This window comes from Apodemus sylvaticus, chromosome 2, assembly GCF_947179515.1.
Source record: "Apodemus sylvaticus chromosome 2, mApoSyl1.1, whole genome shotgun sequence".
In the NCBI taxonomy this organism is placed as follows: domain Eukaryota; kingdom Metazoa; phylum Chordata; class Mammalia; order Rodentia; family Muridae; genus Apodemus; species Apodemus sylvaticus.
Genome location: NC_067473.1, coordinates 7,184,554 through 7,256,642, shown reverse-complemented (window position 1 = coordinate 7,256,642; position 72,089 = coordinate 7,184,554).

Below are 72,089 nucleotides of genomic sequence, written 5' to 3'. Positions count from 1 at the left end.
ACTATAACCATTTTACACAGTAGAAATCTGTTGAAGGATTTTTGAAATAATGGTTCTGTCTCACCTATAGTATGTGTATCACAGGGATTAAATTCCAAGATAAGGCTTTTCTTCTTCTGTCAGAAGAACAAAAGACTTCATCAGGAAGATTATAGTGACCCATGCATGCATTATCATGGGTACATTTATTATATAGCCACTATCGGAACAAACAGGCTGACTGCTAGGCAGATAGAAACAGGAACCTAATCGTCTAAGAAACTCTTAGTATCTTGGGTGTAAGGAAATAGGAAAGAGCCAACAGCAAGCAGAGGGGAGGGTTACACAGTGCACCAGCATGCAGCTGGAAGTGGTGTTATTAAGACTTCTTTAGCACTCTGTTTACAGCCTTCAGGGACAAAGTTTTAAACCAGGTTTAGAGAGATCAAGTTTGCAATAACACAAGGAATAATAGAGCTGAAGAGATCACTGACTTTGAGACAGTAAAAGTGGAACCATCCCTGGTCACACAGAGAAGATGCTAAATTTAGAGAATGAGGTAAGGGCATTCATATTTCACAAAACCTCTCATCTAATTTGTTTTCTCCCATCAACAATGGCCCTGTTCAGAATCTACCACCTGTTGCAGACCACTAGGCACCCTTTATGCATTTCTTCATCTTTCTTCTCACAAACAGACTTTGGGAAGGAGTTGCCTAGACTTCCTGTTCATTTATCCAACTGTTGCCTCAAGCACCACCATTTTAGAGCCACATCATTGCCATTCCTCCAGATGTTCCTTTCATCCACTGTTCTTTTACATCCCAGTGCTTTAGGGATCATCCTGATAGTCCCCTCCATCTTGAAGCTATTTCTTATTCCTGCTTCTGGGGCACCAATTCCCCACAGATCTCCATTTCCTATGACTTGAGGTCTATTTCTTTCTCTACTTACCTAGATCTTAGGGTTTCTTTTTCCCCCCAGGACTCCATCATAATCCTCTTATTTGGTTAATTTCCCAAAAAAACTACAGGATGTAGAATGATGTAAGGCTTGGACAAGGACAACGGTCTACTTGTTGATCCGACCACTCAACAGTGTGAGCCTAGATACCTTATTTGACTTCTCTGAGCCTCTGCTTCCTTGTCCTCAATAAGACAGGGTGTATAACTTCTCTTAAGAAATGAATGAATACCTTAAGGGAAGAGATGATCTCAGCTTGCTACACGACGCACGTGCTTATTAAAAGCTCACTCTGTGTCTCTTCTCCCCTTTGTGTTGCGGGTGCACTACTTCATTTCTCTAGCCCAACCCTACACTGTTTCTATGACAACATAACATCTTGTCAAGGCCTGCAGCTAACCCAGTAGATAAACACTGTCCTTACTGTCACCTAAGAGCTCATTGTCCTAAAATCTCTTAAATCAACTGTCTTCTGAATTTTCTACACTCCTCATGGTAGCTTGCACTGCCTCAAATCATCCTGTATATATCTTCTAGTTAGTGGGTCTGCCTCCCTCAATTCCTTCTCTTACCTTCACTCCACCTCCCTCCATAGCTATCACTGGTGCATCCTCTGTACTGGAAAGCCTTCTCTGCTCCCTGCTTTGTAGAGAGCAATGCTCACAGAAAGTTCCACTTACTCTAGTGCCTCACCTTTTCCCATCTTCTTTGACAATGGTTTGCTTGGCAATCTGATGGTAAGTTAACTAGCTCGCCCATCCTCACATTCACCCTGCCTTATGGATATTGATCCTCTGTTGAGTGTGCCTTACCTTGTTCATTCATAACTCTCAGCTCATAGATGTCCTTTCCCATGGAGTCTTTCCTAACTCTTTCCCTCATTACTCCACTTCTGCTTGTTATGTATTCTTAAAATTTCAACAAGTGTTTATTTTTATTCAATACATCTTTCTTGGATAATAAATTAGTTGTTTACTACTCCATAACAAATCATTCACATACTTAATGTCTTGAGCAAAAAAAATGATTAACTAGTGACAACTCCCAATACTCATTAATTTGAGTCTATCTAACTGCCACAAGCTAAATTAAAGTGTTTTCAGTGATGTGGCCAACTTTGGATTTGACTGGGGAAATCTGTCTTCACACTTGCCTAGGGTGTCAGAATTAAGTTGCTGTTGGGAACTTGGCCTGAGAGTCCCATGTTATTGACGCACACTCTGAAGCTGCTCTCAAGTTCCTTTGTCTCCACCAGATTAGATCAGACTGTGAAAGCTTATTTCATCAGAGAAGGCAAGTAGAAGGGGAGGCATGGGTGGGGAGGAACAAGGATCATAGTCTATTGGGACTGTTGCAGCAAAGATACCATAAGCTGGGCAACTTAATTAGTAATTGCTCATAGTTTTGGAGGCCAGAAGTCTGAGGTCAGTACACTGGCATGGTTAGGGTCTTGGGCAGGGTCCTATCCCAAACCCCAAGGACATTTTTCTTACTATAGTCTTTTTCATATCTATACCTAACAGACAACAGAGAAAGAGAAAGTAAACTTTTTATTTATTATAAGGACATTAATCTCATTTCAATGGGCTCCATCTTCACAATCCTACTGCCCCCTAAAGGACTTATTTCCTAATACAATATCATATTAGAAGGGAAACAAAGTTTTACTCAATTCCAACCATTAGTAACCTGATCCCAGAAATCATATCCTTTTATTTTCATTATAAATTATTATGAGTAAGAAGTTTCTATTTCTAGCATTTATTCAATGGGAGAGATGGTAGCTGTGATATAACCAGGAGCAGTGATTGGTATGTACTATAGGACCATGCCCTGGGCTGTGCTTTCCTAGGCATTAATGAACACCCAGTTTACTGAGGGGAAAAGATATGACCATAAATGAGTAGTATTAACAGAGGCACAACAGAACAAATCCAAGGATGTTGGTTAGAAAGGCACTTGGCTGAAGTTATAGAAAACCTGCTAACCAATATTAATTTTCCCATGTAACAGATTTTAGTATGTGAAATTAGGAGCAGGCTGTTATTGCCATTGGTTCTGTGACACTAAATCAGAAGGATTATTTTATTTCTCTTGTTTTTAGCCCTGTGATGACTATAGAACCTCCAGTTACTCTGTTTTGTTTTAAAGCAAGACAAAATGGGTAAGGCATTTTGTTTCTAGCCAGTTTTTCATCTCTTGGGGTTGGATGGGTGCCTAACTAGCCTAAGATCAAGTGATACCATTCATGAACAAGTTGGATTCTTTTATCAAGGACCAAGGTGACTCTTGGGGAGACTAAGGTGACTTAGCAACTGGCAGGCAGAGTAGCGCTCTAGTATGTTAATGTCTAAATCCCTAGAACCTATAAATATACTTCCTTAACATGGTAAAAAATTCTTTGTAGATGCTATTAAATTACAAATGTTTAGATGGGAAATTATCTTGTGCTTTTCAATATAACTTTTTGATAAATGAAAGGGGAGGCAAGATAGGTAAAATCAAAGAGAGAACCAGAAACAGTTGTTGGAGCCCTGTGATTGCTGGCTTTGAAGATGAAATGAGGGTTATGGGCCAAGGAATGCTGGATGTTCTGGAAGCTGAAACAGACAAAAATAAATAAATAAATAAATAAATAAAGAAATAAATAAATAAATCCTTCCCTGGATGTCTAGACTGCACACAGACTTGTTACTATTTTGATATTTGTTTACTTTTTTGGTATCACTATGACCACTATGACCTCACATAACAACAACAAAAAAAGACAAAGTGTTTATTTTAGCTCATGCTTTCAGAGGGTTTTGGACCATGGTCAGTTGGTTTTGATTCTGGACAATGACTCCCAAAGTAACAGTGGTGGGGATATGAGACAGAGACTACTCACCTTGGGATGACCAGAAAGCAGAGAAAGAGGAAAAGATGTTTCAAGCACACATCCTGAGTGACCTATGCTCTGTAGCTGGATTCTACCACTTGCAGTTTCAGAACCTCCTAAGAAAGAACTGTCAGCTGAGCCTCCAGGCAGACGACTGTTCATATTCAAACCCATAACAACTTTAATCCAGTGAGACTCATACTTCAAACTTGTCCTTCATAATTACAAGGTAATAAATAGTGCTGCTCCGAGCCAGCAAGTTTGTGGTAGCTTGTGGTAGAAGCAGTAGGAAAGTAAAATATGCTGGGAAGACGGAACCCCAAATCTGCTAGTTTCTTTTCCCTGGCAACTTGGGGTTGCTTTTACCATGGTACCAACACTTCCCTCAAATAGACCCACACCTTTGAAGACAAGAATTACTTTTCTTTCTTTTTAAAATTTCAGTTGGACTAATTTTTAACTGACTTATAAAAGCATACAAATTGTACATAACAGCATGGTACCATGTGATGCTTTAAAATATGTTTATGTTGTATAATTTAAATCGGGTTAAACGTACCTGGCACCTCAAAATTTGTCATTTTGCATGCTGAAAATTTAAAATTCTTTTTACATCTCCATCTTGTGACCTAGAGCAGCAGGCACACAAATATTTTCAAGAAAATGAATGAAAAAAAACCTTCAACTGCATAAAAGTTCACTGAGTACTTTAATAAAGAAAATAAATAAAAATCAATTTCCTAACTGAGACAAAGAAAGCAGCTGGGACCATGAAAGATCAGACTTTTAAACAGACAAAAAACTAGATTCACGGTGTGTTAGATATATCATTGTATGGTGTATGTGTATGTGCTTCCTTTCATAAATAACACACAATGTGAGCTGGGTGTGGAGGACAGAACAGATGATGAGGAAAGAAAGGGCACACAGGCTCTCAGGTTCTTGAGTAATGTTTTACCAGTGCACTCAGTAAGATCAGAGACATTTCTTGTTTAGATCATTAGGGCTTCCCTAGACTGAACTAGCACACTGTAGTGGGAAATTGTTAAAATATAGTACTGCCCCACCAGGCCTCTGCTCCAAATCCCAGGGGGGTCCCACTATCCTGCCCAGCACCCACTACATCCAAGTATCCGGTAAATCATGACTCTTAAACTTGAGTAGTTACCCAAATATATTTAAGTATATGTAACTCCTAATTACATAATGCCAAATTACAATGATAAAGTTTTTTATTATATATTTTTATTTTCTATATTCTTTGTTTACATTCCAAATAATTTCCCCTTTCCCAGTCCCCCCTCCCCATATGTCCCATAAACCTTCTCTCCACCCATTCTCCAATCACCTCTCTCCTTTTTCTCTGTCCTTATATTCCCCTCCAATGCTAGATTAAGCCTTTCCAGGATCAGGACCTTCTCCTTACTTCTTCATGGGAGTAATTTCTTATGCTAATTGTGCCTTGGGTATTCAGAGCTTCTGTACAAATTAATATCCACTTATCAGAGATTGCATTCCATGTGTATTCTTTTGTGACTGGGTTGATATTTTCAGATGATATTTTCCAGATTTGCCTAAAAATTTCATGAATTCATTGTTTTTAATTGCTAAGTAGTATTCCATTGTGTAAATATACCACATTTTCTGTATCCATTCCTCCATTGAGGGACATCTGGGTTCTTTCCAGCTTCTAGCTATTATAATTAAGGCTGCTATGAACATAATGGAGCATGTGTCTTTATTGCATGTCGGGGAATCCTTTGGGTATATGCCCAGGAGAGGTATAGCAAGGTCATGTCCAGTTTTCTGAGGAACCACCAGACTGATTTCCAAAGTGGTTGTAGCATCTTACAACCCCACCAGCAGTGGAGGAGTGTTCCTCTTTCTCCACATCCTCGCCAACACCTGCTGTCTCCTGAGTTTTAACCTTAGCCATTCTGACTGGTGTGGGGTAAAATCTCAGAGTTGTTTTGATTTGCATTTCCCTAATGACTGATGATGTTGAGCATTTCTTTTTTTTTTTTTAATTTTTTTATTCGATATAATTTATTTACATTTCAAATGATTTCCCCTTTTCTAGCCCCCCACTCCCTGAAAGTTCTGCAAGCCCCCTTCTCTTCCCCTGTCCTCCCACCCACCCCTTCCCACTTCCCCGTTCTGGTTTTGTCGAATACTGCTTCACTGAGTCTTTCCAGAACCAGGGGCCACTCCTCCTTTCTTCTTGTACTTCATTTGATGTGTGGATTATGTTTTGGGTATTCCAGTTTTCTAGGTTAATATCCACTTATTAGTGAGTGCATACTATGATTCACCTTTTGAGTCTGGGTTACCTCACTTAGTATGATGTTCTCTAGCTCCATCCATTTGCCTAAGAATTTCATGAATTCATTGTTTCTAATGGCTGAATAGTACTCCATTGTGTATATATACCACATTTTTTGCATCCACTCTTCTGTTGAGGGATACCTGGGTTCTTTCCAGCATCTGGCAATTATAAATAGGGCTGCTATGAACATAGTAGAGCATGTATCCTTATTACATGGTGGGGAATCCTCTGGGTATATGCCCAGGAGTGGTATAGCAGGATTTTCTGGAAGTGAGGTGCCCAGTTTTCAGAGGAACCGCCAGACTGATTTCCAGAGTGGTTGTACCAATTTGCAACCCCACCAGCAGTGGAGGAGTGTTCCTCTTTCTCCACACCCTCTCCAACACCTGCTGTCTCCTGAATTTTTAATCTTAGCCATTCTGACTGGTGTAAGATGAAATCTCAGGGTTGTTTTGATTTGCATTTCCCTAATGACTAATGAAGTTGAGCATTTTTTAAGATGCTTCTCCGCCATCCGAAGTTCTTCAGGTGAGAATTCTTTGTTTAACTCTGTGCCCCATTTTTTAATAGGGTTGTTCGGTTTTCTGGAGTCTAATTTCTTGAGTTCTTTATATATATTGGATATTAGCCCTCTATCTGATGTAGGATTGGTGAAGATCTTTTCCCAATTTGTTGGTTGCCGATTTGTCCTCTTAATGGTGTCCTTTGCCTTACAGAAACTTTGTAATTTTATGAGGTCCCATTTGTCAATTCTTGCTCTTAGAGCATGCTATTGGTGTTCTGTTCAGAAACTTTCTCCCTGTACCGATGTCCTCAAGGGTCTTCCCCAGTTTCTTTTCTATTAGCTTCAGAGTGTCTCGCTTTATGTGGAGGTCCTTGATCCATTTGGATTTGAGCTTAGTACAAGGAGACAAGAATGGATCAATTCGCATTCTTCTGCATGCTGCCCTCCAGTTGAACCAGCACCATTTGTTGAAAAGGCTATCTTTTTTCCATTGGATGTTTTCAGCCTCTTTGTCAAGGATCAAGTGGCCATAGGTATGTGGGTTCATTTCGGGATCTTCAATCCTGTTCCATTGATCCTCCTGCCTGTCACTGTACCAATACCATGCAGTTTTTAACACTATTGCTCTGTAGTATTGCTTGAGGTCAGGGATACTGATTCCCCCAGATTTTCTTTTGTTGCTGAGAATAGTTTTAGCTATCCTGGGTTTTTTGTTGTTCCAGATGAATTTGATAATTGCTCTTTCTAACTCTGTGAAGAATTGAGTTGGGATTTTGATGGGTATTGCATTGAATCTGTATATTGCTTTTGGCAAAATAGCCATTTTAACTATATTGATTCTACCGATCCATGAGCATGGGAGGTTTTCCCATTTTTTGAGGTCTTCTTCCATTTCCTTCTTCAGAGTCTTGAAGTTCTTGTCATACAGATCTTTCACATGTTTGGTAAGAGTCACCCCAAGATACTTTATACTGTTTGTGGCTAAGGTGCTTCTTGGACATCCAAATTTCTTCAGGTGAAAATTCTTTTTTTAGATCTGTGACCCATTTTTTAATAGGGTTATTTGGTTCCCTGGGTCTAACTTCTTGAGTTCTTTGTATATATTGGATATTAGCCCTCTATCAGATGTAGGGTTGGTGAAGATTTTTTTTCCCAATTTGTTGGTTGTCGTTTTGTCCTTTTGACAGTGTCCTTTGCCTTACAGAAATTTTGTAATTTTATGAGGTCCCAGTTGTCAATTCTTGATCTAAGAGCATAAGCTACTGCAGTTCTGTTCAGGAACTTTTCCCCTGTGCCCATGTCCTCAAGGGTTTTCCCCAGTTTCTTTTCTATCATTTTCAGTGTGTCTGGTTTTATGTGGAGGTCCTTGATCCACTTGGTGTTTAGTTTAGTACAAGGAGATAAGAATGGATCAATTCACATTCTTCTGCATGCTGACCTCCAGTTGAACCAGCACCATCTGTTGAAAAGGCTATCTTTTTTCCACTGGATGCTTTCTGCTCCTTTGTCAAAGATCAAGTGACCATAGGTGTCTGGCTTCATTTCTGGGTCTTCAATTCTATTCCATTAGTGCACTTGCCTGTCACTGTGCCAATACCATGCAGTTTTTAACACTATTGCTCTGAAGTATTGTTTGAGGTCTGGGATACTGAATCCCCCTGAAGTTCTTTTACTGTGGAGAATAGTTTTAGATATCCTGGATTTTTTGTTATTCCAGATAAATTTGAGAATTGCTTTTTCTAACTCTGTGAAGAACTGAGTTGCTATTTTGATGGGTATTGCATTGAATCTGTAGATTGCTTTTGGCAAGATGGCCATTTTAACTATATTAATCCTGCCAATCCATGAACATGGAAGATTTTTCCATTTTCTGAGGTCTTCTTCGATTTCCTTCTTCAGAGACCTGAAGTTCTTGTTGTATAGATCTTTCACTTGTTTGGTTAGAGTCACACCAAGATACTTTGTATTGTCTGTGGCTATTGTGAAGGGTGTCATTTCCCTAACTTCTTTCTCAGCCTGCTTATCCTTTGAGTATAGGAAGGCAACTGATTTGCTTGAGTTGATTTTATACCAAGCCACTTTGCTGAAGTTGTTTATCAGCTGTAGGAGTTCTCTGGTGGAGGTTTTCAGGTCACTTAAGTAGACTATCATGTCATCTTCAAATAGTGATAATTTTACTTCCTCCTTTCCAATTTGTATCCCTTTGGCTTCCTTATGTTGTCTAATTGCTCTAGCTAGAACTTCAAGTACTATATTGAAAAGATATGGTGAGAGAGGACAGCCTTGTCTAGTCCCTAATTTTAGTGGGATTGCTTCAAGTTTCTCTCTATTTAGTTTGATGTTGGCTACCAGTTTGCTGTATATTGCTTTAACTATGTTTAGATATGGGCCTTGAATTCCTGTTCTTTCCAAGACTTTTAGCATGAAATGATGCTGAATTTTGTCAAATGCTTTTTCAGCATCTAATGAAATGATCATATGGTTTTTTTTTCTTTGAGTTTGTTTATGTAGTGGATTGCATTGATGGATTTACTTATATTGAACCATTCCTGCATCCCTGGGATGAAGCCTACTTGATCATGGTGGAGGATTGTTTTGATGTTCTTGGATTCGGTTGGTGTCTTAGTCAGGGTTTCTATTCCTGCACAACCATCATGACCAAGAAGCAAGTTGGGGAGGAAAGGGTTTATTGAGCTTACACTTCCACGTTGCAGTTCATCACTAAAGGAAGCTAGGACTGGAACTCAAGCAGGTCAGGAAGCAGGAGCCGATGCAGAGGCCATGGAGGGGTGTTTCTTACTGGCATGCTTCCCCTGGCTTGCTCAGCCTGCTCTCTTATAGAACCCAAGGGCACTAGCCCAAAGGTGGTACCACCCACAAAGGGCCCTCCCCATCTGATCACTAACTGAGAAAATGTCCCACGACTAGATCTTATGGAGGCACCTCCACAACTGAAACTCCTTTCTCTGTGATAACTCCAGCCTGTGTCAAGTTGACACACGAAACTAGCCAGTACAGTTGGCAAAAATTTTATTAAGTATTTTTGCATAGATATTCATAAGGGAAATTGGCCTGAAGTTCTCTTTCTTTGTTGGATCTTTGTGTGGTTTGGGTATCAGCAATTGTGGCTTCATAGAACGAGTTGGGTAGTGTTCCTTCTGTTTCTATTTTGTGGAATAGTTTGAAGAGTATTGGTGTTAAGTCTTCTTTGAAGGTCTGATAGAATTCTGCACTGAAGCCATCTGGTCCCCTGCTTTTTTTGTTTGGGAGACTTTCTATGACCCCTTTTATTTCTTTAGGTGTTATGGGACTGTTTAGATGATGTATTTGATCCTGATTTAATTTTGGTGTTTGATATCTGTCTAGGAAACTGTCCATTTCCTCCAGATTCTCCAGTTGTGTTAAGTATAGGCTTTTGTAGTAGTATCTGATGATTTTTTGAGTTTCCTCAGTTTCTGTTGTTATATCTCCATTTTCATTTCTAATTTTGTTAATCTGGATACTGTCTCTGTGCCCTTTGGTTAGTCTGGCTAAGGGTTTATCTTTCTTGTTTATTTTCTCAAAGAACCAGCTCTTGGTTTTGTTGATTCTTTGTATGGTTCTCTTTGTTTCTACTTGATTGATTTCAGCCCTGAGTTTGAGGATTTCCTGCCTTCTACTCCTCCTGGGCGAAATAGCTTCTTTTTGTTCCAGAGCTTTCAGGTGTGTTGTTAGGCTGTTTTTTTGGAGGCACTCAGGGCTATGAGTTTTTCTCTTAGCACTGCTTTCATTGTGTCCCATAGATTTGTGTATGTTGTGTCTTCATTTTCTTTAAATTCTAAAATGATAAAGTTTTATCCCAGTATTTCTAACCTCTCAGCACACCAGAAACAGGTCTGAGGCCATCTGGATCTGTGGCTCCTCCTCCACTCCCTCATGTGGCTCCCAGGCTCCCACTCTCTCTTTCTGCTCCTCCTTCTTTTAGCTCTTCCTCCTCTCTCCCCTCAGTCACTGTCTCAATGTGAATGGATAGGAAATATCTTGCAATAGCACATAGGGATTTAAAATGTTGATTATATGACAAATAGGTTAAATAAATGGCAAGTAGCTTCTGTGAACTGGTGGCACATTAATGGCTTTCAGGGACCAATTCTTTGAAAAAAATTACAAAAGTGTGGAGTTCATTCTTTCAAGCATCAGACTCCCTAGAAAGAACTATTATTAATAGCAATTTTAGACAAGAACTATAACGTTCAGCACCACCAAGCCTGGAATATCAAAGCCTGACTTCCATCTGTTGTGCATTTTATTCATTTACTGAAACCACTTTAATTCTGTTGAAAATCTAGAATAATTACAATGAAAGGAAATAACCCTCTAATTATTTGTAAAGAACATTATCATAGACTCACATTGCCTCTGATTTTATTACTCTAAAAGAGCATTTGGTTAGCCAATTTTAATTGGGTGGTGGTGGGACGAGAGGGGAAGATTTTAAAAAGCTTTATGTAACCCAACCGGAAACTTTTACTATTTGTGACAAATAATTTTGATTTTTGATGTTTGAGCTCAGCCAGTGAAAGAATTTGGCTTGGCTCCTATTCTCCTTTGTCTTCATCTTTTTTTTTTTACATTTTTTTCTTACCAGTGTGTATCCCAAATTTAGGTACAGATTTTACAGTTGTCCCTTCTGGTCATGAAAGAGGATCCATTTTCACATCACCTTGAAAATGCTTCCTATAGGCCATGAGACTTCTAAACCATGGAAATAAGATATCCATTTCTCTACACCTCAAATTGCAGGAGCCAAGGCACCGTACTCTGACCTCCTGCTGCAAACTTTTCACTTGCGAGTGGTTAAACTTCTTGGGTCTCATGTGCCTAATCTGTAAGGCAGAAAGGTGCAAAATTTAAATAGAGTATATGTCATAAGGGCTGGTATTGGTTTTAAATGCACTGATAAAGCACTTCAGCCATCTGTCCATAATGACTTAGCAACAAGATGTTAGCTTGCTGTTTTGAATGGCTAAGATACATACATGTGATTTATTTCATTATATCACGGAATATTTGTGTTGGAATGAGACTCTTTAAAAAACTTCAATAAACTTATCTCATCAAACTCATTCTATAATCTATTTTCCATACTTGCTCCAGTGATTATTCAAAAACACCATGTGGTAAATGACTCAATACCCTCAGGATGAAGACAAGTCTGGCATTACCTGATTTTTAACTCTACCTACTCCCATTCCAACATCAGCCATTGTCTTAGTTAGGACCATTGCTGTGCAGAGACACCATGACTATGGCAACTCTTATAAAGGAAACATTTAAGTGGGGCTGGCTTATAGTTCAAAGGTTTAGTCCATTATGGTCATGGTGGGAGACATGGTGGCATATAGGTACACATGGTGCAGGAGTAGGAGCTGAGATTTCTGCATCTGGATTGGCAGGCATCAGGAAGAAAGAATGCCTTCCTAGGCCTAGCTTGAGCATCTGAGACCTCAAAGTTCATCCCCAGTGATACATTTACCCAACAAAGCCACACCTACTCCAACAAGACCACACCTTCTAATAGTGTCACATCATAAGGGCCTATGGGAGCCATCTTCATTCAACCACAGCCATCAATACTTTGAGTTTTCTGTTTAAGGAAATTTACTGGACTGCAACTTTTCTCAGGAGCTGTTGCTTCTGTGTGTGTCACAGTTCCATTTGTTTCTACTTTTAGGTAGGAACCCTTCTATGTGCTTGCTAATACAGAACCTCCTTACTTCTTCCATCAATGCCTACCACATTATACTGGACTTGGTTGTCCAAGTCAGCTTTCTTTGTCAAATTGACACATCCTTGTGTCTTCTGAGAAGGGAGTCTCATTTGAGGGATTGCCTAGAGCAAGTTTGCCTGTGGGGATTGTCTTGGCTGTTGATTGATATAAGAACCCTGCCTGCTGTAGGCAACACTTTTCCTTGGAAATATAGTCCTGGGCTGTATATAAGGGAGCCAGATAATGCACACTAGAAATTACAACAGTATAGTTGCCTATACAAGAACCACACAATGATATAAACAGTTTGACATGCCAACACGGATGGAATAGTCACAAAGCTCTACCCCTAGATAATGAATTATAGGCTGCTGAGAAAGGCAGAATCAGTTTTCACAAGGCTACTGATCCAATCCCAGTGGTCAGGTCTAAACACACATACAAACAAGCTACACTAAATGTATGTAGCAGGGTATATTTATAGATACATATATAAATATACATACATATACGTGTGTGTATAACAATACATGCATGTAGCAATTAAAGGAAAGTCATGAATTTGAGAGGGAGTTGGGGATCATGGGAAAGGAATTGGAGGGGGGGAGATAGAGTGGTATAACTGATATAAATACAGTATGTGTATACAAGATTTTTAGTAGATATATTAACTTAAAGAAAAATTAATCTAGATGGGCATAAGACTTTGAGGTTTTCCCAGGGTTCAAAATTTCTTCTTGGTTTCTGTTTCAAAATCTTGGTTGAACTCATGCTCTGACCTCACTCAGTGATGCCCTGTAATGTGTAAGCCTTGCCTAAGTTGCTTTTGATCAGAGTGTTTTACGATAGCAAGACACAGAACTCATACATTTTCTTTCTTCCAGACCAACTCATGTAACCAAGTTCTTTGAGCAGAAGAGCTATCTCCATAATTCTAAAATCTCAATTAAATGCAAAATGTGAAACATAAGTGTTTGCTTTATGAATGAATAAATTAGCTGAAGGTTTTATCAGATCACCCAAATGAAAAAAAAAAAAAAAGACTTAGAGTGTGGAGTAGAACTTTCCTCCGTAGATGTTTATGGTCAATTCTCTGAAAAAATCTGGGAAGGCTTTTGAAGTTGTCAAGAGAAATATTTTTTGTTACTCAAATCAAATCCAAATCCAAATATTCTGTAGGAAAAAAGCAACCAAAGTTATTTATTAATTTCATTCTTTTTCCTATGAGAATTCTTTATTTTAGATTCTTAGAAATATGGACATATTTAACTCATTGATGATTGTAAACTTCCCACTTAGCAGATAATTGCTTTTTTCTCTGTGTGCTCATATTTAATGGATCTTAGAAAAATTGGGAAAGTTTTGCTTAATTACTTCAGTTTCCAAAGATTCTTGTTATATCCAAACATCTCTTATTTGATGCTTTATCAGTACCTAGGAAAGGAGAACTTTTATGAAGAGACAGTGGATGATCCACAGTTCCCTGCTATTTTTGGGAGAAAGACAATAGAATTGTGTACCTCCCTCTATAAATGTGCCAGGAGCTTTAAGCAAGAACTGTTCTCTACCTGCGAAACTGAAGAGGTAGTCTCAGAGCTTTCAGTGTCTGGTGCTTGTATACAAGACCTTCATTGGCATAGACCTCACTTCTAATTCAATTAAAGGAAATGGCACCCACCCAACATTCTGAAGGTCCCAGACAGAGTTCTCACCCACCCTCCAATGCACACATGCGCACGCATGTGTGTGTGTTTGGAGGCCTGACTATTAATATCTACATCTGTAGTAGCAAGTGTCATCTCAGATGTAACTCCACAACAGAACTTCTGCATGGTATGTGTTGGTGATACTACATCCACAGTCAACATGTGTTAGTGTATTTGTGGATTTGATGGTATAGATAGACTAAAAGCGAACAAATAAACAAACAACTCAACTTGTGAAGAAGTTAAGAAGTAAAAGAAGAGGAATTGATCTAAAACCCAGTAGGCAATCTTTTGAAAACTCTTGGGCAGAATAGTGACTTAGTAAAAACAAGGCATCATAACAACAATATCCCAAGCATGGAAAGAATAGAACATATGGAATCCCTGGTCTGAGGATTCCAGAAAGTAGCACAGACATGAGGTGACAGAATTATGAACCAAGATGGCAGCTATGAAAATTGGAATGATGGAATAGTAAGACACATTAAAAAATAGAAACTTCTTCCTTTCCAATTTGTATTCCTTTGACTTCTTTTTGTTGTTTAATTGCTCTGGCTATGACTTTGAGTACTATATTGAATAGGTATGGAGAGAGTGGGCAGCTTTGTCTAGTACCTGATTTCAGTGGGATTGACTTTTTCTCCATTTAGTTTGATGTTGGCTACGTTTGCTGTATATTGCTTTTACTATGTTTAGGTCTGAGCCTTGAATGCCTGATCTTTCCTAGACTTTTAACATGAAGGGGTGTTGGATTTTGTCAAATGCTTTTTCAGCATCTAATGCGATGACCATGTGGCAAATGGATGGAACTAGAAAATATCATCCTGTGTCAGGTAACCCAATGACAAAAGAACACATGGTGTGTACTCACTGATAAGTGGATATTAGCCCAGAAGCTTGGAATATCCAAGATACAATTCACAGACCAAACAAAGCTCAAGAAGAAGGTCTTTCTTTTTTTTAATATTTTTATTTTCTATATTCTTTGTTTACATTCCAAATGATTTCCCCTTTCCCGGATCCCCCCTCCACATATGTCCCATAAACCTAAGAAGAAGGTCTTTCTTAGAAGGGGAACAAAATATCAATGGAAGGAGAAACAGAGACAAAGTGTAGAGCAGAGACTGAAGGAAAGACCATCCAGAGATTGCCTCACCTGGGGTTCCATCCCATATATAGTCACCAAACCCAGACACTGTTGTGGATGCCAACAAGAGCTTGCTAACAGAAGCCTAATATAGCTGTCTCCTGAGAGGCTCTTCCAGTACCTGGCAAATACAGAAGTGGGTGCTCTCAGCCAACCATCGGACTGAGCACAAGGTTCCAAATGGAGGAGTTAGAGAAAGGACCGAAGGAGCTGAAGGGGTTTGCAGTCCCATAGGAGGAACAACAATATGAACCAACCAATACACCCAGAGCTCTCAAGGACTAGACCACCAACCAAAGTGTACACTTAGAGGGACCCATGGCTCCAGCTGTATATGTAGCAGAGGATGGCCTTATTGAACTTCAAAGGAAGGAGAGGCCCTTGGTCCTGAGAAGGCTCAATTTCCCAGTATAGGGGGAAACCAGGACAGGGAAATGGAAGTTGGTGGGTTGGTGAGCAGCAGGAGGGGAGGGGATGGGATAGGGTTTTTTTGAAGGGGACCAGGAAAGGGGATAACATTTAAAATGTAAATAAAGAAAATATCCAATAAAAAAATCCAAAAAAAAAAAAAAAAAAAAAAAAAAACCAGAAACGCCTTGATGTTAGAATCTGGAATCATGGAAGGAGAAAAGGTATCCATCAAAGCTGATGGAAAAAAAGTTATTCTCCTTCAGCAACTCAGAAATGGGAGGGGTATGTGGAAAAGAAACCAGAAACATTTAGAATACAGAACAGTGAATTTGGTTTGGCCACATCAAATGTGAATTGATAATAGGCCAGCACACTGAAATTGTCCCCTACCACTCATAAATGTGAAATTATAGACTCAGGTGAGCATTAAACGAAACTATAAAACTTTAAACCTGGAGAAGATCCCCTTTAAGGGACCAATTAGAACCTGTTCAGGTGCTTCAGGGAAGGATGACAGTGGTGATTTTCAAGAACTTGTGTAGTGTTTGCCAAGTTTATGCTTGGAGATGTTAGTGTTTATCTTTCCCATAGCATTTTCCTGTCCATTTCCTTCTATTAACTCAGCAGTAGATTCTGTGCTTCACTGCCTGTGAGAGCGTGAAGAAGGCAAGGACAGAACCCAGCAGCACTCTTTAGGATCTAGCATCACTAGAATGCACACACCCGCCGGTACAGGTATGAGGAAAAGACAATGTACTAGAAGACGCAAAAAGGAGAGAGGTCCCCTTCAGAGAAAAATCGAGCTCAGAGATTCTAGAGCAGAAAGAATTTGTCCTTTATTTCCTCAGAGAAGAGACAGCCAAGCCTCAAAGTAAAAATCTGCCCCCAACAGTGATGATCTATCACAGCTGTGCATCTGATGATCTGATTTGTTTTAGATTCAGGGAATCTGTACATATGCCAATATCTGAGTCTTTCTTTGTGACGGTTTGAATGAGCTTGGTCCCTGAAGGCTGCACTCATATATTTGCATACATGGTGGAACTGTTTGGAGTGGATGGGAGGTGTGACAACGTTGGGTTCCTGGAGAGGGGCTTTTAGATCTCAAAAGATCCGCGAATTCCCCAGTGTGCGCTCTGCCTTGGGTCTGAGATGGGAGCTCTCAATTGTTTTGGCTGCCATGCTTTAGCACAGCCATCATACACTCTAACCTCTGAAACCCTAAGTTCAGTTCAGTGCTTTACCTTTATTTTGTAAGTTTCTCTGGTTATAGAGTTTTGTCACAGCCACAGAAAAATAAATAATACAACCTCCAAATATCTTGGGGTGAATAATCTGGGTTGCCCACAGAAATACATATGTCTCCAATAGCATTTCTAGGTGATTTATTTGGTAGCTGCATTCACTTGCTTAGGGCGGAGTTTCTCAGCCTTATCAATATTAGTATTTGGTTTTTGGCATCAGGGACTGGAAATAGGGAAAATACCATTTTGAATTTATATTTCAGGAGAATTCTTGACCTCTAACCACCAGATTCCATAAACTTCTTCCCACTTTTAGTTGCAGCATTAAAAAAATGCTAAACATGCCTCAGGGCCTATAGGGGAAGAGTACACAAAATTCTTCCAATTATAAACAAGTGTTCAACATAAACCAGTGAGTTCAAATTTCCTGGCTTTAATCATGTATGACAAAGAAGCATCTGAGAGTTCTTGAAGCTTGAGGGGACAGTGGTTGAATCAGAGAAAATGTCTGAATGCAGTGAATTACATAAACCAATGACTGATGATCAACATACCATCCTTTCTATTTACTGAATGTGGGTTACATACTATGACAACATCTGAGGTCTCAGTACCCTTTAAGGGTGAAGATGGTAGATGGTGTTGGGGGAGGGTCTCTGCCAAATCTCTACAGTGTCTGTTAGAATTTCCTGCAAGCATAATGGTGTAAGGCTTAGGACTTGAAATATTAACAGAGGTAGAGGACTGACATTTCTTACACAACTGAGTTTGTGGCCTGATTTTTATGTCTTATATAAGCTCATATTGTCTTACCCTATGTTATCAGAATTTTATTACCCTAGGATATCTTACAATGCATCCCATGCATGTCCATGCCAATTCTGTAGTAGACTAGAAGACCAAAGTGTACTGGCTGAAAGGGAAACAGAGTAAAAAGTCTGTGACATCTCAATTTTGATACTAGACGTTTGAAAGCACATTGTAAAATACGTTCAGTGAGGAGGGGTGTTTCTTTGTAGGTGTCAGCAATGCATTTTGCCTTTCTGGGGCCACACGTATTCTCCTAATGCCTGAAAGGTCAGTAATTTCAGGTGGAGAGCTTGAAGTTCAAGTATACAACTGAATGAAAGCAGTGCCTTTCTCTGAATAGTGCAGCTATTTCGTACAAGGTTCATAACTTCAAAATAAGGAAAAACATCTCATCTTTGGCTCTTATAAGTGGATTTTTTTTACCACAATTGCTCTGAGAACCTAAATATCCTTAATATAATCAAGCAAAAACATATGATTTTCCTTGATTAGTGGTGAAAACTATGGGTACAAGAACAGAAATTTAGAATTAGAGATTATCGTGACTTAGTAAAATGGTGGTTCTAGGTTCCTCTCTGAGATTCATGGCTTCACTAACTCTGGGTAGTTGGCTGCTGGGAGTTTCCAAGTACAGGATAGAGACCATTACAGAAATCTGCTAACAATCAAAATGCTGAATTGTAGAGCCCAATCCTGATGGACACATCTGCAAAATGAATTCCACACCTGAGGCCCGGTGAAGATTGTGAAAGAACAGGTAGAAAGAACACCCGAATCATAGGATTAGGGAATTTGCTGTGAGATTGTATCTCTTAGCAACTTCAGAAGATGTTTCCTTAAAGTCTCGCCAATGTGAGTACCTAAGCAGGATCTGAAGAAAGACAAGAGGAGGCATGCCAAAGTGGACAGGACAAGCCCAGAGGCTTCAATCCTACACAAATAACTACAGGCAACCTAGGATTGCTGAGAGTAGGGCAATAATCTTTGCCAGGGAAGAGCACACCAGCTGGTTTTCCAATACAAATGGTCAGTGCTGAAACACATACAAGTAACATTATACAGACTGCGCAAGGAAATAATGTATGCATAAACATAGACACATGTAATAACAATTAATAAAAAAGAGGCCAAGAATTTGAAAGAGAGCAAGGAGGAATATGTGGGAGTGTTTGAAGGAAGCAAAAAGAAGGAGGGATGATGCAATTATATTATAATCTCAAAAAATCTAAAAGCGCTATGATTTAATATTTGGAAAGAGTGTACAAGTTAAATGGCCCTGGTTAACCCTGAAGACCTGGCATCAAGGCTGGAGTTCACATCAAATGATAATCAAACTGGTAGTTTTGAATCCTAAATAGTAGGGTTCAAAAATCTAAATATAGAATTCTAAAATAATTTTTCTATTTACTCCTAATGATTTAAAAGAGGGCAAGACAAGATGTAACATGTATAAAATACTATTAAATATGAGGTTATTTAAAGTATAAGTCTTCATTCAAACACGCCCTGAGCAACAGGGACAAGAAACAGCACATACACTTCAACAAGATGAAAACGCCTAAGTTTCTGACGCCTATGAGAGGGTGAAGGTGTTTACTACCCAAGCCTGTTGAACTGACTTCAATCTTTGTGTCTTAGAGTTTCTGCTGTTGAGATGAAATTCTATGACCAAAAGCAACTTGGGGTAAAAAGGGTTTATTTAGCTTGCATATCTTGAATTACAGTGCAATCCAAGGCATGAATTCAAACCAGCAAGGAGCTGGAGCTGATGTAGACGTCACTGAGGAATACTGCTTACTGCCTTGTTTCTCATGGCTTGCTTAGACCACTTTCTTATAAAACACCAGTCCTAGGATGGATGGTACAACCTACAAAAGGTGGTGGCTTCCTACATCAATAACTAAGAAAATGCCCCCCAGGCTGGCCTACAGCCCAAGCCTATGGAAGCATTTTATCAGTTAAAGTTCTCCCCTCTCAGATGACTGACTTGAGCCAACTTGACATGAAACTAGCACAGCCTGCAATTGACTCTACAATGTTGTCTCCTGTCGACCATGGCTCACATTCCCCTTTCACCACATTGTGAAACACACAATAATACACATGCATACACACAATAATCACTCAATCAACCAACCAATCAATCAATCAATCAATCAATCAATCAATAACAAACAAAGAAACAAACAAGAACTCATGGATTTCCTGTTCAGGCTAAACAGAAAAAAAAAACCTTTTACCCTCGATGGTCAAAGTTCATACAGAAGAGAATTAATGTATAAACTAGTGACCAAGAAAAGTTACTTTAAAAATCACCTGTACCTGATTGATTACTTTCTTAAGAAATGTGAAAAGGGCTTGGGTGACCCCCTTCTGAGTATAACACCCCAAAAGAGAATGATAGTGGGGAGTTAAAAGCATTCTAAAAGGAGAAGTAGCCCCAATAATGCAGAGAATTCACCTGGTCAGGGACACTTGTCCTTCTTCAAAGTGCAGGATGGTTTCTCTGGTGGTCCTCTGCAGCCATGACAGCGTGGCATGGTTCTGAAGCGGTGGTGGCGGAATCCACTGAAGGACTTACTGTTTTTGGAGTGAAATCTCCGGGTTCACAGAATGGGTGGCTTCATGGTTTCTGAAGCATGACTGTGATGCACTAGAGATTAAAGGTGTAGAAAGCTGTCAACTATGCGGACTGGTGGTGCTGGGGCCAAGGCAGACTAGAACTAGAAGTGGGCTCTGCAGGTGTCCTTCTACACTGAAGTTAGTTTGGAATCAGAATGGGAAAGGTTATATGGAAAGATCCCAGAATGCAGCAACACCTGCTGGAGAACTCATCAGGCATGGGAGGTGACAGCCTCACTGGTCAGATGATCAGGCATGGGAGGTGACAGCCTCACTGGTCAGATGATCAGGCATGGGAGGTGACAGCCTCACTGGTCAGATGATCAGGCATGGGAGGTGACAGCCTCACTGGTCAGATGATCAGGCATGGGAGGTGACAGCCTCACTGGTCAGCTGATCAGGCATGGGAAGTGACAGCCTCACTGGTCAGATGATCAGGCATGGGAGGTGACAGCCTCACTGGTCAGCTGATCAGGCATGGGAGGTGACAGCCTCACTGGTCAGATGATCAGGAATGGGAAGTGACAGCCTCACTGGTCAGATGATCAGGCATGGGAGGTGACAGCCTCACTGGTCAGATGATCAGGCATGGGAGGTGACAGCCTCACTGGTCAGGCTTCCACAGGCTCTCAGTTAACCTTGTTTCTGCAGTCCTAACTGGATCACTTTTGGACATCCTGGAAGTACAATAAAATCTTCTCAGTCCTTTAAGTATTTAAGTTTTTCTTTTACAAGTACATTTGCATTTTATAGTAGGCACTTTCTACCGTAAAGCACTTAGTCAGACTTGCTATCCTCAGACTTGAAAGTAATTAAAACCAAAAATACTAAAACTATATATTTAAAACATTGAAGTACTGCCAAAATTGTAGAGAACTGTCAGGCCAAAGTCTGAGGAAAAGCCTGACATTAGAGAGGTAAAGAATCTCTTCTTGGCCTTTTGGCTAAGAGAGGTAAAGAAAAGCACTCAGCACCAAGGCTGCCCTTAGGGTATCTGCCAATGTTAAGATAGATAACAGGACTCTGGGGTTTCATGGGTAGGAGGATAGAGGTCAAGTTCTTTACCAGGAAAATGTGTCAACCATTTGGTGAAAAAAAAAAAAAAACCTGCCACAAACTCATGCAGAAAGTACAAAGAGGGCACAAATCTCAACTGCTTTGATCAGACAGCCAGTCTTGCTATCAGTAAGGATAACATGAAATGGGAAAACAGAGGCCAGTTTCACAGAGAAACCATTATACCACCTGGGAATGTGAAATGGAGCTAATATTAAAATTTAACCTAAATGTGACTCATTATAATAAAAGACTAAAGTAGAAAAGTCATATAGGCAGAAGATGAAGACAATGTAGCACATATATCCATTGAACAGGATAATAAAATGCATTACTGGTGAACTAAAAGCATATAAATGTCACAGCATCAGTGGATTTTACAGATAGTGAAGGAGACAGGTGAAATGGGGAGGGAGTGTGAGTGGGGAGATGGATAGCAGGGTGGAGCAGAGGACAGAGATGGAAGGAATAGCTGATACTGAGGGTGCTTGAAAAAACCTAGTGGAAACCCTCTACTTTTATAAGCTTACTAAATCTATCATCTATGTATCTATGTATCTATCTATATATGTATGTATGTATGCATACATGTATGTATGTATGTATGTATGTATGTATGTATGTATCTATCTATCTATCTATCTATCTATCTATCTATCTATCACATATCATTTCTACCTATAATATAAAAGAGTTAAATTGGAACTAACATACACAGAGGATAATGTCCCTTTCAGAAGCCACAGATTGTCATAGAAATGTCTCAGTGACACTTCTTGAGTTCTTGGTCAGTTGTGCCCCAGAAGTCCTCTGAAAAATTATAGCAAAACAAAAGACTATTGTCATTGTTCTTTGTTGTTCACCAGACCTTGATGATAGGACCCTATTGTTAAAGATACCATATACTTTGGACATAGAACATGAAAAAAATATAGTTGGTAATGACCAGGAACCTCCCTCCCTGCTGGATACTTTCATCTACTACACAGGCTGTAGGGCGAGAAGAGACATCAACAGTCTTACCTTAGGAACCTTAGGAACTACCAAAGCAACAAACGTGGCAAGATATGTACATGAGTGGAACAGTGGCACAGATGTCATGGAGGTAACCAACTATTCTAATTGAATTTAAGACCCCCTCCACAGGTAGAAAACTTATCCTGTACTAAACATATGGTTCAGAACCCATGCCCCAGGACTGAATCTGCTATCATTATTTTGCTAAATGGATATAGAATTATATTGACCTCTAAATCTGTGTCCATATAGTCATAGATTAATGCAGTTCTCAGATCTCCTCAGAAAAGTTCTTTTGCACAGAGGACTGGTATCTACTTGAGTAGTACACAAGCATGAATGGGATATCAGTATCCCTCTCCTCAAGGTGCAGTAACCATCCCAGAAAAGGATGTGGAAAGATTGTAAGGTGGAGGAAGACTGTGAAACAATGTCCTCTGGTCATGACAGGACTGCTACACTCATGAATTCATAACAAGCATGGTTGCTTTTACAAGACCTGCACAATATCAAGTCATTCAATATTCCAGCAGGGAGAGGGGCTCATGAACCTATAGGTGAGGAACTATCTGCAGCTGATAGCTACATGTGGAGATAGTTTGTTTTTAAAGGTGTGTCTTTTTCTTTTCCCTCACAAGTGGAACTAAGGCATCCTCACCTCGGCTCTTCAACTTGTTGAACTTTTTGAGTTCTGTGACTGTATCTTGGGTATTTTGCATTTTTTTCTTTTGGCTTATATCCACTTATTAGTGAGTACATATCATGCATGTCCTTTTGGGTCTAAGTTACCTCACTCAGAATAATATTTTCTAGTTCTATCCAATTTCCTGCAAAACTCACGATGTCTTCATTCTTAATACCTGAGTAGTATTTCATTGTATAAATGAACCACCTTTTTTTGTATCCATTCTTCTGTAGTGGGACATCTGGGTTGTTTCCAGCTTCTGGCTATCACAAATAAGGCTGCTATGAACATAGTGGAATATGTGCTCCTGTGGCATGGTGGGACATCTTTTGGGTATATTTCCAAGAGTGGTATTGCTGGGTCTTCAGGTAGATCTATTTCCAGCAACAGGCCCAAAGTAGGAAACAGCTCAATGGGAGGCCCCAAAGCCTGGCACTATTACTGAGGCCCACCAAAAGTACTGAATGCTAGGCACTCACCAAAAGAAACCTATCATGACTTTCCTCAGAAAGATCCAACAAGCAGCTAAGTTAGATGCAGATATTTGCACCCAATCAATGGACAGAAGCTGCTGATGCCTGTGGTTGAATTAGGCAAAGCTGCAAGAAGTTGAGGAGGAGGGCAACCCTGTAGGAGGACCAGCAATCTCAATTAACTTGGACTGCAAGATCTCTCAGCACTGGATCACCAACCAGGCAGCATATACCAGGTGATATGAAGTCCTCAACACATATACAACAGAAGACTTCCAGGTCTGGGTTCAGTCAGAGAAAATGCACCTAATCCTCAAGAGACTGGAGGCCCCAGGGAGTTTAAGAGGTCTGGTGGGGTATGGGGGGATATCCTTGTGGAAATAGGGAGCAGGGAAGATGTATGGGATGTGGAACAGTCAGAGGGTTGACCAGGAGGGGAATAAAGTCTGGAGTGTAAAAAAAATAATAAAAAAATAAAGGTATCTCTTATAAGTGAACCATGCTCTAATGGATGACCCTAGTACAAATTGGACTGGATGGCTTATAAGAGACATGAAGAGACATGAGTGAGCATAAAGTTGGGAGAGGATAGAGTGGATCTAGGGGGAATCAAAGGGAAGACTAAGGGTGAATACACACACACACACATATACATATATGTATGTATGCACACACACATACACACACACACACACACACACACACATATATATATGTATATTTCAAACAACAAAATAGTATGTTTAAAAACAAATAAACTGTACCAAAAAAGCAAGAATTGAAAGAGCACCTATACCTTAGTTACCTTTGTATAAGCTTTTTAAAAAATGGCAAAATACAATTACATTGTTTAAGAATATATGTGTGGTGATTTGAATGAGAATGGTTCTCAATTGTTCCCCAGTTGATGGAACCTTTTGGGACAGATAAGGAAGTGTGGACTTGTTGGAGTTGGTGTGTCACTGGGATATAGGCTTTGAGGTTTTTAAAAATCTCTCATTCCCAGTTAGTCCCCCACCACCACCACCTCCTCCCCTGTGGATCAGATGTAAATTCCCAGCCACTGATACAGTATCATGCTGGTTGGCCTGCCACCATACTCCCTGCCACGATGGACTTTGACCCTCTGCAATCATAAACACAAGCCAAGACTTTCTTTTATAAGTTGTCTTGGTCCTGGTATCTATTCACAGCAATATAAAAGTATCTAAGATAACACAATAGCTCAAAAATTCTAAAGATAAGAAAGGACAGCATAGCTATAGAAACCTAAAGCTCTGTCAGCTGTAGGAAGAGTGAGGCCCTATGAACTGGATTGTTCACACGAAGGGTTTTTGAGAGGACTACTACTGTTTTGTTTCTTGATTTCTTGGTCATCCAAATGTTCAGTTATTAATTACTCTATTGTAATTGTCTAATTATTAAAATTTATCACTATAAATATCTAAATATGTATCTTATGTCTTCCATACTTCCTTTTAAAAAATAAAAATCTCTTAGGAGTCATAGAAATAGTGACATCTGTGGCAAGTAACAGGGGTCATGACTGGATGATATGGGAAGGCTCATAGTCCCTCTAGTCAGTTTCCACATCCAGATAGACTGCACTCAGATAGACAGTCTTGTCTTCCACACTGGGTCTCAAACAGGAAAGCTTTGACCTGGGCCATTTATGCTACAGTCTATTGATTTTTCCATAACATTTTAGAACCAACCAATATTATGATCAGTATAACTATAACACAGCATGAATTTAAGTTGGAAGCACCATAAATAATTTCTGTCTTAAAAAAAATCTGAATTACACAAACTAATGCTTGTGATTTCAAAGCAGTGAAATAATTATTCATGCAATGTGGTTTGTTAGCCATGAGTCTTAAGAAATAAGAAGTTAAAACAACAAAACAAAACAAAAAACACTGAAAAAGTTAGTGAGAGAAAGTAAAAATGGGAAACTTACTATTATTTATAATGATAGTTATGGCTCCTGAGAGCCTGGGGTTGTCATAGCAACAGTAATATAGGGAAATAAGCTTCTAGTCTCTTTCCCTCTCCCTTTCTCCCTTCCCCTTCCCCTCCCTCCTCTTCTCCCTCTCTTTCTCCCCCTCCCCCTCGGCTTGGTACTCAATGTAGAGAATCGTCCCAGATGACGTTCATAAACCATAATGTTTATAAATTAGTTTCAGTTAACACAAGCAGCAACCTTGAGTTTCTGAACAAATAACAGGCTTCTGACTGTTAAAGAGGATAGATTCCATGAAAATAAAATAGCAAGACACATGGTTGACTTAACTGGTGCCCTTTCCGTATCCAGCTTGAATGCCGTCATGTGCAATACCATCTCTGAATTCTGCGCCATCAATTCAATAGTTCTCTAAAATATTACATCATTTCAGCCACAGTGTGTGTTGAGCAGTCACTTACCTTTTGGACAATAGTTTGGAAGTGCACATACTGGTAAGAATAGTCTGAATCAAATATACCTGAATTTGAATTCCAGATCTACTACTCTTGTGCTGGAAAGTCTTGATTAAATTATTTAATATTTGCTTAATATTCAATAATTCAAGTCTCAAACATATACATATAAAATAGAGATAATTATAATATCTAATTTAGAGTTGCTACAAGGTATAAATGAGATAATAAATTTAAAAGTACCTCACATAGCACCTAATTTATATCGTACACTCCAGGCGTTAATTTATTTTATTATAAGTTACACACTGCCCATGGTCTGTGATCATAGATATTTCAAAAACTATAGAAATTTATAGCTCTCCCAATTATAATTTCCAGGCACTTTATTCTACTTGCGTTTCTGGTTTTGATTAGTATATTTCAGTTCTCAGGTAGTTCTCGGAGACTCTACCCAAAGGTCGCTGTGCAACTCTCCATTTACTGCTCTCCGTGCTTTAACCTGCTTCTGTCTGAACCCCCATCAAGTCCACAATGAGGAGTTCCAAGGACCAAAGCCCAGCATAGTCTCTACTTTGGCTGCAGTTTGATAGGTTGGATAAATTATGCTATGTCTGGGAATATTTGAGTGGGATATTGAGGAGGAGCGCCCCAAAGCTCAAGTCAATAACAAGAATATGATATGAGAATTCCCAAGAGTTTGTTGAGAATGCAAACAATACATCAGAAGGTCTGAGTAGAAATAGGATTATAGTAAGGCTAATTATGTCTACTCATTCAGGAAAGAAATGTTTTCCTTAGTTACCCTGGTGCTCTGTTTGGTCTCTGGTCTCTAGGAGTACACCCGAGATGGATTTGGAGAACCACTGATATTCTCTTGACTATAAAGTATAAACCTGCAGCATTAGCTTGTAGACTTGAGCTAGCTGCCGACTCTCTTTCTCCCTGAGTTGAAGTACACAGAAGAAATCTGTTTGTACACAATGGAAAAATTTCCCCAAACTAAACATCCTTGTGTACTTGTTCCTGTGGTAAATACATAAAATACGGTTAACAGAAAGGAAGCTTTCTTGGTCCTTTTCCTAGACACTATTACTTTCAATGCTAATCATGTTCTCATCTATTGTTATTGTTTATTTTAGATTCTTTATTAGGAGAATTATTACAACATTTAGTTTTTGATTTCTCTTGTCCAATAGCATACTTGTGAAGGATCGGGGAGATTGTTTTGTGATCAGCAGTGTGTACTATTGTAGAAGACCAATTACCTGGTTCTCCAACTACAGATCTGGCATCCATGAGCAACTGAACTCATGTGTACACACACACACTCACACACCCACACCCCCCCCACCCCCCCACCCCCGACACACACACCACATACATACCACACACAAACATACAAGTGTAAATGTATGAATATATAAATACAACCTGCTCAGCTAATTTAGTGTTACATATATATGATTTCAAGCCTGATTCATTGGTATTTGGCAACCAATTGGGGTGCTCATTTCTGGGGAAGACTATTTCACCAATTCTCAGCATTGCTTAGTTACCTGAATAGTTCTCTGGTTAGGGGTGGAGCCCAGTTAGATTTCCCCATTCCACGTTAACATGTCTATTGGTATTATACTGCTTCAGGGATTGACATACTGGGGATACGAGGAAATGAAGAATGGACACACAGACACACCTATGGAAAAGCCAGGCTTGTGGTCTAGGCTCTCCAATGGAGACGCTGCAGCATCCCAGAAGCCAAACTGTATTCAGTTTTATTAAAGATAGTTTAAATAAACAATGATGTTGTTTCAGTGTGGACATTGGTAGACAATAATTAAAGGAAATTAACATTTTCTTTTATGGACTACCAAAAGCAGACAGCCACAGTAGAGTCCAATGAGGTGCATATTTTATGCTTTGGACACAGGAACTTAGAGTGAGGACTAACATTTCATGTAAGCATAGTGTATAACAACTTTTACAAGCTGACATTGCCTTTCAGGAAATGAAATAAAAATGGCAGTTCTACCAATCTGAAGATCCACAATCTTTCAGAAAAGGAAACACTGGTCTTCTGGGGAACACCAATCTAATGATGTCACTGCAGAGTCTAAAATGCAGACACATTGGCAAACAGAATTAGGGAATCAGGTCCAACAGGTCTCTGGCTTTAAGGGAGTTACGTATCCAGTTTTACTATTTTGTATCATGTGTGTCAGCATCAGAAAATCTTCCTGCGAAGAGCAGTTTTTCAGGACGATCAAGAAAGGGTGTTTCTCCCATATCAGTTTGGCTTGGAAGACATTTTGTTAATGACACATGCTCTTTCCAGTCCCTTTCACACGCAAAAAAAAGTAAAACAAAACTCTGAATTTTTATCAAACCTGATAAGAAATAGTATTTCAAACTGTACATAGTTATCAGAAAGGCACACGTTTGCCTGGCTTCTCCAGCGCCTTTGGCTTCTCAACACGGTTATTTCCCTACACGCCCGCAGTGTTTCCCTTTTCCAGTTTGGGTACTGACTCTTCTCTGCAGTGACCTTTTAAGTCTTGGGCTCTGTGGCATACCCTCTACCTTAGCCTTGTCTTTTTCCCATTCCTTTTAGTCTTTCTTTGGGTTATAGGGACAGTGATGGGAAGGGGTGGGGCTAGGAGACACAGGTGCGGAATGCAGGTATGCTGGCTAGTTTTCTGTCAACCTCGTGTTATTTAGGAAAGGGAACCGCAGTTGAGAAATATCCCTACCAGTTTGACCTGCTGGCAAGTTGCATTTTCCTGAGTGACGATTCCTGGAGAGGCTGGCTATTATAAGAAAGCAGATGTAGCAGAGGATGGTCTTGTCAGGCATCAATGGGAGGAAAGGTCCTTGTTCCTATGAAGGATCGATAGATGCCCCAGTGTAGGGGAATCGAGGGCAAGAAGGCAGGAGTGGGTGGGGATAAGGAGTTTCTGAGAGTGGGGAAACCGGGGTAAGGGGATAACACTTGAAATGTAAATAAATTAAAAAATAAATTTAAAATAAAGAAAGCAGACCGAGCAAGCCAATAAGAAGCATTCCTCCATGACTTCTGTATGAGCTCTAGGTTCATGTCATTTGAATTCCTGCCCTGACTTCCTCAGTAATGGACTAGGATGTGGAATTTTCAGCCAAAATAAATCCTTTCCTCCCCAGTGACTTTTGGTCATGGTATTCTACCACAGCAACAGAAGCCATAACTAAGCTGGCAAGGGTGTAACAGCTCATAGCTTTTGCATAACTGGGGGCTCTTCTTCACATGTGGTTATCCTCTTTAGAAACATCCTATCCAAACATTTGCCCAAGTCTCTATTGTCTTATTCTAGATATATCTATCTTCCTCTAAATATCTGCTATGCATAATTCCTTTGTCTGATGCTGACATTTTATTTTTTAACAGTTTTTCTCTTTTTTATTTTCTTTTAAAAAGTTTAGATTTTATTATTATTTTTATTATCATTGTTATTATTATTGTGTGTGTTTGTGCCTGTGTGTGCATGATGTACATGTGTGAATGCAGACATTTACATGACATGTGCATCACATGCATGGAGGTCAGAGGACAGCATTTGAGAGCCTCTTTCTTTCTTCCATAAGTTCCAAGGATCAAACTCAGGTCATCAGGAGTGCTTTTAGCCACTGAAACATCTTGCAGCTTGTAATATGATTTCTTAATACTTATTTCTGAAAGACTGACAGTATTCATTTTAATGCAATCCAATCTATCAACAACATAGTGATAAAGGAAGGCTCTGAAGTTGGACAGACAAAGGTTAGCATCACAGTTATGATTCTTCCTCTGCCTGTGTGACATATAAAAAATTATTTTATCTCTGTAAGCCCAAGCTTCTGCACATACAAAATGAGAATAGCCAACTTATCTTCTAGATGATCGTGTGCTAAAGATGAAATGGGTTCATTTCTGTGAAGCACTAGGAATGGATGATGTGTCAAACTGTGGCTGTATTATACTAGTCCACGGCACTATCAAAGTACTACTCATTATTTTCTCCCAATGTTCAAGTATATGTGTGATAAAACTACAGTTTTAATAGGATCACATCATGGAGTAAAAGAAGTAATTTACCATATTAATCTTAACATAGAAAATGCTTTCTAACACAGAGATCATGCTGAAATTGTGGATCCGGGTATGGCGTTAAAGAGAAAATGTCCTGTAAAAAATAAACATCATAAAAAAGAAGAATATATTTTCAACAAAAGGGAAAAATAAATATAGATAGAAATATTTTAAGAAAATAAGAAAAAAGAAAAAGTCCATTTTTGTCCAGAATCTCTGTGATTAGAAAACATTTAATTTGTTAGCAGAGTTGATTTGGAATATCCAGTCTTAGCATATTTTTATCATTGAAATTATGATATAACATAATGAACTCTACTATAATGTGTAGACATAGCCACAGCAAAAGGAAGTCTACATTGTTTTTCTTTCCACCTTACTAGGAAGAAATTCTTGTGATTACATTTTAGCACTTCATCATCTAGATTATCTAGATAATAAAACCAGAAGGTTTATTAGCCGATTCTGTGAAAGTAAGGTGTGAGTTCTCTGAAATTTGTTGAAATTTTTGTTACTCTTCAGTGCTTTTAATACTTCATGATATGATAGTTCCTTAAGCTACACCTGAGTTAACTGAGATAATTGTCCTTTGGCTAGTGGAAAATTATAACAAACATGAAGATATCAACAAAGGTGGAAAAGCGAATCGATAGTTGGACATTATGAGAGAAAGAAATATTGCTCCACTGCTGGTGGGATTGTAAGATGGTGCAACCACTTTGGAAATCAGTCTGGAGGTTCCTCAGAAAACTGGGCATGGCACTTCCGGAGAACCCTGCTATACCACTCCTGGGCATATACCCAAAGGATTCCCCAGCATGTAATAAGGACACATGCTCCACTATGTTCATAGAAGCCCTATTTGTAGTAGCCAGAAGCTGGAAACTACCCAGGTGTCCCTCAATGGAGGAATGGATACAAAAAAAAATGTGGTATATTTACACAATGGAGTACTTATTCAGCCATTAGAAACAATGAATTCATGAAATTCTTAGACAAATGGATGGAGCTGGAGAACATCATACTAAGTGAGGTAACCCAGTCTCAAAAGGTCAATCATGGTATGCACTCACTGATAAGTGGATATTAACCTAGAAACTTGGAATACCCAAGAAATAATCCACATATTAAATGATGTCCAAAAAGAACAGAGGAGTGGCCCCTGGTTCTGGAAAGACTCAATGCAACAGTATAGGGGAATGCCAGAACAGGGAAGTGGGAAGGAGTAGATGGAGAAACAGGGGGAGGGAAGAGGGCTTATGGGACTTGCGGGGAGTGGGGACCCAGAAAAGGGGAAATCATTTGATATGTAAATAAAGAATACATCGAATAAAAAAAAACAAATAATGATTGCCACAAAGCTATGAGATTTGATGGAGAAAATGAGCCCAACAATCTTTCTTGCTTTGCACAGTGTAAAGATGAGTTTGGGAGTATTAATGTTCTATGGAAATAAAAATAAATAATGCTAGTAATAAGCAAAAAAACCCAGAAATATTGGGATAAAACTTTATCATTGTAATTTGGCATTATGTAATTGGGAGTTTCATATGCATAAATATATTTGGTTAACTACTCAAAAAAAAAAAGAAATAGTTTCACTACTTTTTGAAATAACGACCATGCAAATATTGACCATTGGTCATCTACAGTGAAACTGTCAGCTGGAATCATGAGTAAAACTGAGAGTACTTTCTACAGCTGTGGTCTATCTGATGCAAACTTTTGTGAAAAACACAAGCTGTGCCACCACTCTATACACACTGAGCAGCTAGAGAAACTGAGCTTTGGGATGGTCAAGAGTGTAAACCTAGGTAGTCTTGAGCAAGATCTAGAATGTTTTATCCACAACACACTATCTTCTACTTGGATTCTGTCAGTAGAAGTAGCTTTTGTGGACAGGTTGGAGTAGAGTTTATGAAGATATTCTCCAGGGAAAAGGTAAGTTATATAACCCTCTATCCCATCCATAAAATCTCTACCAGCATAATCAATAGTTGGGTTGCAGCAAATCCAGAAAGTTCCTAAGGTTGTGCCTATCTAAAGCAAATCTTACAAAGTGGACAAACATAATATGAAGAGTATAATCTCTACAGACACCTTTGTTTTGAAGGGATGCTGTTGAAAGTTCTTTTGATCTCACATTAATGATAGTTCTTGGATGACTGCACAATTGTCATAGTTCTTCAATGGTCTTTTAAACTGATTCTTTGCCAATCATGACATCAGCCTTAGTCTGAATTTTGTATTACCAAGAGTAGAAGGAGGAAACTTAAGAAATAACTGTAACTGAGGATTGACAGATGAAGACAATAAGGAGGGGTTGATGAGGAATAAGAGCTAGGCTAAAGTAAAGAGCAGTTATGATCTAGACTTGGTGGAAGAAAAAACTTTTTTACCTGGAAAAGATCTCATTGTGCCTCTTTAACATAACATTTGGACGATCACCCCCTCTATTTTTATGGTGAAAGGGTTGATTGAAGAGCACATTAAGGGCTGTTATATATTTAACTGGTGTGGTCATATTTATCACTTGATCTTGAATATTTGGTTAGTTAATCTCTCTCTCTCTCTCTCTCTCTCTCTCTCTCTCTCTCTCTCTCTCTCTCTCTGTCTGTCTGTCTCTGTCTCTCTCTGTCTCTGTCTCTCTCCTTTCTCTTCCATCCCTCTCCATATTCTAGTTCTTTCTTGCTATGTAACAAATCTCCTTGAACTCCATAATGTAAAGCAATAGTTATAACTTACTTGGTCCCAGAGCCTTGCTGGCATATCTCACTGTTGCTATCTATACATCACCACATGGAGTGGCTCAACTAAGTTCTAGTGAATCTATTTGACAGATTATAGAAACACTGCCCCAAGATGAGTGTTGTTGCCTGGGAGAATGGCAGAGTTGTGAATGGGTTGAATCTCCTGTCTCATGTGCTTCTCTACAGACATTTGGACATTTAGACATCATCATGCCCATAACATAGTGGCTAGATTCTAAGAACACTGATTTCAAAAGACTCACACATAAACTGTTGTTTTTTCTACTTTAGCCCCAGAAGTCTCAAAACATTGTATTTAGGCCATCATTATATTCAAGATCTGGACATATGGTTCCCATTGCCTATAAGGAAGACCATCAGAATTTTAAGTGAAGTAAAACATGTTGAGTAGGGGACATCGTTGGACAGTTTTGGAAAATTTTATCTGCCACACTATATGTTCATCAATTCATTCATTCAACAAATATAGGCTTTCACTTAGTTAAGGACTAAACTTTATTTTCTCAGTGGTGAGGAAACATATACAGTTTCTGGTATTACAGAAGGAATATAAATGGTCATATAATAGAGACATAACTATAGCAGTAATAAGTGGTAGAAGAAAATGCAAAGAGGCCTAAGAATCCAAGAAAGGAGGGTTTTTGTTTTGTTTGTTTTGTTTTTGTTTTTTGTTTATTTATTTATTTTTTTGCTGAGGGGGGGATTAAATAGACATCTAAAGAACAAGTACTTCAGTCAGGTTTTCCATGAACCTGAACCAGGAAACTACTAAATGAGGATTTATTACTTTGGTTCAGTCTCTTATAGAAATGAAAAAAAAAAAAAAACTCATTGTGGGTTATAGGCTGGAGAACTGGGGAAACTGGTAGCTGTTTGGTCCTGAGAGTCCAAAAGCTTCAGAAAGAGAGAGGGCTCAGTAATGAAGCCCTAGTCCTGGACAGAGGCCTGGGTATTCATGGAGAGCTGCTCAAAACCATCCAGTTCAGCTACTGGGGAAGCAGGATGCTGTCCACTGGTAGTAGCAAAGGAAGCCCCCCAGTGGAGAAGTGTCCAGGGTGGTGATGGTGCCCTCTCTCTTCTGGCTTTCCATTCCATTCTAGCCTTTTGGATGGCACCACCCACATTACTATGAATTGTCACTCAATGCACGGAGGCCTGTGCCCCAGGAAGCACCCCCATAGGCATATCTTTACCAATTCTCTAGACATGTCTCAATTCAGTCCTGTTGACAGCTGTTAACCATTACAAAAGAGAAAGCTAAGATTTTCAAAGAGCAATTTAAGTGCAAGGAACAGCATTTGGAAAGCTCTATAAAAGGGAACAGAAGGTAGTGTGAGCAAAATCCTAGAGAAGGCTTATGTGGGGAAGGCAGGGCTGGGGAAGAGATTGTCGGTGCAGGTTGAGGTGATCAGGGTAAAGTGAAGTTTACCTTTAGCCTCAGAGAACATAGAAAACACTCAAGTTTTCCATGAAGAGGTGATGGCATAATGCAATTTATATTTTAAAATGTCTTTATTGTGAAGCATAAATAAGAGAGAATGAAAGCAAGAATAGGGGTGGCTTCTAGAGGAATTCAGAAATGAGATGACAAAAGAAAGTTCCAGGGTAAATATGGACGGAACAACACAGATTCTAAACCAAGAAAGAAGCAATTGCATAGGAACAAATGTTTAAAGTAATGTATAAATTCCTAGAAATAGTTTAAGACTCAATAAACAGGAAGTTAAGAATCAAACTTACTTGTAAGGAGTAATGATATTGAAATACCAAGGAAAAAGCACTCCCAGTGAAGAAAAGCTCAACACACTGGATTCACTGGAGAATTCTACAAATGTCTAAACATGAATTAATACCAACATCTTTTCAAATTTCTCCAAGGGATTGATAGAGAAGTTTTTCTCTTGGTTTTTGGGGCCAGGGACAATCTGCATGACCTTAATATGTAGAGACCTCAAAGACCCCAGCAATAATTTGTTATACTAATAAAGATCCCGAGAAAGGAGGAAAAATCAATATATAAAACCAGACACATTTTAATAGTAAGGGCAAACAATCTGAAAAAGAAATTAAGGAAGCAACCCCTATAATATTGCAAATGAGAAAATACTTAAGTTTAAATCCAATTAAAGAGGGAACCATCTATATACTGAAAATTACAACACATGGGTACAATATTTCAAAGATATCAATAAACAGATATATAGATGATGCTATCCTGTTTATAAATTTATAAAACTTGATTGCACTAAAATTTCCATATTAATCAATGAAATCTGAAGATTCATTAGAATTCCTATTTATAACCCTATGACATACTATACATCAATGGAGAAAACATCCTAAAATTATTTTGGAATTTAAAGAGACCTCAAGTAATGAAGGAAAAGTAGAACAACGTTTAGAACCTTATTATTTCTTCATATCAAAATAAAGTATAAACCAAAATTAATTAAGATAGGCCTACAGGGCATAAAAACAATGTGGGCTAACGGAATAGAATAGGTACCCAAGAAAATTATCATTTTGTGTACCATAGAGTAATTTTCGACCAAGGTACCAAGACCAAAACCTGGTGACAGCCATTTCAACGAACAATTGGAGACAAATATTATGCCCATGAGCAAAAGAAGGAAACCAGGTCATTAATTTATACCATACACAAAAGTTAAGTCAAAGTGGAGTAAAGATATGCAAATAAGACTCCAAATAAAAATAAACAAATAGCACCAACAAAAGAGATAGGGGAATTGGGCATTGGATCTAACCAGTCACATTCAGTACAACACCAAAGGAGCAAACAACAAAGCCAATGTAGATATAGAGACTGATACCAAACTCTCAACTCCTGCACATCAGAGGAGGCAATCAATGCAGCAAAAAGGTGAGTCGTCAACAGGAGAAAATATTTACAGATCATATAACTGGTAAGGGAAATTATACGAATAATTTCCACAAGTCAACTACTGTTGTATTCCGTAGCTGCCTGCAGCTACTACGAACTGGGTTGCTGGAACAGAAGCTGAGGGATAGATGGGGAAGGGGCGAAAAGAAAGAAGGCCTGGACAATATTTTACTGATTGAGGCCCCAACTTTAATGGTGGTCAGACCTTTTAACAGTTTGGGCAAGCCCCTCCCTCCAGACTCTGGGCTGAGTTCCAGCGGAAGTCTTAGCTTTGCCTGCTGGTCCTTGTCTCAACTGCTCAGGCAGCTGGGTGGGTCAGCTGCTTAATTCAGGAATTCATAGACCTGGAGGAACAAAGAGCTTAACCTTCACTCTGAGCTTCTCCACCCTAGGATGAAACTTCCTGCTGTAACCTACTTCCCTACAGTCCTAACGTCAGATTCCTGCCCGAAGCCAGGGATTGTCCTTGGCCAATGTCAAGTTCTTACCATGTGGTATGACTCCCCAATATGGCTCTGTACAAACTACAAAGTAAAAAGTAAACTGATCCTAAAAAGGACATGGGTACACAATCGTCAACAAAGGTTCATAAATGGTAGGTGTATCAATGGTCCTGCCAGTGGAAATGGAAATGCTGAAGCCCTTACAAACAGCATTTTGAAGTTTACTCAAAGAAATAAGAATGAGCACCATATAATTATGCAGTAGTCACATTTGTTGGTATATACCTGAAATGATTTAAGGAGGAGTCTTGAGGAGACATCCTCACATCAAGATTTATTGCAACTCTACTTGATCATGGCTAAGAGATGGATACAACTCAGATATCCATGGACAGATTAATGAACAAAGAAGCCTTGAAATACATACTATGCAACTCAGAAAGAAGGAATCTTGTTGGAGGAAGCAATCTGAATGAGTTCTGCAAGGCTCATCCAAGAGCTGTCTAAAGCAAGCTAGTCACAAAGGGACAAGCAATGGGTGATTCTAGTCATGTGACCTCTCAGCAATTGTCAAAAGCAAAGGGACAGGGCAGGATGCTGGCTGTCAAGGGCTGAGGGGAAGAGGCATGAAGAAGCAAATGCTTATTGGCCATAGGATTTCAGTTAGTAGTCTGAAATGTTCCATGGATTTGTTGTAGTACTGTGAATGTAGTGAATGCAGTGCAATGTGTGTTTAAAAATGACTAACTGGTGAATTAAATGCTAGGTGTTTTTATTATGGAACAACTAACAACATGAATGACTAGGGGGGTCCTGTGTTATTTAGGTCTGGCATGATACTCTGGCCTCTTGTTTCTTTAGAATAAGAGGGGTCAGATCTGATGCTTTGAATCCATAGTGCTTGGAACAATGACTGCAGTTTAAGAGATACTATGATGTATTTGACACACACAGTGCAGGGCATAATGAGAGAATGGACAGCTCTCTTGCCTCTGTGCCTCTTGCTTTACACAGCATCCTTCCTGCTTGTTCTCACCTCCATTTTCCACACCCTCATCAACCTGCCCCTCATCAAGGGAGCTCCTGAAAGCCTCAGGAGACTTATATACCTCCACTCTATGCCCGCAGAGCTCATCGCTTCCCTTGCACACTGTAGTGCAATAGTTGATTTTACCTGTCTTTTATCTCTGGTTGTGTGAGCTCTTTCGAGCGGAGTTGATTGTGTCTCACTCACACCTGTAATCTCAGCACCAAACACACGGCACATGCCACAACAGGGCTAGTCAGTGTCCATTTATATCAGTGAGGGAAGGTTAGCAGTTGCAAATCCCGAAGATGGGGATAACAAATTGTCTTTTTGATGTTCTCTCAAATACCATGTCTTAATTACCCTTTTCTTCTTCGCCTTAGTTTCCCTTTTATTGAAAATAGATTCTTTTCTCACAGAATATATCCTGGTTATGGCTTTCCCTCCTTGGAATTCTCCCAGTTCCTCCCTACTGCCTCTCCCATCCAGATCCACTCACTTTATGTCTGTCACAAAAAAAGCTGGCTTCTAAGAGATAATAATAAAATAAAACAAAATATAATAAGATAAAACAAAAAATATCACATTGATGTTGGACAAGCTAAGCCAAGCCAATAGAAGGAAAAGACCCTAACAGAAGACACAAGATTCAAAGACTCATTCGTTTGTACATTCAGAAATCCCACAAAAACGCTAAACTGGAAGCCATGATATTAGGACCTGTAGTGCAATAGCTGATTTTACCTGTCTTTTATCCCGGTTATGTGAGTTTTTTCAAGCAGGAGTTGATTGTGTCTCATTAGTACCTGCAAGATGGCACAGCAGTTAAAGGCTAGACTCACAACCAAAACTGTAAATACCATGTCTTCAGTATGAGAGTTGTTGTGTAAAATCTTTGAAGAATTCTCTGATAATTTTTCAGGTGGCAATGTACTATTTCATATGGTTTATGAATCTGAAATTCTGTGTGTATAAGTTCCAAATCAGAGTCAACATTCTGAGGACATTTTGCAATATATCTTTTCTTCCTCAACGGGCTGCTTTGTCTCCATGGGGGTGGAGCCAAGGTTGTTGGGGAGCAGCCTCCATTTTCCATGCCCTTCCTTGTGCAGTAACCACACACACACACACACACACACACACACACACACACACATACACAGAGAGAGGGGGGGTAGAGGGAGAGAGAGAAAATCAGAAAGATAGATACACGGGGGACACACACACACACAGACACACACATAGAGACACACATGTCACACCCATACAGACAGATATACACACACACATACACACACACACACACACACACACACACACACACATGCCTCTGCATTAGGATTAAGGAGTGCTTTGCTGAATTTTCTGTTTTCTTCTGGAAAATGTAGTAAAAAGCCCATAATAATAAAACATACTGAAAACCAGGGGTTTTCAACAGAAGAGTTAATAAAAAGAATGCCCTTCTCAACAGATTAAGTAGTTGAAGAATTAATTCACACTTTTGATGAGAGTATTAATGAAAAATAGTTACAACACTGAGAAACACTACAGGTAAAATGCTAATGGATTTAGGTCAGTGCCTCCTAAGCCAAGTCCCACCTGGCTCTCGATGCTGCCAGAATGCTGTCGTCTAGACATTGTGGCCTTCCAGGAGCCAAAATCCTGTGCCAGCTCACTGACGACCTAACTCACACCGACAAATGAGTCACCGGATAAATCTTTTGAATGTTAGCGTTTTGCATACTAACTTGTGCCATCACTTAAGTCAATAAATAATATGCAATAAAAAGATTTTCTTAGATGATCCTTTGAATGTAATCAGTCATACTCTGTAAATATTCATCCAAATTTTATTAGTTTGGTACCTTAACCTAATGTAACTTACAAATTTGGTGAGGGTTGACAATTTCACAGATGGAATATATAAGAGATATGTGTATTAGTTTACTTTTAATTTTGTAAGTAGTCTCATTGATGTATAAGTTGACATAAAATTATTCTGAATTGCAGTTTAACAGTATCTTAGCACATGTGCACAGTTGTGAAGACCTCACCGCACACAGTTTTAGTACAGAGTGCCCTGTTGTGCCACTCGGAGTCAATCTGTGCTCCAGCTCCAGGCATCCATTGATCCACTTTCTTTACAGATTTTCCTAATTTTAGAAATGGCATAAAACACAATCATAAAATTTTATTTTGGCATCTTCAGCTTAGCACAATGCTTTGAATCCACTTTTATTTACTTATATTTTTATCATTTTTTTTTTTTTGTGTCAGACCAATCAGTTGTACTCACTGACATTTTGTTTATCTGTTTCCAGCTGAGGAATAGTTGAGTTTTTCCCTTGGCAGTTTGAAAATCTTTCATTTTATTTGTTTATTTATTTATTTATTGGTTTTTTTTTTTTTTTTTTTTTAGACAGGGTTTCTCTGTGTAGCCCTGGCTGTCCTGGAACTCACTCTGTAGACCAGGCTGGCCTCGAACTCAGAAATCCGCCTGCCTCTGCCTCCCAAGTGCTGTGATTAAAGGCGTGCGCCACCACCACCTGGCTGAAAATCTTTCATTTTAATTTAATGCATTTGGTCCATTCATTTCCTTAGATGTTCCAATGTCTACACATTTTGTTCTGTATAATTTTATAACTCAGCCTTTTATATAAGATAATTATAAATTGACATGGAATCATATAAAAGCATGTGGAGATGCTTGGGGATCATTTACTCAGTTTCCTCCAATTAGTAAAATTTCTATAAAACTCTGTTACAGCAGAACTAGGCACAGACATTGATCCCAGCACAGGGACATCCCTAAGGTGACCCTTCTGAGGTCACAATCACTGCCTTCCAAGCCTCACCACTTATTGCCCCGAATAACTATTTGTTGATTACCCATTTCTGTAAGTTTGTCATTTCAACAATGTTGTACTTAACAGAAAAGGATTTCCTTTTTCATTCACCATAATTAGAGACCCATCCACGCTCTTCCTTGTACAAACAGATAAACTGTGTGTGTGTGTGTGTGTGTGTATGTTATATGCATACATACACATGTGTGTGCCTTTATGTCCCTTTTCTCTATAGGATAATTTCTGCCAATTTGTTAACTACAGAAGTTCTGTGTTCTTCTTCTTTTCTTTTTTTGTAGTCTCAGTTTCTCTGTTTGATTCCCTATTTGCTGAATGAATGACAGTTATCAAGTTTTCTTTCACGTCTTTAATCATGGTTTCTTTTATGTTTGAATATATCTTAAGTATCTGCTTCAAAGTTTTGATCAGAGTCACTTCACACAGAATGAATTTTTTCTTCCTGATGAAAGGTGACACTTTCCTGATATTCTTGTGTGTCTCATAGTGTTTTGTTGAAAACTGAACATTTTGGATAAGAAATGATAGCAGCTCCAGAGTCTAATTTTCTCTCCTTAAAGATTTTGTTTTTCAGCAAATTGATTGAACTTTAACTGATGGTGCGTGACTCCTGATATCTGTGCTCATTTTCATAGTTACTATTATTTTTTATTTTTATTTTTATTTTATGTGCATTGGTGTTTTGCCTACATGTATATATCTATGTAGATCTGGAATTACAGACAGTTGTTTGCTGTCATGCTGCTGGGAATTGAACCTCGGCCCCCTGGAAGAGCAGTGGGAAGTGCTCTTACCCACTGAGCCATTTCTCTAACCCCTATAGGTGTTATTCTCACATCTTAAATCTTAGCCTGGTTTTTAAAGGCTACAAGCCTTCATACTCTAGTGGTCAGGCAGTGATCTATGCACAGTATGCTCCAACACATCAACCCTCTGAGGTCGCCATCCTCTGACATCCTCAGGCATCCCTTAAGTCTGTCCAAGGTTTATTTCTCTAGCACCACGCCCTATGATTAGTAGTCCACGGTTGGCCAGAGCTATGTGGAGGCTTGGCACCATTTGTCACTTCCAGGACATCCCCGTTATATTTCTCATTGCTTGCTCCTTGTAATGACTGCAACCTTGGGCCAGTAGAGCAATGAGTCTCCATGCTAATTTCCCATGAGCTTCCCATTTCCAGTGATACTCCATTCTTAGTCTGTCCCGAGTCTGCCTTACAGCAGAAGCTTCTCAGTTCTCAGCTTCATCCTGCCCTATTAAAGCTGGTCCGCTGACTGAGCACTTCCATAAAGGAAGGTACCCAAGCAAGAGACCTCAGACTCTCACGTTTTGGAACCTTTTATATTTTATTAATTAAATACATTGAACAATTAGGTACATATACAGTAATATATTCTGATTATTCTTACCACCTATGTTTTCTTGTCTCATTTCTACCCTTGCTAACCCCTCTTCCTGAAGGAATTCTTCTCCCACATTCCTGTCTTTTTGTCTTGTTTTGTGACCTGTTGAGTTTAATCAAGGCCTTCTGGATGTAAGACCATAGGTCTGGGATGATCCACTGGAGTAGAGTGGATCACCAGTGGGTACCCATCTGCAGGCAATGACTCCTACTTTCTAGAATCTTTCAGTAGCTTATAGCTCATCAGGGAGAGGTAAGGCGCTCTGAGGCATGATGATTGACAAGGTGACAAAGCTAGCTTTGTGTGGCCCAGTGCAGGGAACTAAAGGTACTGTGAGTCACGATTGCAATGACTGTGCTGTACAAAGACAGTGGTACAGAGAAGCTCCTCCCCCCTCTCCTCCCTCTTTCCCTTTTCCTCCCCCCTCCCCTTTCCCCTCCTGCTTCTCTCTCTCTCTCTCTCCTCTGCTAGCTCTCACATTCTTCTCACCATTCCACTCCTCTTGGAGATGTTCCCTGGACCTTAGAGAAGATGGTATAAAAGTCTTGTTTGGTGACAGGTGGCCAACCAGCTCTGTCCTCAGCACTTTGAGCAGCCCCAGCCTCTGCATCCACTGCCTTTACCCTGTGACAGCTTTAGCCACTCTCTCTATATAAACTCTAGCAGTTCTTCATGAAAACATGCCTTTCAATTTACTGTTTGTCTTTGATCAAGTTTGGGAGCCCTGAGGTGACTTCTCCCCTTCCCCTATCCCCTGTTAGCTTATTTTTCGGGAGAAGATTCATTGAGTTTTTCATGCCTCCATGAATGGGAGATGATTAAATTAAGTTTTCTGTCATATTGTCTTTAGCCTGAATATTTAAGTAGCTTTTGTAAGTTATTCCTGTAGATCCACTAGTCTTGTGGGTTTTTCTTTTGTTTTTAAAATAATCTATACACAGCTTTGAAAACACTGTAAATTCTTTTTTTAATTTTTAAATTTTTGAGATTATAATATAACTACATTCCTCTCATTTACCTTGCCTCAATTTCTTTCAAGTTCATGACCTACTTTTCATTAAACTTTGTGTATCTATATATCTATACATCTATATATATATTCATGTATATACATTCTCATATACATGTACACACATATATGCTACAAGTACAATGCTACTTGTATATATGTTTTCAGGGCTGACCATTGGATAATCCATGACCTACTCTTCCCTGAGGAAGACTGTTTCCTCCACTCTCACCAGCCCTAAGCTGTCCACAGTTCTTTGTGTAGGGATGTGGCCCAGGGGCATTCCCATGCCCATTTTGGCTATTGTCTGTTTGTCTATATGTCTGTTTGTCTATTGTCCTTGCTCAACTCCTGTTCAGGCAATCATGTTGGTGAGGCTTCATGGGTGTGGCTTCTGACATTAAGAGACGATCTCACAGCACACTCCCTGACTCTCTGGCTCTTACAATCCCTCCACCCCCTTCTTCCACAGTGTTCTCTAGTCCTATGAACAGGAATCTTTGTAGATGTAGCCACGTGAACTGAGCTCCTCAACTCTACATTTTAATTGCTGTGCTTTTCTACATCAGTCTTGGTCTAATGCAAGGAGAAGCGTCTTTGATGACGGGTGGAGATCACATCCACCCGTGGGTACAAGGACACATGTTTAGACTGCTGTTAGGAATTGTGCTGATTTAGTAAAGTTTAGTAAAGTACTGATTGCAGGTTCTTCTCCAAGATCCGTGGTGGCTTCACTAGCATTCCTAGAAAGCCATAGGAAAAGACGTTTTCACTTTGAAACTAAATTCCACTTAAAAATAAATTACTTTTATAATATAATTATAGGGAAGCAGGCAGCCAGAGTCACCTCAGTCTTCACCTCTCTCTCCTCTCTGAATCCAGTCCCACTGTCTCATCCCCAGCTCTGTAGCCGACCACCCGCAGGAACCTCCCCTCCCTGCTGCCCCCATCTTTAGTGGCATACACATAAACCAAACTTCCTTCCCCTGACTCGCGGATTTATCCCCGCTTCCAGCTCTGGGAGGCGTCCCTGGGAACCTGCAGCTGAGGCTGCCTGGGCAGCAGGCAGGCGGATCAGGACCTTCACTCTGTCTTCTCCTCTCCATATGCAGTTTTCCAGGCTCCAGATTTTTAGCAGACTATTGTGGCCTCTCCTACTCACTCTTGGAAGCTGTCCTCAGGGGACAAGCAGATTTTAATGGTATCCTGCCTACTTTCCACTCGTGGACTTCTCCCAATTCCCTTCTAGCCCCTCCCCATTCCTAAGTGGAAACTCTTCATACCTAGATATATATTTTGCTCTCCACAGACTGACTGAACAGCCCCATTCCAGAAGTCAATACTTACAGAACTCATTGAACATGCAGAAATTGAGCTGGTACCCATAAAGAGACTTCACCCCTACATTCTAATGTCTTTGGTACAAGAAGGTAGTCTGCACAGTCTCAAAGAAGAAACATAAACACCAACTCAACCACAAACCCTTTGATCTACAATGGTGTTTGGTCTGCAAGAGAAGTTAGTGCACTGGCAGGACAAAGTTTGTGGGAGTGACCAACCAATATCTGATGTAACTTTAGGCCCACTCCACAAGATGGAACCCTTACCTAATACTACTTGGGTGATTAAGAACTTGAGACTAGACAGCCCAGGGATCTAGAGTAAAACCAACTACTAAAGGAGCATAGTAATAAATGACTCCTAAGGACATTCATCTACACCCATCAATCAGTATCTTTCTCAGCCACGGTCAGAGAGCCTTCCTCCTGTAGCAGATGGGAACAAATACAGACACTCAGCCATACATTATACAGAAAATAAGAGACCTTGAAGCATTTTGTCCTAAGCAGGACATCTCCATCAAATTCCTTCCCTCAGGAACCCTCAGGTAGAAGAGTTAGAAAGAATGTATAAACCAGAGTGGATGAAGACACCAAGAAATCAAGACTCTGAATCACAAGGATGGATGCACATATGAACTCACAAGAGACTGACAGCGGGCACAGGGCCTGCATGAGTCTGCACTAGATGGGGCCCTAGAGCTGGAAGGTGGAGAGGGTTCAAGGCCACCCCTGACCCAGAAGCTCTCTCAATCTCCTAGAAGCCTATTTGTTTTCTACTGAAAGGCAGAAAGGGGGTGGATCCCGTAGGGAAGATGGAGAAGGACTGTGAGGAACAGGAGGAGGAGAAGCTGTAAAAAAAAAAAAGTCAACTTTAATAAAAGGGAAAAATAAATGGAATTTTAACAGTCCTAATTACGTAGCATGTCTGAATATTGTTCTTTTATCACCTTGTCAATAATTTTTATTATAAACCCCACTAAGGTGCACTTTCTTCTCATTCAGACATAATCATTATTTAAAATAAAATGATCCACAGAATTTAAATAAAATTCATATATGAATATGTTTAGGAAATGCCTGGAAAGTAAGTTAAAATGAAAGTTTTGTTCAAATTGAAAATAAATATAGTGGATTTTATTAAACATCTTAATTTTTCACTCAGCTCCTTGATATGATATGCTATAGTTTTATTTATAGGCTCACAATTTGCCTGAGCCATTTCCACCTCTGTTCTCTTCCTGAAAACAGCACGAAGCAAATAGGAGCTTCTCTCTCAACTCAAATCTGGGGGATGTCAAGACCCAGGCATTGTCAGGGCCGCGGCCAGCCAGTGATGATCATGTGGTGTAGAGCAGAAGAAAATATCTGTGGGCATAAGCTGCTGAGAGTTTGAATGGTTTCTGCAGCAGAGCCTGAAAGGCATTAAACTGTGCTCTTACTCCCAGAGTACTGAATCGTCAAGGTTAACATTTGTGAATGACTATGGTAAGAAACACAACCTAATGAATAGGTTTTCTTATTATTTAGAAGGACGTTAGGATTGTAAGATTTTAACATAGGGGCTATGTTATTTAGAGAGATTCTTAAAAATCTGAACCTGAGATTTCAGAGACCTAAATGATTGCAGAATAGAGACAAGATATGTATTTAAAGATGTTCATAGCAGAGAATCCAAGTAGTATTGCTTTCTAGTATGATTCCCCAAGTTGAAAGTGTATATTTTCAATAAGCTTTACCTTTTTTTGGAATACTCCTTAAGATGGACTCAGAATGAAGGTTTAAATTTGTTTACATTTATGTATTAGGATTATGATTGTTTGATTGTTTGGCTACTGGGAACACTCATATCCAGTAGGTGCACATGTAGAGATCAGAGGACACCTTTCAGGGGTCTATTTTCTCCTCTCACCATGTGGATTCTGGGGGCCAACTCAGGTCATAAAGCCTCTTTATCTGCAGAACTGTCTTACCTGGACCTCAATTTGATCTTGACTTTCTGAGAGCGCTGAAACACTCAGGCCATCTGATCATGGCTGCTAGCCCAGTGATTGGGTAACTAAGTGGTAGTTCTGATTTCTAAAAATCCAGAAGGAAATTAAAGGTCCAAGGGGAGAGAGGAGAGAACCTTAAGGGTGAAGAGAGCTTAAATGTTATAATCTTTGTATTCTGTGGTGAGGTCTAATAACCTTGGGTATAACTCTAAAAATCAATTGGCCAGCAGAATTTAGCAATCCTCACTTTATGACCTTGATCATAAGCAATGACTCATCTGGAAATCCTAAACATACATTGCTTATAAAATTATATCTATGCAACTTCAGAAAGGGCTTTCAATTTTAAATAAAATGCCATAATCTGATAAGTCTAATTTTTTCAAATAATAGTTTCTCTCTTTTGACTTTTCTAAAGAATTCATCTTAGTCTTTGTAAAATAGATTTTTACTATAGTAGGGACCTTAGAATGAATCTTCTGTTCTTTCTCACCAAATTCCAGAGAAGAGAAACCGAGCCCCCAAGAGCCTGACTTTCTAGCGGCAAGGTAAGGACAGCTAGATCTTCGTACCAAGGTTACATCTCCTCTGCTGCCTCGGGGTAATTTGTGATCCAAGGACTTTGTTCTTTATTTCACATTGGACCTTAGGAGGGTCACACAACCAAACTATTGTTCAGTTTCTTCGTTTTTTTAAAGTCCTAACTAGTACACACTGAGACAGTTTGTGAAGGCTGTGTTTCATTCCTGATCCTTTGTGGCAGTGAGAAGAAAGCATTTTCAACAGTGAGATTTGAGATTTGAGCATTCAGTGTTCCTAATTCTATGCTGTCAACGACAGTCTTCTACCAGTTATTTAGCACTTATGAATCACATTATAGTTTCAAAATACCTTTCTATCAATAGCAACTTTGTAGCATGAATCAGGCAAGTTTTGTTATTTCCTCCTCCCCCAAACAGCTATCCTGGTGACAGAGGATGATTTCAGAGTCTCACATATGTTTCACTGTTCAAACTCTTGAAGTCTATCTATACCAGTGGGTTGTGACCCCATGGGGAATGAATGACTCTTTCACAGTTTGCATATCAGATATCCTACATATCAGATATTTACATTACTATTCATAACAGTAGCAAGATTACAGTTATGAAGCAACAATGGAAGCAATTTTATGCCTGGTGGTCACCTCAACTTGAGGAGCTGTATTAAAGGATTGCAGCATTAGGAAGGTTGAGAACCACTGATCTATATGGTGCAAGTCAAACATTTTAAATGAAGGATGGGACCAATCTTACCTGTGGGGTGTCTATGTACAAAGGTCAAGATTCAAAAGCTAGTGACATGGCAGGTTGAAGAATGGTCAGGAACTCGTTCTTGGATGGGACAGTCTACTGTAGAATGTATCATTCTGACTCATCTGTAGTTCTTGGAAATCTTGGAGGCCCCTACATTAGCCTGAAAATCTGCTATAGTACAAGATGCTGTGGAAGTCTATTGACATGGTCTAGTTCATGTCTTATTGATCCGAACTTGAAGGGGAAAATGATGAATTCTTAGGGGCAATGCACAGGAGCACTTTAAACTAACAGCATGCCAACTCTAGACTGTCCTCAGTGGCTATTGACAAGAGTGGACACTTCTGAATGTGCCTGTTGGTATGCGGATTCTGAGCACGAACCTGGAGGCAATTCCAAACCTCCAGAATGAGAATAAGACTTTCCTCAGGCGAGCTTCAAATAGAAAAGCTCTTTGACTCACAGCCTTTGAGTCTGAGTCATTCGCCAGTCTTTTCTTTGTCCTGGAAGGCAATTTAAGCATCAAGATACAAACAGGCTTTTTGATTTGCAGTTTTCTCTTCTCAGCAACCTCCAAACTCAACCCCAGGAACAGTAAAGGTTTTTTTTTTTTTTTTTTTTTTTTTTTTTTTTTTTTTTTTTTTTTGGCATTGATTTCAAAGAAAGACCACTTTATATAAGTAGGGTTGGGGGAGCTGAGGGCTTGGGAGAGTCACTAGAAATTACTGTCGTTCTTGCCTTGAAGCCCTCTCTGCCCTAGGGTACCACACTGCCTGCCAACTGGCCCTACAAATCTTTCTCTTCTTCCTCCCATGTTAAAATGCTGATTTACCAACAGCCTCAGGGGAGTTCTGAAATGAAACCTAAGAGAAGTTTCAACTCTTCATTAGCACCAAACACACAGAAGATGTATCTTCTTGAGTTATATTTTTAAAGACATACCGTGGCCACATCTAGGTCACCCTCTGCGTCTGTCCTAAATCCCTTTGATATTTTAAAGGCTTTCTGAAAGGTTATAGCTACTCTTGATAGGAATTCTGGCTTACCTCAGCAACCACATTCCCTGATTTGTCTACCGATGTCCTCTTTTCAAAACTCTGCTTCACGGATCTTGAACTGTAATTCTGCAGCTGAACCAATACGAAACACTCCTGCGTAATTCTCACACCCGTACCTTCAAATTGTTCACAGTTGCAGCAGAAGGTCCATCATTACCTTCTGTGTCCCTTATCCTACGCCCCCTCTCTTTCCTGCCCCCCCCCAATTGCACATCCTCAGCGTATCAGATCAAGAGCATAATTAGTCTCCATCATTTAGACTTTTGAGCCCAATTTTACTGAAGGGTCATTTACATAGTACAGACTTCTAGATGAAAGTCTGTAGGTGCATTCTTCCATCGGTTCAAAGAATCCAGCCTTCATGGAGTTTTTATAATAATCTTAATCATTTGTACCAAAATTCATTCCTGCAGTTGAGCATTCTGGGTTCATTATTCGGCCCAGAAGGAAGCAAACAGTAACCGATGGCAGTAGAAAAAATGGAGATAGCAGCGAGCAACTCACTTTGAAAGGACCATTAGAAGAGAGCAGTGACAAGAATGGGGAAAGTAAGTGAGAGAAGGGGACCGTGCAAAGGATACGTTGGCTGTGCAGAGGATGGTTTGCACGTGATCCAGGGAAACTGCACGTAAGCCAATGCTCTGGTTAACCGGAGCTTTCCGGTTGCGGGAGAGGTGGTTATTATATCAATGCCGTTAAGGCACTCATCCCTTGCCACCTCTTTATCTTTAGCACATGCTAGCTGCCAGTGAGCATTTGTGCAATAAATGGAACACCTGCCAAATTATCCTATGTTTTCAAACAAACGCTAAAATTCTGTGATCATTACTTCTGTGCATGCAGGCCCCATCTATTGCAAGCTCCGTGGGAGAGAAAAGGTTTGACTTCAAGCGAAGCTTGGGTTGTTTTGCCATAGTTCATTTGGTTGAATGGTGGAAAAGTGGGACAAGAAACAATAGAGGATCACCCTCCAGGCGTGACTTCTACGATATTGTGTGACAGACTTCTGCCCAACTTCTCCTGTCTCCATCTGTCAACCCGAGGTCACCCAAGAGTTAGCCAGGGGCAGTTCTGTGGTTTTGACAGGGACGCCTCCCTGGGGCACAGCATCTCCTTTCCTTTCTCGCCTACACCTGCCACACAGCTGCCTCTTTTTTTCTCTGCAGAGATGCAGAGGTCAAAGCACGTTCCTGTGCGGTGATGAATAGCTCTCAGGCTCAGCCTCCTCGTGGCCGGCAGCACGCCCTCCAGGATCCAGGGAGTGCCTCTAGGATTCCTGTGGTGCGCTCTCAGATTCCCCCAACTCCACAGCGGCTTCTCAGGCTCCCGTCTGACACTTAAGGAGCATCTCCCCGTAGCTCCGATCCTCTGCGCCCCTGGGCACCAGCAGAGCCCGCTGGAAAGAGGGTCAGAGGCGGGAAGAAGAGTGGGGGGCGTGAGGGCTCGCAGACTTCAGCTGCAGCAGCTGCAGCCGCGGGCAGAGGAGTGGAGGGTGCCGAGCAGGGCTGGAGCCCGGTCCAGGAGGGAGGGAAGAGGGGGGCGGGAGGCTGTGCCTGGCGAGCCGGAGGGGTGCTCCACGCTCCCCCGCCCTCCTTCCGGGAGCGAGGATGCAGACTCTAGAACTGGTGCTGCTTGGCTGAGGCGGAGGCAGGGGAATTGCAACGCGCGCCGAGAGGCGAGTGTGTCTCCTGCGCGCCGAGAGGCGGGGGGAGGCGGAGGACCGGGAGGCGGAGGAGGAGGAGGGGGAGAATGCCCGGAGCCGCCGCCGCCGCCGCCGCGATGCTCCCGGCTCAGGAGGCTGCCAAGCTGTACCACACCAACTATGTGCGGAACTCGCGGGCCATCGGTGTGCTGTGGGCCATCTTCACCATCTGCTTTGCCATCGTCAACGTGGTGTGCTTCATCCAGCCCTACTGGATCGGCGACGGCGTGGACACCCCGCAAGCCGGCTATTTCGGGCTCTTCCACTACTGCATCGGCAACGGCTTCTCCCGGGAGCTGACCTGCAGGGGTAGCTTCACGGACTTCTCCACGCTGCCCTCGGGCGCCTTCAAAGCCGCCTCCTTCTTCATCGGCCTCTCCATGATGCTCATCATCGCCTGCATCGTTTGCTTTACCCTCTTCTTCTTCTGCAACACAGCCACCGTGTACAAGATCTGCGCTTGGATGCAGCTCACCTCCGGTGAGTGCGCGCTCACCTCCAGGGAGGCTGGAGACCCCTGGGTGTCCGGGCTCGGGAGAGGCTGGAGTGGGAGGGACCGCTCCCTGAGCTCTGCCTGTCCGGGACAACTTAATCTTCTCTCAGGCTGAGAGTGTGGAAGGAGGAAACCCCAGGTTCCTCAACCTTGGCTCTGGCGACAGGTCCCCAGGCGTTTTCGAACCTCTTGGATGCTAGGGACGCCACCCAGAGGGACGCCCTGGAGGCTGAGCGGTTGTTGGGCAGAGTCCGCTCAGAACTAATGATGGGGTAGGGGGGCGGAGAAGTGGCCGCTTAGAGGCTGGGCTGTGTGTGTGTGTGTGTGTGTGTGTGTGTGTTTATGTGCGCGTGCTGGGGACTAGGAGACACTGGTACAAGCGGGTGAAAAGAGGATTTAGAGACACTGTAGTAGAAGGAGCAAGCCAACCTGTTTTGTCCTTCCCTGGGATTATTTCTGTCTTTGCTTCAGGGTGTGTGCGTGTTGGGAGGAAGGGGGGCGTGTAAATTTGTGTTGGGCAACCATAAATATTTTATCATCCATCTGGTAATGAGTAAATCCTAATTTTGTTTCGGCACTGCCCCCACCCCCGGTTTTCTTAAAAAGAAAAAAAAATGTAGCTTAGAGTGTTCCTTAAGAGTTCCCCAATGCCACACCTCCAACGTCTCCTTGTCAGCCAAGGTCCTTCCATTTCATCTCTAAACAGAGAGGTCTTGAGGGAATCCAGATTTCTCAAGATCTCATTTTGGGGAAGGGGTGCTAGGAAAGCCGGCCTCATTAGCACCGTGATCTCGCCTCTGTTCAGTGGATGGTAGATTGTTGCCAGCTGAGGACTATGAAAGGACACCCTCCCCACCTCCACCAGGATCAAAGTTACTTTCTATTAAGAAAGAATGAAGAGTGCCTTCTAAATGGCTTTGAAATGCCCAGAACCAAAACCTGCTCTTACTGTATTTCTGTCGCCCCTTTCTGTCACCTCAACTGCCTTGGGTCTAAAGTCAAGGGTCCTGGTTTTTGACACATTGATGAAGCCCTTTGGAATGGAGGGATCTTGATTGTCTCCAGCAGTTACACATCTATATTTATGATTTATTATTATCATTATTTAAGTATCTTAGTCTTAAAGAAATGTTTATACTATTTTTGAAGGCTTCTGGGAGAGGAGGAATTTAATTACTGAGCTTATCAGAACGTGTGAGATGAGGAAATGCTTAAAGCGGTTGGGCCATGTTCAAGTGAGGCTGGGTCTCTCTGTGCAGCAGAGGCTGGCCCTGGCCTCAGACTCCTGGTATGCTCGCTCACCTCAGCCTCCAATGCTGGGCTCTCAGGCTCTGTACCTGTTTCTGGAAAGGTTCTTGATCTTGTTAGTTTCATTTAAGAAGTGACGCTTATGGGAGTGAAACGTGGACTGAAGTGCTCCCTTGAGGTTTGTCTTGCTGAATTGTGTTTGTGTTTCCTGTGAAAGTTTGTGTACTGGGCTTCTTTACCATCAGTCACTAGCTTGAACACACCCCCTGCTCTGTGTCTGTTTACTCTTTGTTACTTTTATTGACATTGCAGGAGCAGAATAACTGAGGTGTACAGTAGACTTCTTCATTACGCTTCTTCATGACACTTCCCTCTGCTTTGACTTTGAAGAGAACAGGACACACAGGCTGCTTGTGTTTCAGGGAAACACTTGACCCTACAATTCTAATTTTAATTCTTCTCAGTTAAATGACCCATTTAGACTGGTGATTTGAATGAGATTATTTCTCAAAGGCCTGAGAGTTGTTTGTGAGTACCTCTCCAAAAACATGTAGTTGAATCTTCTATTTTGATGAGGATTTGTATTCTAAAACTGTATTTTTAAATAAAAATAAAGAAAGAAAGCTACCTTTGGGGAAAATGATCACTTTTGAAGTAGCATAAACTTCAGATCTTGCAGTGTGGCCTTCTGCTTCTCCTGCAGTCGATAACAGAACACGGCAAACTCTGGAGCAGTGACACGTGCTACCCTGTACTCGGACATGAAATAAATGTTCCGTTTTCATTTCCATACCATTAAAATGTCCTGATAGTCTTCATACTACAGTGCGTATGAAGGAATTTTCCTCCTCCAGAAAATTAAATATCCTTAAATACCTTTAAAAGCCTTTGGAATTTGATATTTTACTTCTGGTTTCAGTTATTAATCAGAATGCATAAGATGAGGATATTAATAAAATAATCAATTATGATGGGAGATCAATTAAGAATTATGCAAATTGCATTTACAAATTTTAAATAAATGAGATGAGACCTAGGAGATATTTGTGAAGAATGCTACATTCACACCATTTTTAGTTTGGGCTTTTTTTTTTTTTTTTCACCTTTGGGGATTTAAGAAATGTGACACAGTACATAATGTACTAAACAGTCTCTGGGAGTGCCAAACTTTGGATGTCTCTTTTTAGTGCTCTCTAATGTTGCATAAGCTCTTCATGTTTATAGTTTAACCACCCAGAATAATCCTAAGGGAAAATTTCTAAATATGAAAGGTGAGACTTAATGTAGCATTTGATTATTAGATACTCTTTAAACTTAATTTGAAGCTAGCTAACTAGCTCTAATCATTTTAAGATGGTAACATCAGAAGTCTGGTAAAGTATCAAATCCTACATGAGGTGATACATTAAGATGATGAGCATAGACTGTTTTATAACAGTGATGGACACCTTTAATCAGAGCACTAGGGACACAGAGGCAGGTGTATATATCTGTGAGTTTGAAATCATCCAGGACTACATAGTGAGTGCCAGGACAGCTAGGGTTATGAAGAGAGACCCTGTCTCAAAATAAAACAAAACACCAAAAACAAACAAATCAAACCAAAACAAAATAATGAAGAAAACATCATCATCATTATCATAATCATCATCAACAACAAGGACAACAACTTTATAATGGTTCTGGGAAAGGAACTAGAAATATATTTAATTTATTAGATCTGAAGATGGTATTTTTCACTTGTCTATATATGTGACTCTCATATCAGCAAGGTGAAAAGCTTGTGCGTCCACACACCCTTCTAGATTATTGCCAACCAGAATCCAGAGACCAGGAAATGCAGAGTTAGTAACTAATGGAATTCTGCCTTTGGGAGTAATCTTGGATATATGGACTATTCCTAGTACAAAGACTGGAGACATAAAATAATGTGTGAGGTAAGTAATGTTAACTAGAGATGCAGCCCTCTTTCACATCTTCAGACAACAAAATGAAAGGAAAAGAGAAACTTTTTTCTTTTTCTTTTGTAATTTCTGTAATACATCTGTAGTTGTCATGTGAGAAAATGAAGTCCTGTTCCTTCCTTAAATCAACATGGAAGGGAATTTTGTTCCTCAGAAACTCCATTCTCTGTTTCTGTGTCTGGAAAAGAGTGTTTCAAAGTTTTCCAGTCAAGTAGTACTGGCATCTTACAGAGATTTTTGTTTTTGCTTGTTTCACTGACTGTAGATCTTATCTTAAATTGTTTCTAGAAGCTTATGTGGCCAAGGGAAATTTTTCTTTCCATCAGCTAAGATATAGAATTTTAAGGCGTTGCCTTTGCTATGGACTTCTGGGAGGAGGACAGCTAAAAAGGAACACGTTTATCTAGGATGTGGGGGATCTCACCCAAGTTGGATTTTCTTTCTCAGGAAGCATGAGAACTGGGTGGGTCTGATGTCCCCCAGCCCAGCCGGGGCTCATCGTTCTGAGTGTCCGGAGGAAGCGTCCCCATAGTGGCAAGGCTGTGGACCGAGAGGACTTGCTGGGTCTTTTGCACAAGCCTCCCAGCTTCTCTGCCTCAGTTTCCTCATAAGTGTTTTTAGCCACCTTACTTTTTCCACTTTTTTTGTTTTGTTTTGTTTTTTGGATTTTTTTTTTCCGAGACAGGGTTTCTCTGTGTAGCCCTGACTGTCCTGGAACTCACTCTGTAGACCAGGCTGACCTCGAACTCAGAAATTCGCCTGCCTCTGCCTCCCAAGTGCTGGGATTAAAGGCGTACGCCGCCGCCGCCGCCGCCACCACCACCTGGCTCCATTGCTTTTAAGGTGTGGCAAGAGTCACCAAAAGTCATTCCTCTGATCCTGCGTCTATATGGGCCAAGCCTTTGCAGTGCTATGTTAGCTGTTATCAGTGTGATGCTATTTATTTTCTGTAGCTCTCACCAGCATTGGAAATTAAAGATTGCCTGTGTGTTTACCCCTCTCTGTCTTCCCCGGGGCATCGAACATCAGACCTCACTTTTTTCATTTATATGATAGAGAAGCCAAAACCATACATGTATGTTGATATTTAAAGAGTCGTGGTCACAGTCTGTTTCTGGCCCTTACCTCCTTGGCCAGTAAGCTTCTCTCTGTGCCCCAGTGGCTCGCCTGCAAATAGCTGTACCCACTTTGGAAGATTGATGCCACTGAATGAACTGATGCATGCAATCAGCATGTGGCTCATGGTAAACCAAAACTGTGACCGTCAGCGATAGATGATCAGTATCTGGCTCTTGGTAAACCAAAACACTATGTGACTGTCAGCAGTGGTTGCCGTTCATACTATAAATGATACATCTTATCTATTCAGTAAGTTTTCTTCTGCGTTAATTAGTGAAGAGAAAAATGGTTATTGTATTGAAGACAGAAGGAGGTGGTTTTTAGATTTCTCACGTGCTGCAGTGAGAAGAAAACAGTCATGAGAGCCATGAGAGTCACCGTTCTCCGTGGCCTCAGCAGCGGGTTCGCTGAACGAATGCTCTTCTAATCCTTAACGGCTACGGTTGTGCCTTGGTGGCTTATTCCATGATGAGATTTTTCCAAATGGAGGATTCCCTAATGTTCAGGTAATGATCTTTATTACAACACCAGAAAGCACTCAATCATGCCTCAGTCTTCAGCCAATTTTCTTCTACTACCATTTAGTGTTTCATGAAGGAAAACAGCAGCAAAGACAGCTGCAGGAAATAACCCCATTCGGAACAGTGGTATTACGTGAGAGTCTGGAGAGTTGGCTGTCTTTGAAGGGTGGGCTCTGCTCTCAGTTGGTTTCTTAGGAACTCCAAGGGCATGTGGAAGAGAGTGTGTTCTCCAGGTTTTTGAGTTTCTTCGTGCAGGGTGTGGTGCATACTTACTCATACTGGACCCCGGAGGAGCTTGTGGTGCCTGTTCAGACCTGTTCAGATATGGCATGTACAAGGCTTGGAAGGGGCTGCTCTCAAGAGGGGACAAGTTTGACATTTTTTTCAAGTGGACGCTCAGTGTTCAGGGCAAAGGGCCTTGCTATTTGGCTAGTGCAAAAAAACCAAAAAAGAAATTCTTGCCTCAAGAAGAAGCTAACCCATTCTAAGTTCAGTGTCAGGAAATTTCCCCAAAGGAGCAACTTCCTCCTCCACCAGAGCATTAGCAATGTCCCTGTAGGCAAGCAGGGGCGGGTGTGCGCTGCAAAAGAGGGACACCTTCGTTTCCTAACAACATCTAGTTACAGTTTACATAGCGAACACATACAATTTTATCTGTCAATTAAAAAAATTAATACCCTATAAAAACCTTTCTATTCACTACCCCAAACAGGCAAGAAAATGACTTGAAATAATTTTAGAAACTGTTTTGTTCCTTATATGTAGTATGACAAGGAAAGTGACAGTTGGATGAGGTTGTAAAAGACATTAATACATATGTCAAAACAAACAATTTTTGTAACAGCAGGAGCCTAAGTGAAGATGGTGGAGGTGTAACAGGGCCCGTGTAAAGCATATGACAGACATTCTGTTACGAGTTCCACAAAGCTGCACATTAGCTTTCCTATAGCAAAAATACCAACAATCTGCTTATACGTTCGTAAGTAATTAATAAATATAGCAGAAGCCTAACTAGATGTAGCTAACAGGAGCTCAGCATGAAACACCTATCCAGCAGTTGCTGCCTTGGAAGGACGCCATGACCTGGGGAAGCGTCCTGGCAGATAGATCGGCAAGCTACGCTGTGCGAAATTTCAAGTTAAACCAATTTTTAAAGGAAAAAGTAAGCCCAGAGCCTCTGGCTAGGTTTGTGCACAGTGTGTGATTCAGACCACTTCTGACTGTGGTGAGAAGAGATAACTGTGTATAGAGAGAAGTTTGGAACATACTGGCGCGAAGCAAAGAATTTTCCAGAAGAATTCCAATTTAAGGGTTTAATGGCATGATAACTAGAGCAATTTAAAAGTAGGATTTCTATAATATAATTGAACTTTTGGGGTCAGCACCATCTTTAATTAATGTGAATTTTCCTTATCATAATGAGTCAACTGGAATTTTTATTTAATAGGAGGGCTGACCTTTCCTCTTAATAACATCAGGCAGATATTAATGCTGACAGAAAGAGGATGGCGGCATTATTCAGATACAAATAGTAGATGTGCTATTTAACGATGTAAAGATAGTGCTGTTAGGAAAATCACCGGAGCATTTGGAAGCTACATAAGAACAACCGTCAACATCCCAGATGTTCATATAAGTTACACTGTAATTAGATGCAGTTGAAAATCACTACTGTGCTTCTGCTCTGTTTGTTGCCTATGGCCCAGAGTCCTGGCCATTCAAAGTTTTAATCATCCTAGATACCATCTTGATCATCTTTCTTATATTTTCCGCTAAGATAAAACAGAAAAATGAGTGGTTTGCAAGAGGTTTTTCCCCCACAGACATGAACTCTGACCTCTACCAGAAGTCTGGGGAAGGCAGACATTTCTGTTTTTTAAGATTTATTTTTATTAATATATTCCACCCCCTTCCTATTGTGTGTGTGTGTGTGTGTGTGTGTGTGTGTGTGTGTCCTATGGAGACCACAGACAGCATCAGATTCCCTGGAGGTTGAGTTACAGGTGATGGTGGTGAGCTGCCTGCCCCTGGTGCAGAAAACTGGATTTCCATCCTCTGGAAGAGAAGCAAATATTCCTAACCACTGAGCCATTATTTGAGCATCAGAAAGCAGACTTTTCTTAAGTAGATTTGCTGGTATGGAATTGACCTTGCTTAATTCTGATCTTTCTTAGCTTAATGAGTCACGACCTATAGCAGCAAAGGGGCTGCTGTCTATGGAAAAGTACAAGAGGAAGAAAGATCCTAAAGATTCGTCGGAGTGAAGCTACTTTCTCAGCATCATATCATTATGAGGTTATGATTTATCAATAAAAGGGCTAGTGGAAGGGTAAGGAAAGGCAATAAAATTAGCAGTTAATAACTGCAGATGTGAAAAATGTCCTTAACTCAGAAGTGGACCTGAAGAACTTAACTAATGGAGAAATCTTTTCCCACCATTCGCCTGATTAGAAAACAATAGCTTAGAGTAATTTAAAGAGCCTGCGCCTTTATGTAAACTACAGATGGGCATTAGAATTTGGATTTAAAGATGTGGGGAGAATATTCTGCATGATTCTTAGTTGTTTTCAAGGAAAATCATGATGCAGCACTGAAAAACTGAGTTGTGGAATGTGTGTTACATTTACAGGAGGTCCAGTATTCAACAAACAGGAAAACTGATCAAACTGTAGTGAATTACAGGGACAGAGAAGATGGATATCAAAAATAAGTGACTCTTCAGTAAAAGGAGATGGTGAGGGTCAAGGTTGAATAGCCCATGGCATTTAAGAGCATCAGAGGCCTGTTAAGTTTGGTATCTATGACTTAAAAATACATCGGCACAGGACAGAAAGTGGGGTTGTACATCATGGTACAGAGCTGTGTGTACAAACCCCACTTACCAAGAGAACACATTATGGCTCTATTCCTTGAACGGGGAACTACGACAAACTGTAAGGTTAAGCTGTTCAAGAGGGGAGACTGTCAAACCTCTTGTGTGGTGGCTAGATACGTTGAATAAACAAGGCAATATAATAAATAAAACAGTGACTATGGGATGCAACAAACATTTTCATATAGTCTCACCTGGAAAAATCTAGGTAGAGGATTAAACTGAGAGGTTAAACTGATTGTTACAATGTCTCCAAAGGAGGAGAACTTAGTAAGTACACAGATGAGTGTATTTACAACACCTTGCAGAGCATGTAGTTATACTAGATTAACTTAATACAAGATTATTAATAAGTAATACTGTGGGCATGTGTTTCTTAACTTAGTTTTAACAAGTTGATGAACTTTCTATACTACTAACTACTTATTATATTGTAACAAATCCTTTATAGAGAAAGAAAGTCTGTATTTAGTGTATTAAAAGCCATGGGTCATGATCCTTTGATGGTTATGACATCTGTTTAATAGATTAATGATCAGTACTGACACTGGATTAAAGTAGAGTAAAAATGCACTACAGATATTTTTAAAATATTTTTTCTTTTAGGTAGGCTTAGAGTTTGTGTACTTATTTATTTATTTTTTATTAGATATATTCTTTATTTACATTTCAAATGATTTCCCTTTTCTTGGTCCCCCCTCAAAGTCCCATAAGCCATCTCCCCCACCCCGTTCCCCAATTAACCCCCTCCCGCTTCCCTGTCCTGGTATTCCCCTACATTGCTGCATCAAGCCTTTCCAGGACCAGGGGCCTCTCCTCCCTTTGATGTCCAACAAGGGCATCCTCTGCTGCCTATGCAGCTGGAGCTATGGGTAACTCCATGTGTACTATTTTGTTGATGCTTTTGTTCCTGGGAGCTCTGGGAGTACTGGGTAGCTCATATCGTTGTTCCTCCTATGGTGCTGCAAACCCCTTCAGCTCCTTGAGTCCTTTCTCTAGCTCCCCATTGGGGACCCTGTGCTAATTTAAAAAAAAACATTTATATGATTACACATATAATGGGATGAACTATGAAGTATATTGATAATCATTGCCTACCCTCAGCAAGTCTGAAAGATACTTCCAGAGGTGGAAATTATTTAATATGCATTTAGAAAAATAATTGTCCTTTCCTAAGAATATTTTGAAAGATTTACAGCATTAATACGTAGTTATATATTTATTAGAAGGAAGATCAGAAAAAATATACTTGGCAAGAAATTCGACATTTTTTGGTATTCTTTTTCACCTCCATTTAATATTTTATATTAATTAATTGTTATATATCTCAGTTAGATTTTAAATGGACTGAAAATTAGAATTATTTCCCAGTTGGGATTTGGTTGACATTCTGTACTATTAAAAAATGTCATGCAATCTATCTTTGAGCAACAATATAGCTTTTTAAACAATCCACTTAAACAAATATACATAACCTAGTGTCAAACAGATATAGATCCATAGACTTCTTTCAGTAAGGATACTGAAAAATTAGCATATTCTTCTATTTAATAAAGAAATAATAATGTCACATACTGTCGAGAAATTCCCACTTGCAAAACCTTAGGGTTGTTAAATTCAGCCCATATGTGAATCCTATCTTAGTATTACTATGCTCATTTTTTTTAGATGTGTAAATTGATTCTTTTACATTGTTCAGTGTTCCTTGTAGACTTCCTTCTTGGTGGTGTGAAAGTAGAAATGATGACCCTGATTGTTAAATCGCAATCACAGTTACAGATCATTTGGGCAGTTAAAATGAGGGAAGAGAACCAAGAATGTGGTCATAACATCTGCACCTTGGCTAGGAAACTTATTGGCCGAATGACTTTGGTCATACTATTGAAACTAAGTATTTCTCCATTTTCTTGAATTTGTTTTTCTTAGGCCTATACAATTGTATAAATTTTTATGAGATTAGAAAAATATTTCCAAAGTTATGAACATTATAAATATTTTACCTGCTAGTCATGTTTTGTTGGGTATTTATCAAGAAATCAAATACTAGGAAATCTTCAAATGTAGGATGAGATTAAGGCAGAAAGGTAACAGAAAACAGCTGTAGCCCAAGAGATAGGCAGCAGAGCTCCAGCTCCATGATCTAAGAGACTGGGCAGAAACTTTTATCTTTTGTGTCCTCGGGATGATTGAACTGGACCATGAGAACTGGATGCTGAAGGAACCCTATAGTAAGCTTTGAAAAGCTTAGCTGTCTTTGTGTTTTGTTGTTAGTACTGTCTCTAAAGAGCTCATAAATCATAAGGATTTAGTCACAGAATTTATTATGCAGAAACAATTGCAATCACAGTGTGCCACCTAGCCGGTGACAATTATGCCACATGTGTGATTGATCTACTGTGTTCTGAGAATTAAGAAGTAAAATGGTGGATACATTGTATAGAATTGTTTAAAAGCCATTGTGATTCCTGTCCTAAGTTTTACACATTTCTAGCAAAGAATATTCAGATTTGAAATGTAAATAAATAAAATATCCAATTCAAAAAATAAAACTTGAAGAACAAAGAGTTTAACTTTGTGTTAGCAAGTCTAGCCATTGACATTTTATTTTTCTGAAGTAACAAGTCAAAGGGGGTAGAACATATTTTGGTGATAAATGTGAACTCTTTGATAAGTTCAAGTGGACAGACTTGAAAAAGTAAGCCAGATTTTAAAAATTGTGTTAAACATTTTTTAACTGTTCAAGACCTAAGCACTTGGGTCTTTATATTAAGTTCTTCCAAATGATAAAAACCCTTCTCTGTTATCAAAACAAAGTTGAACACTTCAGTCTTCAATACCATCATAGTAATATTTTAGAAGTAAAAAATGTTTGTTTTCTGTGCCATTTTCAATGAAAAATTGGGTTCCTCATAATGGTATATTTTATTTTTTCTAAGGAAAGAAGAAAATATGGTCAAATAAAGATTCAGTTGTTCGTAAACATTTTAGTTCCTTGTATTTATTTTGCTTTTTAAAAAGTAAGTCAAAACAATTTTTTATCGATGTCTCCATTTTAGTTTGGAAATCATAAGGTCATGGTGAAATGGGAGTGTGAGTTTGCTAGGACTGTATATCTGCCTGTGACCCAAAAGAAGGACTGGACAACAAACAAAGAATATTGTGTGTTTGATGTAGCATCAAGATCTATTATGTGGTAACCATCTAGCACTGTGGACAACAGAGCTGTTCAAAGAAGCCCCACTAGATTTGGCTTTGGGGGTGCAGTGAGCACAGATCTTGTAGATCATAGAGCAAACCCTGTTCTTTCTAGCCTCCATGTTTGTAAGGGCTTTCCAAGGAGAAGAACTTAAACCAGGAGACGGGCTTGCATCAACCAGCCCTAGTTGACTGCCAAGGACCCCTCTCCTGACCATAGGATGGTCTCTAGAGGGAGCTCCAGCCCTGTCATCTCCTGTGTTTCAGAACTTTACTTTTTTTTTTTTTTTATTTGATATAATTTATTTACATTTCAAATGATTTCCCCTTTTCTAGCCCCCCCCCCACTCCCCGAAAGTCCCGTAAGCCCCCTTCTCTTCCCCTGTCCTCCCTCCCACCCCTTCCCAGTTCCCCGTTCTGGTTTTGCCAAATACTGTTTCACTGAGTCTTTCCAGAACCAGGGACCACTCCTGCTTTCTTCTTGTATCTCATTTGATGTGTGGATTATGTTTTGGGTATTCCAGTTTTCTAGGTTAATAACCACTTATTAGTGAGTGCATACCATGATTCACCTTTTGAGTCTGGGTTACCTCACTTAGTATGATGTTCTCTAGCTCCATCCATTTGCCTAAGAATTTCATGAATTCATTGTTTCTAATGGCTGAATAGTACTCCATTGTGTAGATATACCACATTTTTTGTATCCACTCTTCTGTTGAGGGATACCTGGGTTCTTTCCAGCATCTGGCAATTATAAATAGGGCTGCTATGAACATAGTAGAGCATGTATCCTTATTACATGGTGGGGAATCCTCTGGGTATATGCCCAGGAGTGGTATAGCAGGATCTTCTGGAAGTGAGGTGCCCAGTTTTTGGAGGAACCGCCAGACTGATTTCCAGAGTGGTTGTACCAATTTGCAACCCCACCAGCAGTGGAGGAGTGTTCCTCTTTCTCCGCACCCTCTCCAACACCTGCTGTCTCCTGAATTTTTAATCTTAGCCATTCTGACTGGTGTAAGATGAAATCTTAGGGTTGTTTTGATTTGCATTTCCCTAATGACTAATGAAGTGGAGCATTTTTTAAGATGCTTCTCCGCCATCCGAAGTTCTTCAGGTGAGAATTCTTTGTTTAACTCTGTACCCCATTTTTTAATAGGGTTGTTCGGTTTTCTGGAGTCTAACTTCTTGAGTTCTTTATATATATTGGATATTAGCCCTCTATCTGATGTAGGATTGGTGAAGATCTTTTCCCAATTTGTTGGTTGCCGATCTGTCCTCTTGATGGTGTCCTTTGCCTTACAGAAACTCTGTAACCTTATGAGGTCCCATTTGTCAATTCTTGCTCTTAGAGCATATGCTATTGGTGTTCTGTTCAGAAACTTTCTCCCTGTACCGATGTCCTCAAGGGTCTTCCCCAGTTTCTTTTCTATTAGCTTCAGAGTGTCTGGCTTTATGTGGAGGTCCTTGATCCATTTGGATTTGAGCTTAGTACAAGGAGACAAGGATGGATCAATTCGCATTCTTCTGCATGCTGACCTCCAGTTGAACCAGCACCATTTGTTGAAAAGGCTATCTTTTTTCCATTGGATGTTTTCAGCCTCTTTGTCGAGGATCAAGTGGCCATAGGTGTGTGGGTTCATTTCTGGATCTTCAATCCTGTTCCATTGATCCTCCTGCCTGTCACTGTACCAATACCATGCAGTTTTTAACACTATTGCTCTGTAGTATTGCTTGAGGTCAGGGATACTGATTCCCCCAGATTTTCTTTTGTTGCTGAGAATAGTTTTAGCTATCCTGGGTTTTTTGTTGTTCCAGATGAATTTGATAATTGCTCTTTCTAACTCTGTGAAGAATTGAGTTGGGATTTTGATGGGTATTGCATTGAATCTGTATAGTGCTTTAGGCAAAATGGCCATTTTAACTATATTGATTCTACCGATCCATGAGCATGGGAGGTTTTCCCATTTTTTGAGGTCTTCTTCCATTTCCTTCTTCAGAGTCTTGAAGTTCTTGCCATACAGATCTTTCGCATGTTTGGTAAGAGTCACCCCAAGATACTTTATACTGTTTGTGGCTATTGTGAAGGACCAGATGGTTTCAGTGCAGAATTCTACCAGACCTTCAAAGAAGAGTTAACACCAATACTCTTCAAACTATTCCACAAAATAGAAACAGAAGGAACACTACCCAATTCCTTCTACGAAGCCACAATTACGCTGATACCAAAGCCACACAAAGATCCAACAAAGAAAGAGAACTTCAGACCAATTTCCCTTATGAACATCGATGCAAAAATACTCAACAAAATTCTTGCCAACCGAATCCAAGAACACATCAAAACGATCATCCACCATGATCAAGTAGGCTTTATCCCGGGAATGCAGGGTTGGTTCAATATACGGAAATCCATCAATACAATCCACTACATAAACAAACTCAAAGAACAAAACCACATGGTCATTTCATTGGATGCTGAAAAAGCATTTGACAAAATTCAGCATCCTTTCATGCTTAAAGTCTTGGAGAGAACAGGAATTCAAGGCCCATACCTAAACATAGTAAAAGCAATATACAGCAAACCGGTAGTCAGCATCAAACTAAACGGAGAGAAACTTGAAGCAATCCCACTGAAATCAGGGACCAGACAAGGCTGCCCCCTTTCTCCTTATCTTTTCAATATTGTACTTGAGGTACTAGCTCGGGCAATTCGACAACATAAGGAGGTCAAAGGGATACAAATTGGAAAGGAGGAAGTCAAACTATCATTATTTGCAGACGACATGATCGTCTACCTAAGTGACCCAAAGAACTCCACTAGAGAGCTCCTACAGCTGATAAACAACTTCAGCAAAGTGGCAGGTTACAAAATCAACTCAAGCAAATCAGTGGCCTTCCTATACTCAAAGGATAAGCAGGCTGAGAAAGAAATTAGGGAAATGACCCCCTTCACAATAGCCACAAACAGTATAAAGAACTTTACTTTTTACAGGCTTGTCCCAACACTTTCTGACTGATGTTACTCTCAAGATAACACTTGGGAGGATGGAGGGTGTGGAATGATATGTGAAAGCAGAGAAAGAAGAAGAAAACAAGAGTCAGAATGTGTGCAGTAGTAGGCGAAGCCCCTTTACCCACAGAGCATGCCTACTCCTCTTGGATATTCTTTCGGTTCCTTACATTGGTGCTAGAATTCAGAGAAACCAGTTTCTATGATTTATCAGAACTTCCAATAAGCTGTTGACTGTCTTTTTTAAAGATATGATTGACAAAACTGACTGCCTCTCTTCAGTACACTTCGGTGAGTCACTGAAAAACAGCTAATGACGTCAGAACCCGAGCACTGCTGAACTGCCTAGGTGGTCATAAGCTATGCACTGCCTGTACCTCTACAGTAACCATCATGCTTTTGCGAGTTTAGAAAATAGAGTTAGAAATTCCATTTCTTGAGAAAAATTTGAGATTTCCCAAATTGAAAAATAAACATTTTTTTGGATAACTCAGAACATGGATTTTAACCACAGGCAACAAGACAAACACACACACACACACACACACACACACACACACACAAATGCTTGTTTCAAGAGAAGAAGAATGAGTTCCCATTTTCTCTTCTTGACGACACTCAAAGGAAACATAAATTCCACCACATTTTCCTACCCATGCTACAGTTCCTGAACATTGGTTCCTATTTTATCTCTTTGGGAACCCGAGCAGACACTTCTTTAGATGAAACCGCCAAGCCAGCAAGCACTCTTTCTGCACAATGCCAGGGCTTTTCTTTCCATCTCATACCTGGATAGTATTCTGGTTAATCACAGCTAGAGTCCTTCATTAGCTTTGATACCCTCCCACAATCCCAGGCCACCAGAGCATCAAGAGCTGAAAGAACCAAAGAGAAAATGTGAAACTACATAGATGCTCCAATTCTATATAGCACAGCAGCATAGCAGTGGGACCGCTTAGATTGTGTGTGCATGCGTGTGTGTGTGTGTGTGTGTGTGTGTGTGTGTAAAATTTAATGTGTAGAACAAAGGGAGAAAGTCTACAGTCAATGTAAATTCCTTTGACAAGGACTACGCTTTCTTCTGCCTGTTAAGTAGTTGAACTTTTCAGAAGCATCTCTCAAAAACCAGCCAAGCTAAAGATTACAAGACAGACCTAGCAGTGCTAAAATTTTAATTGTAACAGATTTCTTGAGGGCATCAAATGGAGTTAACCTACAGTTCTTCGTCGCTAAGTCTTATGCTAACATGAACAGTTTGCTAATTTTGTATTTATTCCCTTAATGTGTTAGTGATACCCACGTTTAGTGTAAAACTTTGACTTTTAGGAAATCAAGCTTGAACATGACATCATGGGAGGACCTTAAATGTTTCTTTTGTAGCAATGTTATTTAGCTTACCCATAAATTTTGTTTTGTTTGTCACTCAACAAAGTGAGCTATTGTTTAAGTTCATCTACAAAGGTAATATGAGAAGCGTGCTTTACATTTGTGTGTAAGTGTCCATACAGATGTGTTTATACACACACACACACACACACACACACAGAGCTCTTTATTCTCTGTGTGTGTTTATGTTAGCATGTGTGTTTTGTTGGGAATTGTACTTAGGGCATCTTTTTTTTTAAATTTTCTATATTCTTTGTTAGCATTCCAAATGATTTCCTCTTTCCCGGTTCCCCCCTCCCCATAAGTCCCATAAGCTCTCTTCCCTCCACCCATTCCCCAATCACTCCCTCCCATTTCTCTGTCCTGGTAATCCCCTACAATGCTGGATCAAGCCTTTCCAGGACCAGGGCCCTCTCCTTCTGTCTTCTTGGGAATCATTTGATATGTTAATTGTGTCTTGAGTATTCAGAGCTTCTGGGCTCATATCCACTTATCAGTGACTGCATTCTATGTGTATTCTTTTGTGATTGGGTTACCTCACTTAAGATGATATTTTCCAGTTCCAACCATTTGCCTAAGAATTTCATTGAATGCTGGGAAGTGCTTTGTTTCTGAACTGTGTCACCAGTTTTGTGGATGTTATGGTTATCATGTTTTATTATTTTTGTTGGCTTTGTGTGAACAATGGTGGTAGTGAGTATTTGAAGTCCTTTACACATGCACACTAGGCCAGTACCCTACCACTGTGCAATATCACCAGCCTTGTATGTGTAATGAAGTAATCATTTCTCTCCCTGCTAATCGTTGTCTGCTTTCTCCAGTTTTGAGTTATTAAAACTTGATCTTTGGCAAAGAAGTCAAACATATACAATGGAAAAAGAAAGCATCCTCAACAAATGGTGCTGGTCTAACTGACTGTCAATATGTAGAAAAATGAAAATAGACCCATATTTGTCACCTTGCACAAAGCTTAAGTCCAAGTGGATCAAGGGCCTCAACATAAAACTGCATATACTCAATCTAATAGAAAAGAAAGTGGGAAAAAGCCTTGAACTCATTGTCACGGGGGAAAATTTCTTCCAATAGCTCATGATCTAAGATCAAAAATTGATAAATGGGACTTCATGAAACTGGAAATCTTCCGTAAGGCAAAGGACATAGTCAATAAGACAAATCGGCAAACTGCAGATTGGGAAAAATCTTCACTAACCCCAAATCTGATAGAGGGAAATATATAAAGAACTTAAGAAGCTAATCACCAAAAAACCAAACAACCCAATTAAAACATGAGGCATAGAACTAAACTGAGAATTTACAACAGAGGAATCTCGAATGGCTGAGAAACACATAAAGAAATGTTCAAAGTCCTTAGTGATCAGAGAAATGCAAATCAAAAAGACTGAGATTCTACCTCACACCAATCAAAATGGCTAAGATCAAAACCTCAAGTGACAGAAGATGCTGGCAAGGATGTGGAAAAAAGAGGAACACTACTCCATTGCTGGTGGGATTGCAAGCTGGTACAACCACTCAGGAAATCAATCTGGAGGTTCCTCAGAAAATTGGAAATAGATCTACCTGGATTCCCACTCTTGGGAATATACTCAAAAGATGCCCAACCATGCCACAGAGGCACATGTTCCATGTTCACAGCAGCCTTGTTTGTGATAGCCAGAAGCTGGAAACAACCTAGATGTCCCACCACAGAAGAATGGATATAGAAAATGTGGTTCATTTACACAATGGAATGCTACTCAGCTATTGAAAAATAAGGACATCCTGAGTTTTGCAGGCAAATGGATGGAACTAGAAAATATCATCCTGAGTGAGGTAACTGAGACCCAAAAGGACATGCATGGTATGTACTCATTAATAACTGGATATTAGCCAAAAAAGTGCAGAATACCCAGGACACAGTCCACAGAACTCACAAAGGCCAACAAGCTGAAAGGCCCAAGTGAGGATGCCTCAGTCCCACTTGGGAGGGAGAAGAAAGCAACCACAAAGTGGGAGGGAAGGAGGAACCTAGGAGGGAATGACGATGCGGGGGGAGAGGGGAACATGGTAGTGGGTGTCAGAAAAGGACTGAAGCTCAGAGGGCCACCAGAAAGAATGAAAACAGGCAACCTTGGGATGTAGGAGGTTGGGAGGACCTTCCAGAATATACCAGAGACCTGGGAGGTAAGAGCCTCTCAGGACTCAAAGGGAGGGACTTTAGATGAAATGCTCTATATTGGTAAGAGGGAACTTGTAGAGTCCACCTCCAGTAGAAAGGCAGGGCATCAAATAAGGGAAGGAGGCCATCCCACAGTCAAAAACTCTGACCCAGAATTGTTCCTGTCTGAAAGAACTGCAGGGATGGAAATGGAGAGGAGCCCGAGGAAAAGAAAGTTCAGTGACAGGCCCAAAGTAGGATCCAGTTCAAGGGGAGGTCCCAAGGCCTGATACTATTACTGAGGCTGTGAAACACTCACAGAAGGGACCTATCATGACTGCTTCTGAAAGACTCAACAAGCAGCTGAAAGAGCCAGATGCAGATATTTGCTCCCAACCAATGGACAGAAGCAGCTGACCCTGTGGTTGAATTAGGGGGAAGCAGAAAGAAGCCGAGGAGGAGGCAGACCCTGTAGAAGGACGAGCAGTCCCAATGAACCTGGATCCCCAAGATCTCTTAGACACTGGACCACCAACCAGGCAGCATACACAAGAGCTGATCTGAGGCTCCCAACACATATACAGCAGAGGACTGCCAGGTCTGGGTTTAGAGAAGATGCACCTAACCCTCAAAGTACAGAGGCCCCAGGGAGTTTAGAGGTCTGGTGGGATGGGGGTTAGAGGGTGGGGACATCCTCATGGAGACAGGGGGTCGGAGAGGAGGTATGTGTGTGATGTGGAATAGTCAGAGGATGGACCGGAAGGGAAATACAATCTAGAGTTTAAAATAAATAACTAAACAAACAAACAAACAAATAAATAAATTTTTTTAAAAGGTGAAGTTTTATTACTAATATACTTATTATCATAATAAATTATTTAATTTGAGGTTTTTTAAAGAAAATTATTTTAATATTTTACTATTCACTGTTACATATACCATAGATTTTTATAGATTATATATTTTTATAAAGATTATTTTATAGATTTTTAGCAATCTCTATTTATTAGATTAAAGAACTTCTTTTATATTCCTTCATTGAATAGAAAATGTGTATGTTCAGTTTTATTGAACACATTTTGTGCTTTTAGTGAGATGATTATGTTACATTAATTAATATGTTCTGATGAGATTAGTTATGATAGTAGGTTTTCAAGTGTTGGCATAATCATGCCTTTAAAAAGTAAAGTTAACTTCACTATACAAAACTCAGACTCTAATGATTGGGTAGTTTTTGTCAAAACATCTTTATTTAGTGTGAATGCCAAGCTTATGTAACATTCACAGTTAAGGCATCTTTTTCTTTCCTTCTTTGAAGGAACTTGTATGTGACCAGAACGATTTGTCCTTGAATGTTTTTACACAGCCTTCACAAAGCCTCCTGGGCTGCTGTTCCTTTGTTGTGGGGTTTTAAACCACTGCTAACGTTTCTCTTGTTGTTACAGAGTTGTTCATATTTTGAAAACTTCATCTTATGCAGATATATTTTTGTAAAATGTATCAATTTATTTATATTTTCAAATTCATTGATATGAAGCGATTAACAATATAATCATAATCATATGGGATGATTCTTTATTGATTTTCTTTTTATATAATTTATTTATTTTTATTTTACATGCATTGCTGCTTTGCCTGCATGTATGTCTGTGTAAGGATGTTGGATCCTGGAATTACTGACAGTTGTGAGCCACCGTGAGGGTGGTGGAAATTGAACCCAGGTCCTCTGGAAAACAAGTCTACACTCCCATTTGCTAAGCCATCTCTCCAGCCTCATGTCTTGATTTTCTCTGGATTCCTTGAATTTCCTTTGGATTTTGGCTCTTGTACCTTTTGTGACTTTCTTATCTTGTCACCAAATGTTTAACTTTGTAGTTCCTTCAGATTGTTATTAGAGAAACAAACAAACAAACAAAAAAACCCCAACAAAACCCCAGTTGCTTACCAGTTGTAATATCTTTGGAGAGGACATCATTAGAAATGTCGGGGAGGAGGGGCTGAGGTAGACACCCTCGATGCCCCAACAGCACAGTGACACCAACAGGCGAGTTAATGTGGAAAGGGACCCCTTGAAGGACTCCAATCCTAGACAAAGAGCTGTATGCCAACTAAGGAATGCTGAGAGCAGGAGAAATAGTTTTCCAAAAGGAAGAAACCTCTAGTTGATTATCCAATATCTAATGGCCAGCCCTGAAATCACATACATATACGTATGATTATGGAGACTGAAACTGCAGAAATTGAGGAAAGGATGTCAAGTATTTGAACTCTTGTGGCAGTCTGAGGAGTAAAGGGAAAAAATAACATAACTTTATTTTAACTTTATAAAAACGTTAAACTTTCATGTGTGTGGGTATTTGGTCAGGATGTATGTCTGTGAACCATGTGTGTGCTGGGCTCCCACTGAAGCTAGAAGATCTCAGATTCCCTAGGACTGGAGTTATAGATAGGTGTGATCTGCCATGGGGTTGCTGGGAATTGAACCCTGATCCTCTGGAAGAGCAGAGAGTGCTTTAAACAGTGGAGTCAACTCTCCATTTCCTAATTGCTTTGTTTAGGAATTACATGTAACCATTTCAAGCAAAATGTAAGTAAAAATGATGTTCATAAAAACATGATTGTTTTCATGAAGTCATTTATAAATACTTCAATGAGATGATTAGATAAATATGTTTGCTATTAAATGTGTGCTCACTATAGTTAACATTGAATATATTCCATTCTTACACTGTGCACAGTAAATGCAGTGCATGTTTTTACAAAGTGGCACATGAGTGCTCCCAAATATTCTGTTCATGTGCTTACTGTTATCATTTTCTATGATTAAAAGGTATGACAAATTCTTGACCATTAATAATCATTTATTAAGTTAATGTCAGCTTTAATGCTTGATTACCCTCTATATTTAAAAAAAAAAAACCCTCTTACTCCTCATAATTTATCACGTTCAAGATAACTTTTAAAGTTTTCACCTAGAAAGCCTTTGGTTTTCTGTTTGACAGAAATTTGGGAGAATTATCTGGTCAACCTGCTTCCCCAAATATAAGCCCTTTGGCTTGAACACAGCTGATGTGCTATGGCTGCATAAAACCTGCACACACTGAGGCATAGCTCCCTGTTGGTGGCACTGATGAGAGGCAAAAGAATGGAACATAAGGGATGCTGTGAGCAAGCTAATTATAATATCTGAAGGGACTGCTTAGAAACACAAGCCTCCCTCAGCCAAAACTGCAGCATCCTTTTCTAAGATAAACTATATTTCCAGCAACCACAATATGGAATGTAGTAGATTTCTTTTAGTTTACCAGAAAAAAATGAATGAAATTTAAAAAAAAAGCTGTACTTGAGTCATTAGTTCATCCATCCATCCATCCATCCATTCATATCTTTCCTGTTGCGTGCATATGTGTTACTAGGGAAGGTGGGAGGATTAAAACACTTCCTACTCTTGATCTTTTTGTGGTTAGTTCTTCTCCTAATGTAAAGAATTTTTGGTTTACTGAGAAAGAAAGTGGAAGCAGCCAGCCACACTAGATAAGTGCATCAGCCAGTCCTGATCTCAGAGCACCTGGTCTCTGTGGTGTCTGCTTCATCCGCAAGACCATTGCCTGACTTTGGACCACTTACTTTGTCTCTGCCTCAGTTTCCTCCTTTCCAAAACAAAGATAAAAGTAGTACCTATCTTGAGTTTATCATACACACAGAAAAGGAGGAACCGTTAGCTATCAGGACCACCGTTGCTATTACCTACATCACCCCATCATTCTAGGGAGGCGGCCCAGAGCGGTGTGATGTGTAAAGCATCCACTAGAGTGCTTGTTCCATGCAAACTAAATGACCTCAGTAGTTCCTTTAATTTTTAATCTTAAAAAGGAATTGCATGCACCCCATGTATATCCATTTAATGGTTCTGTTATACTTTTTAAAAGTTAGATGAGGCCATTTCTTTTCATCCTAGCCTTTTTGGGTAGGATTTTGTGGTAGTAAGTAGAAAATAGGAAGATGTATCTCTGGGGTCGTTCTTTTTTGGTCTTTTTCTGGAGTTGGGGTATATGCTCACTGGAGCTCAGACAGGAAGTGTAAGAGTGATCAGTTGATGCTCCTGTGACTCTTCAATGCTGCTTTCCAAAGGAGTGGATGTTGCCTGTGGAACACCATTGTAACATCTAATAGCCAAGGATGCTTGTTTTCCCAAGTTTGCCTTTCCTCCCATGTATGGGATATGCCACA